The 72,089-nt window shown below is 43.7% G+C and overlaps 1 protein-coding gene across 2 annotated transcripts; it reads right to left on the bottom strand.

The window, feature by feature from the left end:
- Positions 1-22,808: 22,808 nt before the first annotated feature.
- Positions 22,809-68,405, bottom strand: TRAF3IP1 (TRAF3 interacting protein 1). Of its 2 annotated transcripts, none has more exons than XM_074145576.1 (15): positions 68,221-68,405; positions 67,360-67,428; positions 63,487-63,648; positions 60,120-60,257; positions 59,471-59,941; positions 58,467-58,544; positions 51,330-51,405; positions 44,867-44,965; positions 40,207-40,297; positions 39,384-39,467; positions 38,640-38,757; positions 38,464-38,500; positions 37,484-37,560; positions 25,898-26,121; positions 22,809-23,212 (listed from the first exon to the last, which is right to left on the bottom strand). In XM_074145576.1, exons 1-15 carry the CDS (start codon positions 68,341-68,343, stop codon positions 23,047-23,049), a joined length of 2,013 nt encoding a protein of 670 aa, XP_074001677.1. In that variant the 5' UTR covers positions 68,344-68,405; the 3' UTR covers positions 22,809-23,046. The 2 variants fall into 2 exon arrangements, with proteins under 2 accessions (XP_074001677.1, XP_074001678.1); XM_074145577.1 differs by having other exon boundaries at positions 68,262-68,404.
- Positions 68,406-72,089: the final 3,684 nt, after the last annotated feature.

The following is a 72,089-nucleotide window of genomic DNA, read 5'->3' as shown; positions in this document are numbered from 1 at the left end:
TAGGAAGCAACAAAGACAGCTGGAAACTCTAGCTCATGGCTACTTTGTCACCCTTAAACTCCTCATTTCTGGGGATTGCACCTATCATTTCACTTTCTAACTTCATCCTGACCTTGGAGAGTTAGCAATTAGGGACATTTCATTCCTCTACCAAGAAAGAGTCTATGTTCCTCTGGGTGACTGAACACAGACTACGGTGACCAGCATGCTCTGAGTCCTTGGCCCTTCCTGTCTCTTCTCTGCAGATCACAGGTTGCTCCCCGTTTGGCACAAGTCTGTCTCTCTCTGGAGGCTTTGCTTGGGTTCTGCTTATGGTTCTGGTCGTGGCCAGATCTTCAGCAGCTTTGACTTCTAACACAAGGTGATAGAAAAGCTGTTAGTTCCCTTCTGCAAATCAGCTTTTTCTACTCTGATAACTTACTCTATAGCACTTACTTAGCTCATCTTGCTCAGATTTTGTCCTATACCCCATCATCATGGAAAAGCAGACATACTCCAGCACCCTGGTGAAAAGATTCTGTGATGTATCAGCACTGTGATGTCCCACTTGGAAAGCCTTTCTCTGCCTTATATCTGCTGGGCGCTGGTGTGAGGAGCTGCACCGGGTCAACTTCGAGAGAAGAGCACGGGAGAGTGGGAGGAAAAGGGCCCAGCATCTAAGAAAGCCAAAGGACAGCAAAAGCAGCTTTCCCTCTAGGCAGTGACAAGGAATTGGACGCTCCAGAGTGGCCCCTTGCCAGCGAGGGATTTGTAGAACAGAACATGTGTGACCCTCTTCTGACCTTCAAGTGCAGTTTGGCACTTGGTTTTCTTCTAGGAGGCTGAAACAAGGGCTGCTTCTGGCCACCCAGGTCCCAGTGCTGCAGCAAAGGACGTGAATTAGGATGTGGGACAGTGGCAGGTGGCGTGCAAATAGGCTTGGGTTAAACAAGGGAAGAGCTGATTGTCCTTCCCAGGCTCTGAGCTCCAGAAGAGTGGCCAGCTGTACGGCTGGAAACATAGTCCAGGTTTGTGCATGGTCCTTGAAGGAAAGCCCACATGGCTGGAAGTTTCTGATGGTAACAGTTGACCGAAAACAAGATAGTCCTTCAGCTCAAGAGAAGACAGTGTCATTCTGCTGCATCCTTGGGCTGATTGGGCACTGCCTTCAAATCAGCCGTACGTTACCTGCTCTGCTGCCACATCCTTTGTCAGAAATGTCCTCTTCCTTCCTTTTCCTCTCTGCCATTAAACCAGAAGTAAACACAGCATGGGTTTCTGCACGGTAGGTATGATCAACTCTCCGTGAACTTATTCAGCTCCTGCTGCTGTGAGGTTTTACCACCTTGAAAATTACATCCTTCCAGAACACAGAGGAAAGGGTTTGTTATTTTAGACATTGGAAAAATAAAATAAAATACAGAGAAATTAGCTTTTCCATACGCAGAGTATGGTGGATCAGCTTTGCCAGCTATAAAAACCTATTCTGGTTACTTCTTGTGGTGACAGGATATTTTCACTCTTCACTTAAGGCAGTGCATTAGCGGTACCACGAATTAGTCTGTAAGGACCATTCTTTAACCCCGAGAAAGTGAGTCTTTCACTGCCACAAAATGTGGCGTGGCATTTCACGCTGCCAAATACACTTACGAAATACGCAGAAAGTGCTGTAGGCCAATAACACAGGAGGAGAAAGACCTGACCATGGAAGAAAGCAAGTCACCAGATGGAGAAATAGTCATTATTAGCCCATATTAATTCTTCTCTGTCATTACTACTGATCTCTATGGCACTATTGCAAGCCCTAGGTCCACCGATGAAAAAAAATGCACAAAGATGGTGCTGTGAGTTGCTGGCTATTTAAATCAAAGTGACAGAAGGGAGATGCCTGCCCCAGACCAACAGATCTGTTGCAGAACTGGAAAGGAAGCCAACGTAGTGAATGTTATTGTGTTACCAAGCCAGTACTCTTATTGTTTGGATCTGCAAGCCTTTGTCAGGACTTGAGGTCTGATCTAAATTTATCTGGACTTTGGACTGGCCTGGATCAAGCTGTGTGATCCAGCAGCCCAGCTGAGTGGCATCATGGGCGGAGAATGGCTGGAGACCAGCCCTGAGGAGAAGGACTTGGGGGTGTTGGTGGATGAGAAGCTCAACATGAGCCGGCAATGTGCGCTGGCAGCCCAGAAAGCCAACCGCATCCTGGGCTGCATCAAGAGAAGTGTGGCCAGCAGGACGAGGGAGGTGATTCTGCCCCTCTACTCTGCTCTGGTGAGACCCCACCTGGAATACTGCATCCAGCTCTGGAATCCTCAACACAGGAAGGACACGGACCTGTTGGAACAGGTCCAGCAGAGGGCCACGAAGATGATGAGAGGGATGGAGCGCCTCCCCTATGAAGACAGGCTGAGAGAGCTGGGGTTGTTCAGCCTGGAGAAGAGAAGGCTCCGGGGAGACCTCATAGCAGCCTTCCAATATCTGAAGGGAGCCTACAGGAGAGCCGGAGAGGGACTCTTTGTCAGGGAGTGGACCCATAGGAGGGGAGGGGTAGTGGCTTCAAACTGAAAGAGGGGAGATTCAGATTAGATATCAGGAAAAAATTCTTTCCTGTGAGGGTGGTGAGGCACTGGAACAGGTTGCCCAGGGAAGTTGTGGCTGCCCCATCCCTGGAGGTGTTCAAGGCCAGGCTGGATGGGGCTTTGAGCAACCTGCTCTAGTGAAGGTGTCCCTGCCCATGGCAGGGGGGTTGGAACTAGATGATCTTTAAGGTCCCTTCCAACTCTAACCATTCTATGATTCTATGAAAAAAAGTCTCATCCACTCCTACTTATCTCTAAGAAAATCTGGATGGTGGACTTGAAGTCATCTCGAAAGGCTGCACCTTCACCATAGCAAGTGATCAGAAAGTATCAATTCACCTAATTAACCCCTTAAACTCAAAGACAATGGAAGATACTGTGTTGAAGAGATGAATTGCAGAACAGCAAGGCTAGCAGTTCCTAAACACTTTCCAGTTGGATGGGTTTGAAGGGGAAAGCCAAGCTTGGAGCCAAAGCATGAATAAATGGCTTGGAGCTCTCCAGAGGGATGCAATGTCTGAGGCTGAAATGGAGTGTCCCATCCCGCTGCAGCAGGTTTCACACTGACCTCAGAGGGATACTTCAGGCTTGCACTTTTTGGGAATTTTTTTGCCAGGTTTGGGCGCATAAAGAGAAATCCCAAGTGGTTGGACAGTTTCTTGCCCATTGGATGCTGCTAGGTCTGTCTGGGCTCGGAATGAGAGATGCTACTCCAAGTCAAAGGTAGGTGGCAGAACAAAGCCCTCCTTGGAGAGGCTCGTGGAGAAATGTCAAGACCCATCCTGCTTCACAGGGACCAAAGACAAAGCTGTGAGGGGCCAAAGCACAGTGGTGGGGTCCTGCATTTCAGTCAAGGACACGTGAAGAAAGAGTAAGACAATAGGGCAAAAATAGATTATTTTTATCTCCTGAATGCATAGCAAAACAATCTGCTTTTGCAGGAAAATGGCAACCTTACAACTTCTTTCTTGCTAGTAAAGTTCCAGCTTTTGTCCTGATGAGTACCATGCTCGTTTATTAATATTTCCATGGTTTCACTGTGAGGGGTCCCAAAGAACCCCTAAATCTCAAACCCTCTTTCCACTGCTACTCAACCATGCAAAGAGTACTTTCCAGCCCAGATACTGGGTTACCCTACCTATACCCAGGACCTGGAGGAAGCCTTCTCATGGAGCCCACTATCTCTTGGTCACTGGAATTTCCATGAAGATGCCAGCACACAGTTCTTTACCAAGGGAGAGAGCACAGAGCCTGCACCCAGGCTCTCATGAGGTAAGAACTACAGAGAAACACTTTTAACCAGCTTCCTCTGTGGATGATTGAAAGACTTATTGTCTAACATGGAAAGAAAAAAATAGTGGAAATGCTTAGGGCGAAGTGCCGCAGGCTGCAACTCTTCACCTTGGTTGAGGTCTTCTTTAATGGCTTTCCACGCACCAAAGTATTCAGGCAACAGGCAAATTCTCCATGGCTCTCCTGACAAGGCAAGGATACCCACCTGCTCTGCAGCAGGGGGGAGAGGAGAAGTTACGGCTTTTATCTCCCATCACCCAGGTAAGTCTCTCCAGCCTCTGGTTTGCCTCGTTTTGTCCCTGGGCGATAACCATACTGTGACAGCGCTGGGAGTTAGGTCATTTCCTTCCCCCTCTTCTCTCCAAGGGGTTTTAATTAGTATTGCCATTGTACTGGCTTCCAGTTTAAGCCTCCTCCCCTCCCCTCCTTTTTTTTTTTTTCTTGTTATGGGCCCTTTAAGACACAGCTGTAAAACTCTGCAGACCGTATATCATAACACTTCATAATCACACTTGCATTTCAGTAACACGACAGAAATCAGCTCGTTCCTAGTGACACGGGGATCCTAAAAGCAGTATGGCAGCACGCATTAATAAGGAAGCTGGGAGTGAGGCGTTGAGCTGGAGCACCACTGCCCCCCCGCTGCTGTCCTCAGTGGGAGAAGGCTGAAGGTCCTCTGGGAGGACCTCAGTGGGAGAAGGCTGAACCCCAGGGAGCCGGGGGACTGGGAGGAGCATTTCATTCCCTGGCAGGTCCTTGCTGAGCTACACCAGGTCTGCACGAAGGTGGATGCTTCCCGGTGCGCGGTTTTTTTGGTGGGGCTCTGAGGGTAACCATTGGGATGTGCTGGGCTCCCCAAGGCACAGTGGGGAGGTCCTACATTTCTACGAGGACACATGAAGAAGGGGTAAGACAATAGGGCAAAAATAGATTCTTTTTATCTCTCGAGTGCACAGGAGAACAATCTGGACGCGTGGAGACAATGTGCAGTCTCGCAGTATAGAAAATGGAGTCAAGCGTCCTTTAGAGCATATCCACCACGTGCAGGCATGTCTGCCCACAGAAAATGGACTTTCACTCACAGATCATTCCATTAGTGAGCAAACAGATGTATTTTCTTACTTATTTTAACTTAATCCACCCAGAAGACATGTTTCTGAGGCCCCGCACTCCAGCAGGAACACAGTTCACCACAAAGAGGACAATGACAGCCACGAACTGTGCCTGTTGGAAACCACCCAGGCAGCTGAAAAGCACCGCTACAACCAGGATCAGGATGGGGTCCCTCTCCTGTCATGTGCTTATACAGCACCTCGCACAGCAAAGCCTTGATGTAATTAGCCCCTTTAGCTGCAGTGACACCAGTAACGGCTGTAAAGCCTTCCCTCCTGATCGCTGACAGCTGCAGACCTCCAACTCACTGTGGCTTTCTTCTCCCCGGGATTCTATTTCCACCTTCAGCCATAGGTCCGTTGGGTTTCCCAGGGAAGGGCAGTGCGGTGCTGGCTCTTGCGTAGGGCCAGCCCTTCCTCCACCATGCAACGTGCTGCAGCACAGTCCTTACATGCTTTTCCTCCTGGCTGCACATTTAAGGCCCTGGTCCAACACTCGGAGAAGTTTGCAGAGCACTTGCCGTTGCCTTGAGAAGGTTTTGGATCAGGTGCTGCAAGTAAAATTTGTCCCAGACAGATACCAGTCACTAGGGTGTAGTTTTTGAGACTTGAGTTTAAATAGTGAAGCCCAGGGCTGGACTTGGCTCCCTTGCTGACCTTTCAGAAAGCCTCTTCTCATTTTGCTTGGCTTCTTTACCAGTTATGGAGCTGCCTGTGGGTTTGGTAGTGGTTCAGGTTACTTACCGACGGCCTGTTCTTCTACCTCTGCCTTTCAAGAAGAGTTCACTCCAGGATTTATAACAGGTTTTTGGTAGCACCCTCTGTACTTAAATCTGTAAAACCATTTCAGTTTAACCACCTGTTTTCACACGCTCATAATTTCACAAAGCATCCACCTTTTGGGATAAAATTTTCCATGCTTCAGCTCTTGCCCAAGGCACTTTTTTTTTTCTTTAAATAAAATTCCAAAAAGAAAAAAAAAAATTGATCCAAATCCATTCCACATTTCTCTGCTGGACCTGGGGCATTCAAAACAAACTCTAACCACACTTCTTGTTGTGGAGCTCGAAGGGAAAAGCTGATGCTCGGGAGCTGCCGCAAACACTCTAGGAAGACGACGGGAGCTGAAAAACCTGATCCACCCCAAAGACTTGGAAACGAGGTGCCTCTCCTTCCCGTGCTGTCAGGCGGTGGGTGGGTGGTTCGTAGCTGATGCAGCCCCATTAGCTTGCAGTGCAGCCAGCAGTGACGGCGTTATAAAGGTGGCTCCTCCATCGCCAGAGCCCATGGGCAGGCTGTGACCCAGCCTCTTCTGGAGCCAGTGGGAGCTTTTCCACCAAAACAGACTTTCATTCACGCTTGCAAGTGCATCAGTAATTACCGGTGAGTTCAAAGCCCCCTGAAGTCCGTAGGAGCCTTTCCAGTGACCTCAGCTATCTGAGCAGCTGTGGTTCAGAAGGTTGATGGCTCTGTGGAAGAAGCCGGCACAGCTTGTAAAATACATGCCAGGTTTTTATTTTATTTTTCACTCCCTGCTCTCCAGGACGTCTTAGGAAATGAAATGCAAAGAAATAACACCAGGGCAATACTTGAGCTGTAAGATCAAGCAGTCAAAGTAATCAGGAAATTGTTTAAAAACCCCTTACATTGCTCCAGAGACATTGTCTCAGCTTCCCTGGGCCACTTCTGTTTTCCCCAGTGTTAAAGGTAACGTATCACTTGTCTTATTTGAATCTGTCCTTATTCCTGTTACTGCAGCACACTGGTCCCAAGCCACCCCCCGGTCCCCAGACATGGCAGAAAGAACAGTCCTGACCCCAAAGTCCAGCCACCTCCAACAACGTTTTGCTCTTCCTGCCCCAGAGAATTGTCCCACTCATCACACCCAGCAGATTAATTTCTGGTGGCACAAGTCTTTCTTTCACTCTGAGCTCTGGATTGGAAACACGGATGTCCAACTTGCAGCTGCCAGAAGACAGGAGAAAAGGACACGGGAGAAAGAGATCCCTGGTACCATCATTGGATCAGAAGAACTGTGAGGCTGGAACATTCATGAATCACGAACTAAAGCTGGGGCACAGCAAAGAGCTACCTGCAAAGCTCCTGTGTCCCCGGCCATCCTGTCAGACCATCCTTCCTCCAAACCTAAGGCTTGCTGGGGCAGCCAGCTTTCCTCCCATGTGCTTACAAGGTGCACAAGGTCCCTGCCCCACCACGAAAGCTGCTCTCAGCAATCAGGAGGCAGCTTAGGCACTCTCCTAGAAGATGGGTTGACACAGTCCTTTGACTCAACAGCAGCTGTATCACCATCCCCCTTGCAACCCTTCTGTTTTGGATGCCTTTTACACCAAACAAGGCAGCGTCCATTGAACGGCCTCTTCTGCACTTTTCTAAGGATGGCTTAGGCCCACTGCAAGATCCCCTTCTCCTGAGTCCAGTAATAAGCTGCTCTTCCAAAGACTGAGACTTTGACTGCCTGCTTTTGGGTGTCTGCAGAGATGTTGATCTTGGCCTAGCATCATACCTAACACCTTGTTTCCTGTTACAGAAAAAAAAAAAAAAAAAACTTCAAGACCTCTAAATCAACTACCCCCAAAGGAGTCAGAGCCAATCACATATAACCGTACATGTCAATCCCTGCTTTTGATCTTAGGAACACTCTTGGGATGCTCCATTTCCATCTGCCAAACCTTTGGAGAAGATACAGCTCAAAAGAGGACAATTCCTTAAACAACTTCAGCAGTGTCACAGTCCTGTAGTGGTCTTTACCACCCAGGGGCTTCAGAGCAAGCAACAGGACCATCACCAAGTGGATGCATCAGTGGTCAACCTGCTTGACCTTGTAGCTTTCCAGCCAAGTGTCTCTGTCTACAGCCTTGACAACGAGTGCAAGGGTGTAAAAAGAAAGCCAAGCTGCAGGAGACAGTCAAAGCAAGTACTGGGAGTATATGAAGGTGTGGTGGTCCACAGTAGGAGAGACAAAGGGGTGGCAGGAAAGCAAATTGCATCTTCGACATGAGAGAGGGTACTTTGCCCTTGCACAAAATAATTAAGGACAATTTTTTTGGCCAGGCCCTGGGAGTGAGCTGAAAGTGAACTCTAGTGGACATTAGACACCTGACACAACCTTCCCCTCTCTCCCCCCCCCCCCCCCCCGGCCCTTCTTAGCAAATTCCAGCCTTAATTGGGCTTGGAAATCTGCACTTAATAACCCAACACTTTCCACAAATGGTGTTGCCTTTAACAGCGTAATGAAGCCTGACGCTCCCCCAACTCCTCTTCTGCAGAAGCACCAGCAGGTGACCGGGACTCAGCTCTGCATGGCCACCAAGCCATCCTGTCTATCTGGAGGGGCTTTCTGGAGGGGCTTCTTCCCTCTCTAAGCACGCTTTTCTCCCGCTGGGGAGACATCCTCTCCCCTGCATCATACGGTGACATTCCCACAAAGCCCAGCCACCGGCAGAGCCAGCCCGGGCGGCAACAGACACGGATGCTGAGACCAGCAGTGGAAAGTTCACGCTGTGACCCCTCTGCGGCACCGCACTGGAAGCAGCTGGATGCCTTGGGGTGGTCCTGCGCTCCAGTTGCTCTCTGCAGTTGCATACTGAGAGCCCGCAAGCCCCGTGCAAATACAGCACATGATACTTGAGAAAGTGACATTTTAGCGAAATAACACATTTAACGCGCGTTCCCACACAGCTTCTGGTCGCTCCTACCAGCAGATATAAAAAGCAGCACAATAGAACAGTATTTAGCTGCAAGAGACCCTGGTCTCTCACCCTCCATTGTGACTCTGAAAGACAAGTATCCTATTAACATGGGCTCCGAGTTTACAGCCCTCTGTCTAACAGAGTTAAACATAAAACCAGCCCTTTCTTGTCACTTCTCTGGACAGGAATGGAAAGCCGAGAGCCAGGGAGCACTAAAACTGGAGGAGAACACCTTTCCTTCCTCCCAAGCTACACGATCGGCACAGGGCTACCTACAAACCGCAGCCGTTGGGTGGCCCGTGAATTCCTCCCGGCTCCAGAGCTGGTCTCCAGGACAAGGTGCTCCTCAGCCAAGCTGCCCCTGCAGCCACTGGGACCCCATCAGGGATGCTGAGGCCATCGAGGGGGCATTTCTTGCTCTCCTCTGTCTTGTCCCACTCCACCTATGCATGGCAACAGCCACAGCTTCATCGCAATGAAAACGTATCAGTATTGGAAAATCTCCTCTGGCTCTTCTCCGCTCAGCAGCTTCCCTGCATCCAGGCTGATCAGGATCACTTTAAGTCAAGGTCTCTTAGTGCATCCTCCAAAACAGGTATCCCTTTGCTCTCCTGCCAGGATGTTTTTGTTTTGGTCCATGGCTGTTTGCTGAACAAAAAGCTTGATCCAAACTTTTGTGACAGAGAGGTATTTTTATTCAGCTCCTGCCCTGCCAGGAGCAACAAGAAGCGTGAATAAAACTCTTAGTGTAACTAGAACAAATAAACCTTCCTGCTACATCAAGCTGCACGCCCCGGGAAGTACTATGCATCTTTGTCCAACGTAAATAACATCTCTCCCTCCTTGCAGTCCTCCTCCCCTCCCGCCTCCAAGCGTAACTCGCAGTGAAGAGACTGGCCTGCGAGAGGTGGGCACAACGGAGTGACATCTGCAGAGGATGCTGAACGGAGGACAGGAGGACAATCCCTCCTGCAAGAACTGCAGAGAAAAACTCAAGCACAGTTGGGTTTCACAGCTAAATACAACACAGCAAGAGTCACCTTGAAAGACAGACAAACTCCACATCAGCCACAAAGTAATTCCGGATCTTCAGTGATACATAAAAAGGATCCGTTTTTCCCTCTCCCGTCCCTATCTCTCTCTCTTCCAAATCTCTGCAGAGACAATGCACAAAAAGCCAGGTGTGAGTCTGCGGTTCTAACAAACCCAAAGAGATTGGGTAGTGCAGATATACATGTTGCACTAGACAGTCAATCGGTGATGACGGGGTCATGGGTGGCCATGAACCAACATGGCGATAAAACCAGTGTGAAAAGAAATGAGGTCTCAGCTTGCTCCAGTAGAAGCTGGAGTGAGATTCAGTTCTTTAATATCTTTATCAATGATCTGGACGAGGGGATGGAGTGCACCCTTAATAAGTTCACAGATGACACCAAGTTGGGTGGGAGTGTCGACCTGCTGGAGGGTAGAAAGGCTTTGCAGAGGGATCTGGGCAGGCTGGATGGATGGGCTGAGGCCAATGGGATGAGGTTCAACAAGGCCAAGTGCCGGGTCCTGCCCTTGGGTCACACCAACCCCCTGCAGCACTCCAGGCTTGGGGCAGAGTGGCTGGAGCTGCCTAGCAGAAAAGGACCTGGGGGTGTTGGTCGACTGTGGGCTGAACATGAGCCAGCAGTGTGCCCAGGTGGCCAAGGAGGCCACCAGCATCCTGGCCTGTGTCAGGAACAGCGTGGGGAGTAGGACTTGGGAGGTGATGGTCCCCCTGTACCGGGCACTGGTGAGGCCCCACCTCGAGGGCTGTGTCCAGTTTTGGGCCCCTCACCACAAAAAAGACATTGAGGGGCTGGAGCGGGTCCAGAGAAGGGCAACGGAGCTGGTGAGGGGTCTGGAGAACAAGTCTTGTGAGGAGAGGCTGAGGGAGCTGGGGGTGTTCAGCCTGGAGAAAAGGAGGCTGAGGGGAGACCTTCTCGCTCTCTCCAACTCCCTGAAAGAAGGGTGTTCAGAGAGGTGGGGGTCGGTCTCTTCTCCCAAGTAACAGGACAAGAGGAAACAGCCTCAAGTTGCGTCGGGGGAGGTTCAGATTAGATATTAAAAAAAAATTTTACACTGAAAGGGTTGTCAAGCATTAGAACAGGCTGCCCAGGGAAGTGGTTGAGGCACCATCCCTGGAGGTATTTAAAAGACGGGTAGACGTGGTGCTTAGAAATAAGGTTTAGTGATGGTTTTTGTCAGTGTTGGGTTGATGGTTGGACTAGATGATCTGAAAGGTCCCTTCCAACACAGGCGATTCTCTGATTCTGTGATTCTAGATATGCCAGGTGAGAGCCCACCAAGCTCACTCCTGCCTAGCTTTACATCTTTCTAAAGTCAGAGCCACTATTTTCCAATATCTCCTGGGACTTTCCAGATACAAGCACCAGTGGGGTGAGGACATCTTTAGCTGTTTCTGTCAGCGTTGATGCAAAGTCAAAACACTCTATTACAGCGATTACTGTCAGGTTAACAAATGTGTTGAAACACTTACTTTTACAAGCATTTTATTCCAGTTGCCCAAATTTACAGACTTCAGTATCTGTGCAAATGAAGGCCAGCAGAAAGGCGTTCATCACGGCTTTTTTATATTCACTATTTGTTGTCAGGCTGTTTACTTCCATCTTTGTCCCCATGATGCAATTTATGTACACTTTTATACATGCTTTTAACCACGGGTCCTTTGTTCAGACTGTCTATTTCAAACATACTTGATTCTAATGCCATTTTTCTGATGTCCAGTCATCAGACTCACAAGACGCTTCAAGATGTGGTAGGAGCCATTCTTCGTTCTACGCATCGTCAGACTTTATAGCAGCTGAGAACCACGAAAACAGTTCTCATTTCTTTCCCGTCTATCCTTACAGTGAGAAACATAGCACAAAAATCTGTGATGGTCAATGGGTATTGTAGAGAGGAAAATCTTGGGCTCTTCCTCTTCCCACTGCCATCTCCCCACTTTAAAAAAAAGAAAAAAGCATCACGCAAATGGTTGCTTGTCTGCCTTTAGGAGAACGTGATGAGACAAAGCCCAGCATCTCTGTGTTCTGGCTACACATTCACAATCTGTCAGGGTCACTTCTGGTTCTTACCTGTCCGTTCCTACCTTCCATGCACTGATACTGACCCAGGACCTACCTCAGGTTGACTCCAGTTTCCAGCTTTGCAACGTGCACTGGAAGTACCGCCGAGATTATTTGAATTGGACAGAAAGACTTCCTCTCTCCTTCTTGAGGTTAAGGCCAGACCAGCTTGGAACCTCCCGTTCAGAGCAACTGCTTCTTATCCAAACAGCTTCTTCTTCCCAAATGGCTCTGCAATACACCATGTATCCCCAGCTCCTCCTAAGCAGAGGACTCCAGCACTTGGAGTCCTTGGAGAGAACCAAGCACTTGGTCTCCAGCATCAGCAGACACTGTTCCAAAAAGCAGAGAAACCTGAAAGCACAGAAGAAATTAAGCACCCCTTGCCACCAACCTAATCACACGTAAAGCTATCAGCCAGAAAACGGTCCCTGTGGCTGGGCTGCCAGCCCAGGAATTGAGAGATATGGTGCAGCTCCTCCATGCTGCTTGCCTGCACCACTTCCCATCCATTTCCTTCTAGACTGAGTCAGTCTTCTGAAACAAAAAGAGCTCTGTTAAAATACGCCTTTTCCATTAAATCAACAGAAGTCTTTTCATTTTATATCCTAGTCATCTGGAACAGGTTCTTCTGGCTTTTTGGGGAGGGAGGAATTTACATCCATAATTAGCCTTTCAAACAAAAGCAATTACAGCAGATGGAAACCAAGGGCCGTTCCCTTCCACAGCATTGCAGCACAAGACCTCCTTAAATGTGGTTCAGCAGGAGACACAGAGAAGACAGGTCCTGGTATACCCTGGGCATGCAGTCTGTATCTGCTGCTCTTCTCAGAAAAATGAAATTCCTTCCGTTTGTCTCAGGTTTTGGGTTGTATCAGTCATTTTAGGTATTTAAGTAGTTTCTCCTGCGTAGATTTCCTTCTCTGTATTATTTATGCTATTAACCTTTGACAGACCTTGTAGTAAAGATGGGCATATAGGCCCCCTGTGGTAGACTTGTTTCGGTTGTTGTCTCCACAACATCCTCCTGGGAGGAAGGAGAGAAGCAGGGAGCGTCCCCAGCCACACATCCTGCAGGACGGTCAGTGCTCAGGTCCCCAGGCTCATCCTGCTCCAGCAGTGGAGCCCCTAGCCCCAGTTCTGCATACCTCCATGTCCCTCAGAAAAGCAACGTGTCCCAGCGCGTGGCTGCCAGCCCATGGGGTTGTTTTGTAGAAGGGAGTTATCTAAGCGATGCCCCGCAGGCAGGGAAACCACATCCTCTGCCATCTGTGGAAGCCTGTCACCTGCAGGGTGTGGAGCTAGCAGCAGTTAACGCTAGCCCTGTCCTGTCCCTCAGCAGAGCCAGCACACCTGGAAGTACTTCTCTTTAATTCTCTCTAAAGTACTTTTCTTTAAAAGAAATGTCTACTTCTTCAAAAGCTCAAAAAAGACATTCCTTTTCCTTGGAGAAGGAGACTCATTTGCAGAACATGTCCATTTTCTCCCCGGCTTCAAGGAGAAGGCTGTCAGCATCCGTGTTCAAGTGCTGCTTTCCCTGTAAGGCCAAAGATGGCATTTCCACATCACCTTTGCCTCCTCCACCTGATCCACTGCAGGGCAGAATGAGATTAAATAATGCAGCTGGTGGAGTCCCTGTCCTCCAGGGCTGGATGCATTTTCTAAGGTGGCATCTGCACTTCATTGCATGTCCCATGGTCTGTTTCCCAGTGCTGCACTTTGCGTGAAGTACCAGGCCAGGCAATGGCTGGGCGCCCTTTTCCCATGTGTCCTGGCTGCCTCTGGTGCAACATTTAGGGAGAATGCCTTGAGCACGTTTCACACCAAGTGTAGATACTATGGTAGGATCAGAGGCTTTCTAGCGTCATTGAGTCATTTAGTCTGGCCTCACATGCCTCCCGGCTGACCCATTTAGATCCTGCCACGTTACTTCCCAGCCTTCCAAGTAAATGGAAGCTCCATCCTAGTACCAGCTCTGGTGACCAGCTTACTCCTTGGTGCAGAAAGAAGGCACCACCAGGATGACGGGAGAAGGATTTCCTGTGCCACCTCAGAGCAGGGCTCCCATCCCCACCTCTCGCTTCCAAGTAAAATAAATAGCACAACCAAAAATAATCTGCACAACTATGCTGTTACCCAGCGCCAGAAGTCTTCCTGGTTCTGCTGAAGTCCCGAGATGCGCAAAGATTCCCCAGAGGTCATTTTCAACTTCTGACCCCATTTTCTGACCTCAGAGGTCATTTCAACTTCTATAGATATGTCAGGGATAAAGGCAAGACTAGGGACGTTGCGGGCCCTCTCCGGAAGGAAACGGGAGACCTAGCCACCCAGGATGTGGATAAGGCTGAGCTGCTGAACAACTTCTTTGCCTCAGTCTTCACCGGCAAGGGCTCTAACCACACTGCCCAAGTCACAGAAGGCAAAAACAGGAGCTCTGCGAGTGAAGAACTGCCCACAGTAGGAGAAGATCAGGTTCGAGACCACCTAAGGAACCTGAAGGTGCTTAAGTCCATGGGACCTGATGAAATCCATCCATGGGTCCTGACGGAGCTGGCGGACGAAGTTGCTAAGCCGCTTTCCATCATATTTGAGAAATCGTGGCAATCTGGTGAAGTTCCTGCTGACTGGAAAAAGGGGAACATAACCCCAATATTCAAAAAAGGAAAAGAAGAAGACCCAGGGAACTACAGGCAAGTCAGTCCCACCTCTGTGCCTGGCAAGATCATGGAGCAGATCCTCCTGGAATCTCTGCTAAGGCACATGGAAAATAAGGAGGTGATTGGAGACAGGCAACACGGCTTCACCAAAGGCAAATCGTGCCTGACAAATTTGGTGGCCTTTTATGATACTGCCACAGGCTTGGTGGACAAGGGCAGAGCAACAGACGTCATCTACCTGGACTTATGCAAAGTGTTTGACAGTGTCCCACACGATATCCTGGTCTCAAAATTGAAAGTCATGGGTTTGATGGATGGACCACTCGGTGGATAAGGAACTGCCTGGATGGCCACACACAAAGGGTTGTGGTCAACAGCTCAATGTCCAAGTGGAAGCCAGTGATGAGTGGCATTCCTCAGGGGTCGGTACTGGGACCAGTGCTATTTAACATCTTTGTCAGAGACATGGACAGTGGGATAGAGTGCACCCTCAGCAAGTTTGCCAATGACACCAAGCTCGGTGGTGCAGTCGACACGCTGGAGGGAAGGGATGCCATCCAGAGGGACCTGGACAGGCTGGAGAGGTGGGCTCATGCAAACCTCATGAAGTTCAACCAAGCCAAGTGCAAGGTCCTGCACCTGGGATGTGGCAATCCCAGGCACAAATACAGGTTGGGCGGAGAATGGCTGGAGAGCAGCCCTGAGGAGAAGGACTTGGGGGTGTTGGTGGATGAGAAGCTCAACATGAGCCGGCAGTGCGCACTGGCAGCCCAGAAAGCCAACTGCATCCTGGGCTGCATCAAGAGAAGTGTGGCCAGCAGGACAAGGGAGGTGATTCTACCCCTCTACTCTGCTCTGGTGAGACCCCACCTGGAATACTGTCTCCAGCTCTGGAGTCCTCAACACAGGAAGGACATGGACCTGTTGGAACGGGTCCAGCGGAGGGCCACGAAGATGATCAGAGGGATGGAGCACCTCCCCTATGAAGACAGGCTGAGAGAGCTGAGGTTGTTCAGCCTGGAGAAGAGAAGGCTCCAGGGAGACCTCATAGCAGCCTTCCAATATCTGAAGGGAGCCTACAGGAGAGCCGGAGAGGGACTCTTTGTCAGGAAGTGTAGTGACAGGACAAGGGGTAACAGTTTTAAATTGGAAGAGGGGAGATTTAGATTAGATATTAGGAAGAAATTCTTTCCTGTGAGGGTGGTGAGGCACTGGAACAGGTTGCCCAGGGAAGTTGTGGATGCCCCATCCCTGGAAGCGTTTAAGGCCAGGCTGGATGGGGCTTTGAGCAACCTGTTCTGGTGGGAGGTGTCCCTGCCCATGGCAGGGGGGTTGGAAGTCAATGATCTTTAAGGTCCCTTCCGACTCTAACCATTCTATGATTCTATGATTTTGGAGCAAAAACACCAGGGCTGGGAGGGTGTGGAAAGCTCCCTTGCATCAGGCTGCACCACAAGCCTGACAGATCCTGAAGGAAGAAGTCACATCTGGGTTCTTCCTCTGCGCGCTGGATGTCTGCTTCGGAAAGTCTATCATAGAGAAGGGCTGGAGCAGGGACCACCAGGCAAAGCGTTTCTCCTGTGCACCAGAACTTAGGACCCAACTGGCTTGATCGTGGCAGGGCAGAAACCCTACAATGCCAGCACCCCTGGTGCCAGACCCCTCCCATTCATTTCTGTCTGATGCTCTTAATCACTGTCACTTGCCAAAGAAACACCAAAAAAAGGTGAAACCACCAAGGATGGAAAAAACCCACCTTGCAGGGACAAGCACACACTACCCGCGTGTCTGGACATACACTTTGCCGCATACACGCAACCAAGAGCCTCCATGGCTCAAAATAGCACCTGAGCACACAAGTGACCTGCAAAAGCAGTCAAAAAAAAAAAAGAAAAACCAACAGTTTTCAGCCCATTCCTGGGCACACAACAAAGTCAAGTCTGTGGGATCCAGTGCAACATAAAATAAGGCTAACCCATGCAACCTCTGCTTCACAAGTCATAAATCTGGGGTGGAATTTCTCTCCTTTTTCTTCTTGGTAAACGTTTCCCTTCTGTGGATGCAATTGGAGGCCAGGCTGCCATCGTCTCGGGTTGGGATTTGGGTAGGAGGGGGAGGGAGCTAATCCTGTTTTCATCACATTAAATTAAACTATAAACTATACCTTTTAATTCCTTCTAATTAAATTTCTCACTGGAAAATGGAAATGTTATTTCTTAATATTTTTTCACAAAACATGGCAGGAAGCACTTTGGAAGAGGCGTGCCTCGGCATTGCAGGCAGCTCTCCGGGGTGGCGTGGGACATGCCCGGGGCTCTCAGAGAGCTGAAGACCACTCCACGTCTGGCAGCCCCCAGGTCCATCACACGTACTAGACTGAGCTGAAGACCACTCCACGTCTGGCAGCCCCCAGGTCCATCACACGTACTAGACTGAGCTGAAGACCACTCCACGTCTGGCAGCCCCCAGGTCCACCACACGTACTAGACTGAGCTGAAGACCACTCCACGTCTGGCAGCCCCCAGGTCCACCACACGTACTAGACTGAGCTGAAGACCACTCCACGTCTGGCAGCCCCCAGGTCCATCACACGTACTAGACTGAGCTGAAGACCACTCCACGTCTGGCAGCCCCCAGGTCCATCACACGTACTAGACTGAGCTGAAGACCACTCCACGTCTGGCAGCCCCCAGGTCCATCACACGTACTAGACTGACTCACCTCCACGCATGCATTCAGACTCTGGGAAGAGCAGAGAGTACAAATTCAACTGAGACAGGGTCCAGCTGTCTAAAACATGCAAGGTCCCAAAGCTCGCCCACCCCCTTGGACTCTTCTGGCAGAGAAGGACACATTCCCTAAAGCTCTCAAAACATCCAAGCAGGGCTGCATCTGCTGGGCTTTCCGCAGCCACCATCCTGCCCTCTTCTGCAACCACAGCAGCAGCGTCAGGCTGCGGTGGTTGCCTCCTCAGTGGATGGATCCAAGGTCCCTTGGGGAATAAAAAAAGAAAAAAAAAAAAATCATCAGGGCTTTTTAATTTTTAAAGCAAAGCTGTCTGGGAGCCCAGTTTCAATTAGCTTTCAATGAGCTGCATCCCCTAAATCATGTAGGGGCTGGCTGGCTGGCTGGCTTACAAATGCCAAGCTTTTCTCTACTGACACAGGAATACAGCTAGTGCTTTGCGATTCTAAAGCATTTAAAAGTAATTGGCATTTTCCCCTTTTATGTTCCAAGATGTGCTCACGGGAAGTAACCCAATAGGCAAGAGACTGTCTCCAAGGTCTCTGAACTATTCTGGCTTCAAGAAGGAAGAAATCCAATACAGCAAATTGCAGCGAGGAGTCAGCTGAAAGCAAGAGCAGGCTACAAAGGAAGCAACGTGTCCCTCTCAGTCCTCCTGGCTTAGCAAGCAGAAGGAGTTTCCATCTGCTCTTTGGATCCTCAGCAGCACAGCAACCCAGTATGGCTGCGACAGACCAGAGGTAGCTACAGCAACATAAGGCACCAGCTCAATGGGGTGGAGAAACCCAGATCTGACTTGAGGACACGCGTGCCAGGGCTGCATTGGAGGCGTTATGACCTGGGTTGCACTCACATGATCAGGACTTTCATGTTTCAAGGTAAAACTAAGGATGCTGGTGTTCCTTTTTCCCAAGCTGGTGAGTATAATGAGATGTGAACAGCGGTAGAACTGCCCTCCTGGGTCAGCAGGCAGCCTGGAGCCACAGTTTGGGAAGAGACAAACCACACAGCATTAACCTCCGAGGCTGAAACACGAACACTCCAGTGCTGGCTCTGGCAAGAGCTGCTCGTTTGCAAAACTGTTAATTCCATGTCTCCAAGCATAAGCCTGTTCCATGAGGACCAAAACAAGAGTGAGCTCTCCCCCTGAGCGAGCTGGTTGAATTAGATAACCTGTCTCCATCTGGAGGGTACCAGTGGGGAGCAAGAATTTGGGGGAGAAGAAGCGTGCAGAGCCTGCTACCTCAGAGCATCTGTCTTTGTGATGGGTGAGGAACCCTGCAGATAGCCTCCATGAGACGGAGGGTACCTTGTAGCTAAGGTGTGGGGTCTGAGACTGAAGGAATTCATGAACTCACGGGTAGGTGAGACAGATCAAACACCGGCAGAGTAAACAGCCTTACCTGAGCCTTCCTGCTCAAGTCTGCTCTTGCAGACAATGCACAGAAATGGGCTTTTCTAGGGAGGCCTATTTTTGAGCTCTGCCTGACACTGATGCAAACTGTAGGATGCTCAAGAAATGGGCTGGATCTAGAAGCAGCTTCGATGGTCAGCATTATGTGGACTCTGGGCACCTGGCACCGGTGTCTCCGGAATTGAGGGGTGAGGTCCCAGGTGAGCTGGGGGTCCCTCACAACCACAGTTGGACCCTCTGGTACCTAAACTCCATCCAGAATCACAGAATCTTCATGGTTGGAAGGGACCTTTGAGATCATCGAGTCCAAACACACACACAAAAAAAAAAAAACAAAACAAAAAACAACCCACACCACACCCACCCACAAACAGACAGAAACCAACAATCTCGGGCACTAGAGCATGCCCTGAAGTGCCACCTCTACATGTTTCTTAAATACCTCCAGGGATGGCGACTCCACCACCTCCCTGGGCAGGCTGTTCCAGGGCCTGAGCACCCTCTCAGTAAAGTCATTCTTCCTAATATCTAATCTAAACCTCCCCTGCCCCAACTTCAGACCATTTCCTCTGCTCCTGTCGTTATTCCCTTGGGAGAAGAGGCTAACACCCACCTCTCTACACCCTCCTTTCAGGGAGTTGTAGAGGGCAATGAGGTCTCCCCTCAGCCTCCTCTTCTCCAAACGAAACATGCCCAGAACCAAGTCCCATTTCACACATCTCAACCCTTCAGGCTTCCTTTCCCCTGCACTGTTGAACACAGAACTAAGCTTCTTCCATTTCCACCCTAGGGAACAGTCTCCAACACCCAGAGTGCTCACTGATATCCTCTGAGCTCACCCCACCGTTCCCTTCCAGCCTCTTCTGCCCCTGGACCTAAGTCCTCCTGATCTGGTGAAGTCCTGTTACCCCACCGGTGTCCCTCACTGGCTGGCCACTGCATTTTGGAATCCTGCCAGTGGCTTTACCTTTTCAGCTGAGAAATATTCCCCAGCCCTGGCAGCCACCTCCTGACCTGCAGAAGAGAGGAATGTCAGGCACGTCATGAAACAAGTCCTGCTTCCCAGAACTGTCAGGCTCCATTAGCGCCAGAGGGGCCTGACAATGTAAGGGTTTTTAAACCCCAAACCACTGCCCTAGCAAAGGCTTCCCTTGCTAATGAACCACCCGCAAGCTGAAACGCAAGCCCAAGGCACTGGCAAGGCATTGTGTGCAAGAGAGACACAGGGAGACGTGCACACAGAGACATTCTTCTCGATGCATTTTCAGAGAAGCTCCTTTCCTCTTCATGAGGCACAGCTGTTTATTTGCTTTTCTCACTGCTGCATCCTCAACCTCCCTTTAAAAATCTTTAAAGGTCTCCCCACCTCTCCTGGTGGATAACAAGTTGGCCATGAGCCAGCAATGTGCCCTTGTGGCCAAGAAGGCCAATGGCATCCTGGGGGGCATTAAAAAGAGAATGGCCAGCAGATCGACGGAGGTCATCCTCCCCCTCTGCTCTGCCCTGGTGAGGCCCCATCTGGAGCACTGGGTCCAGTTCTGGGCTCCCCAGTTCAAGAAGGACAGGGAACGACTGGAAAGAGTCCAGCGGAGGCTACGAAGATGATGAAGGGAATGGAGCTCCTCTCTGATGAGGAAAGGCTGAGAGACCTGGGGCTGTTTAGCCTGGAGAAGAGAAGACTGAGAGGGGATCTCATCAGTGCTTAGCAATATCTAAAGGGCAGGTGTCAAGAGGATGGGGTCAGGCTTTTCTCAGTGGTGCCCGGTGACAGGACAAGGGGCAACGGGACACAGGAAGTTCTGTCTAAACATGGGGAAAAACTAATTTCCTTTGAGGGTGGCAGAGCCCTGGAACAGGCTGCCCGGGGAGGGTGTAAATCTCCTTCTCTGGAGATACTCAAAACCCACCCGGATGCATTCCTGTCCAACTGCTCTGGGTGACCCTGCTCTGGCCGGGGGTTGGACTAGATGATCTCTGAAGGTCCCTTCCAACTCCTACCATTCTGTGATTCTGTGAAAATTAAACCAAGCCTCAGCTCCAAGGCAGTAGCTTTGTTCCATCATAGTGGAAAACAAAGCAATCCTAGACAGAGGGACTGCGGGAAGCATTAGACATGTTTTTAAACCCTAACACTAACCAATTCTTGTTTAATTAATTAATTTAAATTACCATTTTAAAGTGGTATTTGATTCAGAAAGCATAAGGAAATGGGTGTACAAAGAAGCAGGAAGCCATTCCTAAGGTCTCCCAGGAACCAAATCAGTGTCTCCAAGCCTCAGGTTTACGAGCCCTACACTTTCCACCCCAACTCAGGGGACAGTCACTTCTAATGCAAGGACAGATGAACGCATGGGTCACGTCACCACACAAAGAGCATGCAGCACCCATCAGCTGGTGGAAGACAAGGAGAGGGAGTCTGGTGAAGGGAACTTTGTGAAACCGAGTAGCTGAGGGAAAGGAAAAGTCATAATTTAAATCCTGTTTAAGCCAGGGCTGAGTGAAATCACTTCATGTCCCTGGAGAACACCCAAAACCCCCTGCTACCGGTCTCCTCTTACTGCTTTCCTGCTGGCCCCACGCTCCAGCAGCACTGCGCTGGAGGGAGGTCTTGTCTCTGGATGCAGAAGGGGAGTGGGAGATGCACCAAGGGGGTGGCAAAGGCCGGAGGACTGGCAGCAAATCTCTCTGTGGTTTTAAAGGGTGGCTTCTAGCAGTGGCAACGGTATCACCAAGAGGCTCAGGGGGTCACACATCAGCTAAGCAGGGGTCTGAGCAATCCAACTAAACCTGGATTTTTTGATGCAGCTGGTTAAAGGGAGAAGGGAGGGAGCATTCAAACTGCTCTGAAGTTATATATTGACCAGACAGGCTTTCACCATCAGTTCTGGGCTCTGGGGATTCTGGTGGACAACCTGAAGCCCTTTTCTTTCACGTGATGAGAGCCAGGGTGCAACGGACAGGCTCCAACCCTGGGTGAGAAGCAACGTGTGGTAGGAGAGGGTGGCAATGCAGGGCTGGGTCACTGCAGGAGTCCTGCCTTTCTAGACCCTACCCAGAATACTGCTTCACCATTTAAGTTCAGATATTTAAATTAAAAAAAATTTAAGTGACAATTCAAAAGCTAAGAGCATAGTGTCATGTGCTGTTAAGAGTAAATCAGAATATTTCTCCTATTTCTTCACAAGTCCTCTACCTCCTCTCCACTTCCACCAAAACCTCATGCAGCAAAGCATCCTGCCCTTTAAAATATCTGTATTTAAACACACTTAAATACTCACGCTATTTGGCGATGATCCGTTTGGTAGGTTTTTTTGAGGTCCAGAAACCAGAAAAAGAAACCAAAAAATAAACCCCCTGCAGATTGCCAATCAAAGAAGGGGGAGGGGGGGAAGGAAAAAAAAAAAAAAGGACACTAGCACTTCCCACACAATCCAAACAACACGGGAAGAGAAGATGTGCTCGCACGTTATAAAAATCTTGAGAGAACAGCCTTGCAGGGGACTAAAGCCCTCTGTGCTCAATGCAGTGTCATACAGTTGTGTCTACGCTAATACGCTTTGCAGATTTAGGAATAAGTGAAGCTGGACTCTAGTGCGCAGTACACTCAAGAGGTCATTAGGAAAACAGTACAGACATCTGCACTTAACTAAAAAAAATCAGTGGAATTATTCATGTACAGAAAGTTACAGGAACATGCATTTGGGAGGAAACAGGTACTTAAACTAATCCTTTCCAAATGAACATATGCAATAAAAATGGAATTAACACCTGTGCAGATAAAATACTTCTGCTGCCTTACATGGTGATGCTCGTAGTGCATTTTCACTTGATCCTAATAAGATTCCCGATAGCTCTGAAAACATGACATCATATTGGTAGTGGTGCAAGGAACTGCAAGTTAGACAAGGCTTTACTTCTTGATCTTGTGGCATTGTTTTGTAGATAGATTTCCCCTGTTAATAATGAACACGTAGATAATTTTCCCATGTTAATAATGAATTCTGACCTACAGGAGTTCGGAACACTTTTTTCAGGGGGCAAAAGAAGTATCTCATACCCATTTTTCATGACAACGTGTTCAAAAGTAACCCCAGTGGAAACGAGGAGAAGGAGGAGATGCAGAGAGAACTGGCTCAGAAACTGTGCTCACCAGGCCGGGGAGGGAAAGAGGGCTGCGAGGACCTGGTAAGTGAAGTAACAGGAGTTCACATATAAACAAACAAGTTATTTTAATAGCTCTGCAACTTGAGCATTCAAATGAATATAATCTTGTCCTGGGTAATATCAGCATCTAAAGATCAATGCAATAATGGGATTTTATACAATTTTTAGGCTTCTGGTCCCTAAACATTTTATATCTAAACAAGGCATAATTTAGTTTTTTTCCTCTATTTTGAATGTCAGTCAGTCCCAAGGCTTTTTGTTTTTTTTTAATTCCTCTTCTTCACCTTCTTGAAGACAGGTTTATACTAAGAACCATCCTCCGGATTTTTTCTTCATTCTTTAAAATATTAGCTTTTACAGCACAGATCTTGTCTTGCTGGTCTTTAATCAACTGTTCCAGTTCAGCCAGATCAGCTTTTAATGGTTCTACAGCACTGTCTGTGATGCTGAAAGAGACACAAAGAGCGTAATGTTATTGGAAACATTATGCTGCTTCTGCCTCCAAGAAAGTACATTCAATACCTGAAAGTCTGCAAAGAATTTAAATTGTGCCCACCCTTCCTTAAAGAAAGTTTAGAACAAGAAGCACAAAGGCACAGCTAACAACACGGACAGAGAATAGTGGAGTTCAAGAGAGATCACCCACAACTCAAGAGTAAACAGTCACTTCTTGGCTAATCTAACTTTTCTGATAAAATCTCTTTGCTTTGCAGTTATTTTATCCCACACTATGTCAAGCACTTCTTTCATGTTACCCAGCCTAAAGCTGCAACCACGTGGCCCAGGGATGAAGCAGCACCTAACTCTATGAGACAAAACACAATGAGGACCAGAGAAGCTGTGGATGCCCCAGTTTTGGAAGTGTTCTAAGTCACGTTGGACAGGGCTTCGGGCAACCTGATCTAGTGACAGATGTCCCCACCCATGCAGGGGGGTTGGACTAGGCGATCTTCAAAGGTCCCTTCCAACCCAAACCTTTCCATTATTCTAAGGACACCCACCTTCTACAGGGACGCCTGGGTCCTACCACGATACATACGGTAACAACCATTCCTCTGGGCCTCATCACGAGAGCTTAAATGAGAGAAGCACATGGCAGAGGGGGACAAATACAACATCTGTGGAGGTTGCTGGACTGCTACCACCTATTTCTTGCAATAAACCAGCAAGCCGGCAGCAAGACACCAGCAGCTGCCAGCAGCACCAAGCTGCAGCAGGCAGACATCTGAGAAGAGGCAAGGTACATGAAAACTGACCTATCGCTAGCTGCTGACAAGGGCAGGCAATCCCACGCTAATAGGAAATTTAATAAATCCCATGCTAATAAACCACAAGTACCCTCTGACACATCTTAAGTGAGTGGGTCTGTTTGGCTTTAAAACAAATGTGCCCCTTTCCGTAACGCTTTGCTGATCTTCAGGAAGAGCCGGGGAAGTGACAGACTGAACTAGCCTGCTGTCATTCTGAATTACCCACTCACTTTGAGGGCTCATTAGCTGAAGTCCGCCTCTCAAAATCATTTAGCTTTCCCCTCCTTTCTACTACCATTAGCATAAATCACAAAAAGCGTCGCTAGAAGTTGCACTAACATTTCCCCAATGGGATCCTTCAATTGTCGTTCACAGAAGCAAAGAAAACAAGGAGATGCATCCAAATTCCAGTACATATGGGAAGCATTGTCTTGTTCATGTCTGATATTCCGTAATTCTTTCCTGAAGGATTGGGCATGCCTTAGCACGACAATGATACGATTAGGATCTCATACAAAACCTTGGAAAGTGCTGGGATACTCTGCGGCAGCCTGAGCTCCTGAGAGGGAAGCGAGTGGCTCTGCCCAAGGGATGCTAGCCTGCCCACAGCCTCACGTGGAACTGCTGGCCATTGTAAAGCTTGGTTTGACATAAATCCGCAAGCAAAATCAGCCGGGCAGTTCCTTCTTCCCACTCCCTCTCTCCCTCTGCACCAACATCAAGGAGACAGTCTTGTCCTGGGTACACTTTGCCTGGGAACTCAGGGGGACGTACGAAGCCAGCCAAGCACGTACAGTCACCGTGCTGGGAAACCAGCTGAAGTATAAACGACTTGTTTGGCAAGGCCAAAGAGGATCCACTGAGCAAGCACACGCCTGGAGAAAGGCCTGAGACTTGCTCCCTGTCCCTAGGTGCGGTGCGAAGGCGAGCAAGGCAGTGCCTCAGTTTCTCCAACTGTAAAATAAAGCCCTACACTATTTCCTTTCTCTTTGCAAGGGTGGTGCATTCAGAGGTCAACCCGAGTGTTAAGGCCTGTCAAAGTTTTGGGATAGAAGGTGCTATGTAAGTGCAAGGAATTAACATCATTACACTTTATATGTGAACCAAAGCCCTAATTCCCACTCCAGCCAGTGAACTAAGCCAGCAGCTGTAGATTTCCAACATTTAACACATTGCTACCTACCAAGATAGGACTTAGCTAAGAATATCACGCATACTTCCTTCTGCATGAATGAAGCACGTGGATTCGGGGAGCAGCAAATCTATCCAGGCTGACTGTGAATCCAAGAAGAACCGTATCTAGCTCATGTTTAAGATCAGAGGATACATAACTGGAAGGGACATTCTGTTTTCAAGGAGCATGAAGACACACCAGCGAGACAAGTAAGGTTAAAGAAACTGTTTCTAGGTTTGACCTCCTTGTTTCTATTATGCACGTCACCTTCACTCTCATGGCTTTCCAGTGTTGGTCTTGAACCTTGCACAGGCAACAACCACCGTAGAACACACTGAATTCAACGGCACAAAGAGAGCAGGTTGTGATTCAGGACTCTACTGCTAGTCTGGATTCAAAATCTAGTTAGTGTTAAGCTCTTCCCCCATTGCTCCTTATACATTTGTGAGAAGAAAAGAAAACATCAAGCCCTCTCACCTCCCATAACCATTTGCATCTCTGCTCGCGTATACCCTGTGTGAAATTGAGATGAAAAGACCTTAAGACTTTAACACTTCAAAAACCAATTCAGACTGCAAAAAAATTTCCCCAAACCACAAAAGTGACTGATGACAAATTTGCTTTGAAAGGGAAGCAAAATTCTCCCTTCTCCTAAAAGCAGAAATCTGGCTTGAGAGATAAATCAAACTTTCCCTGACCACACTCACCTTTGCTCTTTCTGTAGAGCTTCTGCATGCTGTCTGTTCTCGTGCCGCCACATCTGCAACTCGTTCTTCATGGCATCCATGTCTTCCTGAATGTAATCCATGATCCTGCCAAGCGTAAGGGCACTCCGGCACAGAGTCTGAATAGAGACCTGAAACTTCTCAATTTCTTTGGCTACCAAGTCTCTCTCTTTCTTCCTAGCTACCTCCGATACAAAGGGCTTCTCCTAATGGAAAGGATGAAGAAGAAAGTATCAAAACAAAGGAAAAACGTTTGTTGCACATGAGGTATTGACCGAAGGATGTTTTAGAGGCTGCTAAGTGTGAAGTATCAGAGGAAATGTTTATGACCTTCTGCAAGGGAAGAGAAGAAACAAAGCAATGGTCTAGCAACAGATGAGCAGGAAGCACACCATACCCAGGTCACCACCGCTACAGAGGACTGCTACAAAACTGTGCAACAGCATCAGCAACAGTAAATTGCTTTTTACAAAACTAAAATTAGCATTTGATCCCATAAATGAACTCGCTGATGTTCTCGTTCTCAACACGGTCTTTCCCAAAGCAGTTGGTGTAGGGGGTGGAAAACCTCCTTCACATCCAGTCATGGCTTATTTCAACCTAATTCTATATATAGAAAGAGAAATTTCTGTGGCTTAACGTGGTATCATTAAACAGAAGCTCTCAATAGACATGTAACACTTCTGTTATCAAGCTGCTGCTGCCGCTGGCTGCCAACACATTTGCCGTGTAAATCCCACTTCCATCCATCCTCCTCCAAGGCTGGACTGTCAGGGCCATCGCTCCAGAGCCCTGCACCAGGACTTGATGGACTGACATTTACTCAATACTGCTGCAAGTCACAGCGCGTAACGGCACTGAAAACAAGGTCACGTTAAATTCTCGAGGAAGATGATTATGAAATCTGAAAGGCAGTAATTTGGAGAAGCAGAAGCATCCCCGCTCATCATCTTATTGGCTACCGCACTGTGAACGTTCACTGGACCTGCTTGCCACAGCAGGTCCAATGCTACTGCTACTTAGGAGCTACAGCAGATGCTGAAGAGTTCTAGTTCTCTAAATCGCTCCCTTCAAGAAGCTTCTCTCCCTCCCCTGTCTGTATCTGGACTTCCAGCTCCTAACGCTGGTCCTAATAATAGCACTTCGTGCCGCACGGCTGAACTAGACGGCGGTTATTCCATGCCTTGTACTGCTGGTAACAGCGGCTGTAAAATCACGCAGGCTGCAGATGTGGCCTCAATAAACCCCACTACTCAGAACTAATTTGGTCTCGCGCAGGCTTCCCCCGTGTGCAGCCAGCAGCCCCTGTGGTCAGTCTCCCGAAGCCCCCTCGCTTACTGCAAGTTGAATACAGGGAAAGTATTTGCTTAAGCGGCAAAGTCACAAAGAGCAAAAGGACGTCACAAAAAGAGCAGCGATGCCGTATTACTGACGCGCTGTAATAATCTTATTCCAGGAAAGCCTTCCCTGAAAACAACAATCACCATTAAAGAAGAGTCTGCTGGGGTTTTTCTCCCCCGTCAAGAAAAACAACCTAACTTTTCGTTCTTTCCAAGAGCCCTACAGGTCGAATTCCCAACCTGGGTTTTTCTTTAAGACACACAAAGCTTTAAGTAAAGTTTATTTAAAGTCACTGTGGTCATTTAATGTATGCCAGAAAACTAGCAATGTCTTTCTCTCCCATCCCAACCGCAGGATCAACCAACTCCTAAGCACAGTTCCTAGCAGCTCTATAAACACAGAGGTGGCAGTGTGCTTCTCCCTCATGCGGGGCCACCAAATCTGCCGTGCTGTCCCCTCCTGCCCTCCTACCCAGTTGGCCCGTCTTCCTGTGCGAGCCGTGGGCTGTTTGTTCAGCTGCATTTGGAGGCAGCAGGGACTACTGCCAAACGCATTTCAGCAGCCTTTGGCTTACTGATGAACTCACATATACATACATATATATATATATATGTATGTATTTCTTAGAAAATACTTATAAAGATTTGAAGGCAGAGATTTACTTACGTCTGATGCTTGTGTTTTAACTACACACGCGGCGCATGAAAACTGTGGGACTTGTGAGTTTACCGCGATTTTATAATGTTAAGAGTTGTTTAATTAGGAACTGGGCATAAGTGACAAATGCTGCTGAACTTGTGACCTTCACTTCCTAAGTCAATTCACAGGTGCTGGCTAAACTGTTAAAAATAACACTCGTCTTAGTTCCTTCTCACTCAACCCATACCTCTCTCACAGAAGCAGGTGTTTCATTATACCACATGACATAAAACACGTTATTTAGATACTTTCTGGAGCCATCCATGTGTTTGCTATCCTTTACAACACAAAGACAAAAGCACTGCTTCTTGACCCTTTTCATCCCCCACGAGCTGGTTAGCACCCTCGTTCCAAGCATGGCTGCCAAGGGTTGAGCAGGTCTTCTCCACCAGGTCTCCTTGGCCAGCCTCTGAGCACAAAGGCCACTGGCGGTCCCATGGACTTCATCAGCTTTCTCTCCCCTGATGATCTTGCAGTTCCTCAGAGAAAAGAGCTTTTGCCTGGGTGCCCCTTCAAGGCACAGATGACAAGTTGATGAGAGTTTCTCTCCTGGAAATATTTTTTTGCCTTACCACCTTGCTGCAGCTAGAAAAGATGCATCAACAGATCCACACACTCAGAGTGTTTCAAAACCCTTTGCTGCCTTTCTGTTTTCCCAGTCATAGAATCATAGAATGGTTAGAGTTGGAAGGGACCTTAAAGATCATCAAGTTCCAACCCCCCTGCCATGGGCAGGGACATCTCCCACCAGACCAGGTTGCTCAAAGCCCCATCCAGCCTGGCCTTGAACACCTCCAGGGATGGGGCATCCACAACTTCCCTGGGCAACCTGTTCCAGTGTCTCACCACCCTCACAGGAAAGAATTTCTTCCTAATATCTAATCTAAATCTCCCCTCTTTCAGTTTAAAACCATTACCCCTCATCCTATCGTTACATTTCCTGATAAAGAGTCCCTCTCCATCTCTCCTCTAGGCCCCCTTCAGGTACTAGAAGGCCACTATAAGGTCTCCCCGGAGCCTGCTCTTCTCCAGGATGAACAACCCCAGCTCTCTCAGTCTGTCTTCACAGGAGAGGTGCTCCATCCCTCTGATCATCTTCCTGGCCCTCCGCTGGACCCACTCCAACAGGCTCATGTTCTTCCTGTGTTGAGGACTCCAGAGCTGGACACAGTGCTCCAGGTGGGGTCTCACGAGCGCAGAGTAGAGGGGTAGAGTCACCTCCTGCGACCTGGTGGCCACGCTTCTTTTGATGCAGCCCAGTGTGCATCACCGGCTCATGTTGAGCTTCTCATCCATGAGCACTCCCAAGTCCTTCTCCTCAGGGCTGCTCTCCACCCATTCTCCGCCCAACCAGTCCTTGCTACATGTTGTGTTCCACCAAAGCCATATGGAAACCTTAATCCATGGCACCATACTTTCCATGTGTAATTGGGAAGTTACCTATAGAGCCAACCACCTTCAATTCAGCAGCAGAGCAGAATTGTATCAGATCCAATAGCTTCCCAGGATGAAATCCCATTGCCTTGTTCTTCCTCTCCTCCTAAGTGCATCAAACACTTACCACTTTCCTCCCTGCCATCCATTATAAGAGGCCACGGCCAAGAGATAAGGAATTTGTTTCAAATACAACTGTCTCAGAAGTGGGAAGAATCAGTCAGTCCATTATCTGAGGATATAGTTGGGTGCGTGAAAACCTGAAGAATGCTTCATTTTTTCTTTTCTATATGCTGAGTTCAATGTTTTATGTTCTTGTAATGCTGGTGTGACCTCCCTGATAGTCCAAGTAGCCACACTTCTCAACACCAGCAAGTATGGTATGGAAATAAAAAAGAAGTGAAAATCCCACAATTCCATAAACAAAGCAAAGCAGAATTGTATACTTTAAAATAGAGATCCAGCTAACAATTTGAAATATTCCATGCTAAAGCACATAGCTGCTTGAAAAGCTCAAGCGGAAATAAAACACCATGGAGTATTTTCTATGAATCAGGAAGATGCCCTTAAAGTGTATTAGTAAATATTCAAAAATAATTTTAGTGTCCCTGTAGCTCCAGCATACCCTTTGTGCTGTCCAATTCTTCAAAACTGACATAAAAAGGACAAAATATTATTCCATCCAAAGTTATTTCAAGTACTGAAACATACTACCACTAAAAATCTATTAAATACTATTCGGATTTAAACAGGTACATCAATAGACTTGTTGAAAAACCCTATGTCTTTGAAACACACGCTATATGATACCAAAGTGGTGTAAGAGCAAACATGCAAGAGTTTTTTAGTGTATCTCTCCAAAGGAGAAGCGCTCAAGTTCCCAAGAAAAATTTCCCAACACCTGAAGGTGCAGTAGCTCAACTGCCGTGTTGTAGTCCCTCCTCACCGGAGTTAAAAAATAACCATCAATTCTTTCTTTCGTTTCACTAACACTCGTCCTAACAAGATGCCATGTTACAGCTCCTGCAAACTACAGAAAGCTGAGCTCAGGACAGAGAATTATCACCATGAAGCACTCAGGCTTTGCCATCTACTGCTGATTATAAGTAATTAAGAGGGGGGAGGAGGGAAGCCATCCTGCCTGTTCTCAGTTTCATGGTTACAGTTATGGGTTAAAATCTACGTGGGACACTCTTTTAAATCACTAACAATTATGGCAGATGGCTTATTACAACAGGCAACGTGGGTGGTAAGAGTCCTGAATGCCACGTTTCCTCATTCTGCGCAAACATGTAACAGGATATATTCAGTTTTAAGAAAAACGCCAGAATCAGAATTGTTCCAGTCTATTTAATTAGGACATACACCTCTCCTTTCACAAAAGCCAAGAATCAATAAATTATCCCCATATAAAAGACTATATCACTTCTGTAGGCCCAACACACTTCCTTTCCTTCGTGTTTTTCATAAGGCACCAAGATAAATGTTTATTTTGGATTCCTGGGAAAAAGTCTGCCTTTCCCATTACCTCAATGTGAACAGAACACAACGTGGAATTGGATGCAGGGACCCGAGAAATTAAAAAGCAGGAATTATTTTTTTTTCATCAATAAAGGGGAAATTATCAACAGGGCTCCAGAAACCACCAGAATTTACTTGTATTTAATTTACCCTCGCTAAAGCAATTGGTATAAATACTGCAGTGTGCACAGCTTCATAAAAAATGGATCATTCACAAGACATCCATTTCCGATAGCTGAGCTGTTGAGGGCATTTGAAGCGCCTGACATCTACTGAGCTAAAGATGGGATATTTCCCCCACACACACACAGTTTGAAAAGTTTGTTTCTAGAAACAGTATTTGCTTACTTTTATATACCTTCTCCTTTGTTACCATTTTTTAATTAACAGTTTTAAATAGGAATCAAATTAGAACAAACATCCATCAAGCGCTTTATAGTTTCTATAGTCCCTTTTGACTATTATATTATGTCCCATTATGAAAACAGACCCAGGTAATCATAGTTTTATTGAGCTATACCATTTCCCCCCCTACCTCTTTCTATAGGACAGGACAGAAACTTCATTTTGGACAAGTAATTTTGATACATTCAATGCAAAAACATCAAGGTGGGTTTTTTATTGTAAAAAATATTTTTTGATCATAAAGAGTGTTTTCTTTTCCTGGTTTTTACAGAGTCTGCATTTTAAGTAGATTGTAACTATCCACTAGGGATCACCATAAGAAACTCTTTCACAGAAACACAGGGAAAACAGTAAATGTTAAATCATTTCAAATGAACAGGATGCTTTTTCTGCTTATGCCAGGTACCAAGTTCAGTAACAGGCCAAGGAATCAGAGACACAATGTTCTTCACCATTAGATTTAGTAGAGTTACTCTGACCTGCTTCTGAGTTGGAAGGCAGCAAAAGAAAAGAAAAGGATAGCTTTTAAAGGGAGCTTTTTTCTTCTTTTTTTGGGCGGGGGGAGAATGGTTTGTTATTCCCCCCTACCCTGCCCTGTTCACATTTGATACTTCTAAAGAGAGTTGGATTTTTCAGACGTACATAAACATTCCACCTCAGCCCCCAGAGCCAGTCTGCCTTACTTCGCATTCAGGCCGTGTTGGGGAGCAGTCAGTTCATAAACCCTCACATATTTGGTGCAGTATTCAGCGCGCTAAACAGAATCCTGTGACTCTGACCACACACATGCCAAGAGACAGCTCTAGCAGTAATTAACTATAGCAGATAGTATTAACTTAGCCATAACGGCATACTGGGTGCCAGTCCTGCCCAGCTTTCCTTTTCTGCTCACACTTCTGAAACTCTGGGTCCGTGATCTCCTTTCTCTTGAAACAGCAGCCTCTTTCCTGTTCAAAAAAAATTTGCAATAAACATGTTCCTTGTGTCGACCAACTGCTTTCACACCAATCTATGCCCCAGAAGAATAACCCAGCCAAATCCATTAATAAGCTTCTTGAAATACGTGAAAGTCACCTGTACTGCATCCTCCAACACACTGCTCCTACACAACTGATGCACCGTATCCTCTCCTAGGGATGGAAATCATAGCTGCCTCACTGCGCTTTTATACGTCCTTTTTTTCTGTTTAACACATCCAACTGCTGTCTCATGTTGTATTTATACTGTACCCACAGGAGAGAATGTTTTGTGTGAAAAGACAAAGGAGCTATGATATCAGGAATATCACAAGAGCGACCAAAAAAAAATATGGTTCCGGTGTTCACAGTTGTAACACAATTACTTGGGGATCATACAGTTTTTTCTCCTGAAAGAACTGGCAGTAGTGTGACAAGGACACTCGCGCATACACTCACTCAATTTAAGCTCTTATGGTGCTTGTCCATAATCAGACTGCTGGGTACCGTTATTCTTTTTGAGGAATTGCATGCTTGCACCAAAAATTTCTCACTGCAGCTTTGTTCAGGTCACTGTGTTAACGTCACATTGTCATAAACAGAGCTGTCTCAAAAAAGATGAAAGCCCTTCTGCAGGTAACTCCTATTAAATTTTACTGTCAGCATTTCTTACAACATATTAAGCTGGCAGGATGCTGAGAAGCTGTGGTCTTGAATGGTGAGCCTCTTCAAAATACTGGAATTGTGGGCCATGTGAATGCATCTGGTTAACGTGACACGTTATTAATTGCATTGACTGGAGGGGACACCCAACGTCATGCAGCCGATGTATTAATGTAAAAATCAATGACCTGAAGAACTTTAAATAAACAGAATCAGCAATGATTGTATTTGTTCTAAGCTTAGAAGTACATACTTAATTTATCACATTTGTAATTAAAGTTAATATTATCCAGGTGCTAAGCTATTTAATATCACTTGCTCCTAACACAAACCTCAAAGTTGTTTCTCTTCTGAAGCTTGTGAACTGTATTTGGTAGTGCAAAGATGGGAATTCTGTGATCCCACTTGCTTAAACTATTTAATAACCTGCCTACATTTTCCATACATCAAATAAATGAAGTGGAATACAAAATGTAACATCTGTTTCTTTCTCTGTTCAACATCAGAGGGTTAGATTCTAAACAAATACATTTAGGAAGTCTTTTTAGGAATTTGTTAGGCTGAACACAGCTAATCAAGGCAGCAAAAATCTTGTGTATTTCCAAAATGACCTCTTTGTTTGACCTGAAAATTGTGTATATTATTTTAAGTTTCTGCACATGCAAAACCTAGATGATGAAAGTCCCAGTCCTCTTTTCTCTCCTCTTCTTTTTCTTATTAAAAGTTCTTAAAAAACAAAAGCATGTTTGGGAAACGCTGCACATAAAAGGTTTCAGAGAAATGCTTTTAACACAAATAAATGCTCCTCAGCAATTAGCAGTTAGAAGTAAAGGTGTGAAACATCCCCAAGAGTTCACCAGTGTTACATTTGCAGTAAGTATTAATTCACCACCTTCACCTAATTTCTAGTTGATTATCCACAATAAATCAGGTAGATCCATTGAGTGGTTTTTTTTTTGCTGAATATTTGACTTAGTAAGCAGTTCCAGAACTCCAGAACTTCCAAAAGTTCCAGAACTCAGACTACAAACTTTTTTTTTTTTTTCTCCTTTCATTTTCCTGACTGGCAGAAAAACAAGGCTTTAAAGACTTAGGAATATAACTGGGAAAATATTTCATTTATTTTGTATGTATTGAACAGTTGAACAAAACAAGGGAAGATGAACATTCTTACTGACAGACACAAGGATAACCTTCATTTCATTTGACGTAACTTCCCAAAGCAAGTATTCTTTCAAATTCTTACTGGACTTGTGTTTACCTTACTCCAAAATGCAGAAGTAAAATTACATTTTACTCTCCGACACATAATACGTTTTGGAATTCAGTTGCATACTGATGTAGAAGATATTTCTTCTGGAGAGTTTGATGGAAAACAAATTAAATAAAAGAGCTGACAGTCTGGGGAGAAATGGTCAAATCCCAGACTGACACTGCTTCCCAGCAGACTGCAGAGCTAGACCTGGCACAAAACCTACAGCCATTTGAACTCCGGACACTGGCCAGAGTTCAGTGACCCGTTCTCCCAGTCCCATCAACATAATAAGACGTGGTTCCACTTGCCTGCCTAGACCACTTGGCAGGAATAAGCCACTTCTTTTTAATTACTTTTGCTGCCTCTCTCCAAAGAGATTCCACAGACCACTAACTATTCCTCCCAAAATTGCTGGTCTGCAGTCTCACAAGAATAAATCTTGCCACTGCCTTCCATGTGATGGTAGGAACATCCCTCAGAGATGAGACATGCTCAGGATGCTGGGGCCACACCAGCGTGCCAGACCCCCACCTGCTACCCTCTGCATATTTGGTCCCTGAAACATTCCCAGAGGCAACATCACATTGGAAATGCATTTTTCACTTAGTTACTGTCTCCTGCGTCACAGTGTCTCTGTCCTCTAAAATAAATTCCCAGGATTCAGTAATGTCTCCAGCTAATGTTTTCTGAACTACATCTGTTAAGTCCCAGCCACTGACTCCAAGCATTTTTAATCATTTTTTCCTCTGCTATCAGGAAAACTACGCTTTTCCTCTCTGGATGGCAACGACTTCTTCAACATAATTTGAAAAGCAGTAGCAGCAAAGAAACTTACTGCAGTAGCAGCCAGCTGCTTGGACGTGAGACCAGATGATATTCCAGGAGCTTAGCGTTGTATGCAGGTTTTCACATGATGGACTAGGAAGTCAGCATGTTTTTTTTCCAGAATTAATTGTCTATTATCAGCGCTGCTAACACAGATCAGTGCTTCAAAAGATGCAACAAAAGACAAACAAGGACTGAATGAATGTTTTAGAGACCCAAAACAGGCAATGGGACTAAACGGTTACTGTAGAAAGACACAATTGCCCACGTGCATTTAAAAAAAAAAAAAAAAAAAATCTAAGGGGTTAAGAGGGAATCGTTTCAGCTACTCTTATTTGGAGAAAAAAAAAAAAAAAAACCAACAAAATTTAGCATAAACACCAGAGGAAGCTTCCCAAGCATGAAACCCATGCAGTTTTGTAAACCCTCCCCCATTGTTCCTTTCTATGTCCAGTGATTAAGTTGACAGGACACAAGACTGAGCAGTACAGCTTACGGCACAATTATGTGCTCGTGGAAGACATTATTCAATGAACTACTAACGCTGTCCCAAAATTTAGTCTCAATACTGATGTTTCAACAGCACCACCTAGTTATAAAACCAGGAACAGGAACAGCTGCATCTCTTGTTCTCGCAAGTGCCAGCTCAACATGCACTCCAGTAACGAGCTTTGGAGCTACTGCATAAACAGTAATATCAATTTTGAACCCTTTTTTCCTACGAACAGTTATATAAAGACAGAGCTTATTCAAACAGGCAAATTTTGACAGACACATTCGTTAGAAATAGCCAACAGCGTTTCAATGATCAGTATACATATGCTACAAGCTGCACTTTTATAATAAATGGAATATAATACAGTAAGTTGGATAAAGCTGTAACTATTCATAACAGATTATGAACAGGAAAACTAAAGATGTTTTCCTATTTTAAGAATTCATTTCCTTCTATAATCTCAGCCCTTGTAAACATGAAAGGAATTTTCTTTCAGCCAAGCAGGCCCGGATCTCAGATAGCCCCAAACTTCAGATAGGAAGATACCCCCAAGAACTGCCATCCCAACTTTCTCAACTTGCTGGGGATGGAATGAAAAGGCTGGTCTGTGTGGCAGCATAACCCATTACCACTGGACACAAAAGCATGTGGGAGTATCTCTATTTAAGAGAATTGTTGATTTTACCCTTCCAAGATTCCAATCCTAAAAGTTAATACTGTGTCACTTTTGCTGCAGATTTTAGAAGCAATTTAAAAAGTCATACAAGTTCCAAATAAGAACAGTTTTTTAAAAGATTCTACTTTCTACCAAAGTCCCTCAGGGACTTTTTTTTTTTTCCTGCTGTAGACTTTGCTTATAACCTATCATAATATCATTACTCATTGCCAAATTACTACAGTTGATAAAGCCGAAAGAGGCAGTCAAGTGGTGAAGGTTTCATAAGTTATTAGTGATTTCAGACAGCTATTTGAAAGCCCTTCATGCTCTGTGAAAAGCTGGACTCTTGAAGTCTGAGTTGCAGCATCTTAAAACAGTATGCCAAAATATAGATCATTCCTGAAAAAGAATATAGGTAGTAAAAACCTACAATGCTGCACTAGCATTTTAAAAAGTGAGATGTAATCAAAACTGAGGGTTTCATGAAAAGCACTAGCCTTTCCAAAACTTCATGTACCTGCCTGTATTTTTATGCCAGCACTCTGTACTGTATTCCTCAGTGCCTCCTCAGCAGCACATCAAACTAGTTCAATGATTTAGAAACTTTCCAAATGGCCAAGGGACCAGAAAAGTCCATCTAAATGCTCTGCCTTTTGCTGCTTCTTGTAACATGAGCTTTGCAAGGCTGAAAAAACAAGAGCTCTCCAGCAGTCACAGGAAGACACTGAAATCAGGAGGGTTCAAACGACGACAAAAAACCCAGCAACAACAAAAACCACTTTCCCTTTCTCAACTACTGATTATGGAAAAACTCAAACCAAAACAAATCACTTCATGGCTTCAGACCTGAATGCTGGGGCATGCTAGGACATTACTAGGGAAACATTGGGCGATATGAAAATACATTATATGGTTAATGGCACCAGGAACCCCAGTTTTTTTAGACAATGATAATGATTGCTGGGCAATAGGATACTGTTCTTCAGTTGCCCAGAGGACAGCTGAGATTTAAGCAATAACAGTTCAAATGCACAGTGTGCCCTGCTACATCTAGACAAGGTTGAAATCAGAAGAGTTTGTTCTGGAAAACAGAATAGGTTAAAGAAGGCCCCTACAAAAATTAAAGGTGACAAAGAGAGAGCACTACACAGAGAAGGTAACAATATCTGACAGACTAATGGAGAGAAAAAACAGCATAACACATCAAGGAGAAAAGCTTGATCATAAATGGAAAAAACCACATTTAAGGCAGAGAAAAAGGTCACGATTGCAATATTAAATATTCACAGTTCTTTGAAGGCCATTACCATCTTACCCTCTCTGTCGTCTTTGATGATTTCTGTGATGCCTCATAATCTTTCTTTGTTTCTAGGATTCTTTTTACAAGCCCACCTGTTGAAAAATCAGTACATTTCTCAGCATTGGTTGGGGTTGGCACTAAAATCTTGTTTTAAATGTTCAAACAAAACCTACTGCTTAGGTTTTTTTAACGTAAACAATTTTTAGTGCAACATGAACAGCATTCTATTATGTATCTTAATTATTGAGATACAAGGTATTTGTTATTTGATCTATTTTATCCAGTGTCCTCTAAATCAAACTGTATCATCAGTAGCATTTACTGAATGACTCTTGGTACAGAATCAGATCCTTGACTTGTATTAAGGCAAAGGCTTTTCCTTGAACCCCTGGAAGAATTCAAGAACTGCACGTTCTTGATAGAAATAAAATATATAGAAATAAAAATAGAAATAAATAAATAGATAGAAATAAAAATATATTTGTTTGCAAGGAATTTTTGGATGCAGATAAATATATCTGCCTAAATCACATGCAGTGTAGCCATAATGGAAGCGCTTGGATCAGAGATCTGAGGTCAGGAGTAAGCATAGATGTTGTTAAGAACTGGTCCAGCAATTTCTCTAAAAGCTTTTCTGTAACTTGCCTTGAAAGGCCAATATCGTCTTATATATCAGAGCTGACAAGCTGTATCTGACACTCTAAGAAACATTAATTTATGACATTTATGCAGAATTTTAAATCCTGCTGACATTAAAGATGTAGAGAAAAATCTGTACTTAACATCAGTTGCAAATCCAGCTGCTCAACTAATCCAGACTGCATTTGATAAATAATCTCTGTTTTTCTTGCAAAGGTTGCAAGCTTCTACCCTCAGAAGGTATTCTGCTGCTTTATTCAGCATTTCACGTGTTCAGCATTTGGTTTAAACTCATGGGTTTATTTTATATATATATATATATATATATATTAAAATATATGTAAAAGCAAACATACCATGCTTTTCATCCTCAACCAGCTCCACTTCTGGCTCCTACATATACAGGAAGAGAGCTTTAGTTGCAGTAAGTTGGTACTGCTATAATATACAATTATTCAAAAACATCCAACTAGAAGCTACTTAAACAAGAAAGTTACAAACAAAGTGCGTAGAATTTGTAAAATTAACAGACCATTTCCATCTCTGGCATATCTGGCAGTGGCGGTGCTGCCTCCACCACAAACTGGTCGTCATCATCAGACACCTGCTGGTCTATGATCACATTTGAGACTGCTTTACCACCACCATTCCTGAAAGAGACACAACAAAATGAAAACTTATTAAGATCTGTCCAAACCTCCTGAGATCCACCTAGAAGAAACAGCAGTTCCCTCCCTCCCATAAAATAAAGCAGCACCAACTAAGAGCACATCAAATTGCCATTTCCATTCACAGCCCAACTCTGAAAACAGATATCCTTCTCTTGCCAAAGGATGTTTATTTTCCTTCTAAACACTCTGCTTTAGTGATTGGCACTTACCAGAGATCATGTTTAAGCCATTTTGGCCATAGTTTCAAATGGCTGTTTCAGATTGCTTTGAGCATGGGATATTTACTGCATGTGTCACAGATATATTCTAGTGGTAGTTTAGATTACCATTATAGGGTTATCTATTTCAGAGTTCCCAAAGGCAAAAAAACTAAATCATATTTTTTAATCCCCAGATGCCACTACCAACCGTAACTTTTAGATAATGCACTGGATTTGCAGAAACAATAAAACAAATAAAGTAGGCTTGAATTTTCCAGTTTGAATCAATGAGCAGTGAGGTGATCCATGCTAAAGCTGTTGAGCAGCAGGTGAGGCACAGAAGATCTGAGAATACTGTGGCACGAGTGTTAGAAACATCTGCTCTGCATCTCCCACATTCCTTACCTTTCTGTAAGTAAGACCTCTGCGCTTTCTTGACGTTTTACTCGGGGTGGTGCCGGTCTGGCACTGCTAGGACGGGGAATACGTCTGCAACACAAAGAGGCTTTTTCATTTATACTATAAAAGGAAGCCTCACGTGTCCTTCAAAGGAACAGATGTGTAAACACACTTGAGCTGAGTAAATTAGCCAATACATAAAGACAGTGAAAACAGCCCCAGTATACAATCCAATATGGCAATACTTGGTATCCTAGTAGGAGTCTAGAAAAAAAATCTAGAAAACGTGTCCTAAAACAAAAATAATTATGACTCTGTGTAAAAGTACCTCCTGATTTGTCTCACTAAAAATAACCTGTGTACAGCACAGTTACTTGCTGCTTTAACATTAACAGTACACACTGCAATGTAAACAGAAAGGAATTATTTTCACAAGTGATACAACTATATAATCCTTTGCTGGGCAAAGAAAAAGTAAATAGGGATTTTAAAAGGCAAGTTCACCTTACCTGTTACACCAGACTTATGAAAGTCATGTATGTAACGCAATGTTCTTCTCATTACACTCCCCCCACATCCCTCATATTTTAATAACATCACACTTTATGGATTAAGAAAATAAGTCCAAAACACTTCACAATGTTAATTATTTTTTTTTATAGAAGGAAATTAAAGTAAATAAAGGGAACCATACATGGGATAACATTTATTATTTGGTACCATTAGCAGAAACATACTGCTCCAAGTTTCCTTGCTGTTTTCAAATGGACTGTATTACCTCCAAACACACCATAGTTTGACTCAAACAGAGTAAAAGATAGGAACAAACCTTTGGATGGGCTGAGGTGGAAGATCATTAGGTACTTCACCATTTTCAAATACTGCAGGCTTTTCAGGAGCCACATTCTCTGCTTCTCCTTCTATTAAATGCAACAAACATACAGTATTGGCTTAGGCAAGGCAAATCAAACTTCTCTTGCGACAGTATTTTGAATCTTATCAGCACTATACTTGAATGTGTACTCATGAAACACATCACACGACAAACATTTTAAATTAGAAATAAAATTCTATAAGCTTACATCAAAGTTAAGTATCTTGTGAACTGCCAGTTTTTAAACATCTCAGAGCACTCACAGTTCAAAAGGGAGGCTGAAAAAAACATTTAATTTTATTTTTTTTAGTATTATGAAATTCCCTCATCTGTGAAAATGACATCATCTCACTCAATTCTTCCACATTTGGATGGATTTGCAACATTTCAAGTTGCGCATTAGACAAAATCTTAAGAGGAAAAAACATATTAAGGAAACCCTATATTCTCTATGCTGCAGTTTCTTTTAAAGCTTTCTTTTGTTTACCTTAACTTCTTATTTTCCTCTACCGGTATTCTATGTTGACCAAGTGTGGTTTTTTTAAACATTTAACCCAAAGCACAAAGTATTTTCCTAGATGGCTCTTTGGTATTCTTTTAAATAGAAACAACTTGAATAAGGTCTACTCAAAGCATTTGAACATAATTAAACCATGCTTTGTTACAGTTTAAAAATTCTTCAATACATACCATAAAAGAAAAAAAAAAAAACACTGAAGTGCTTTATTTATTAAAAAGTTAAAAAGCACTGTTTTTTCTATGAGAGCTTTTATATCTATCACTGATATGTTCAGTGCTGGTCTTTTTTCACTATAATGTTCCTGAGTTGCTGGCAAATTCACCTGGAAATAACAAATAAGTTGATTTTTCAGAGAAGTCATATAAAATCTTTAATAATAATCTGACCAAGTTAAGATACGAAGCAGACAAGAAGAACTACAGCCAGCTTCTTACTTGGGAACTACTACTGGGCTTGGTACAACAGGGAGAAACACATTAGGGAACATTTTCAACAAACTCACGCTTCCATGCTGAAGACATTGATGTTCTGGTCACTAAGATGAACACACTCATCAGAAATGAAACATTTTTTAAAAGTCAAAAGACAATGGAGGATTAAAATGTTTGTCTTGATAGAAAAGGCTATATCGCCATACAGAGAGGCCTGGACAGGCTGGAGAGGCAGAGAGGGGGCAGAGAGGAACCTGATGAAATTCAACAAGGGCAAGTGTAGGGTGCTGCACCTGGGGAGAAATAACCCCCTGCACCAGGACAGGTTGGGGGCTGACCTGCTGGAGAGCAGCTCTGAGGAGAAAGACCTGGGAGTCCTAGTGGACAATCAGATGACCATGAGCCAGCAATGTGCCCTTGTGGCCAAGAAGGCCAATAGCATCCTGGGGGGCATCAGGAAGAGTGTGACCAGCAGGTCGAGGGAGGTCATCCTCCCCCTCTGCTCTGCCCTGGGGAGGCCCCATCTGGAGCACTGGGTCCTGTTCTGGGCTCCCCAGTTCAAGAAGGACAGGCAACTGCTGGAGAGGGGACAGCAGAGGGCTACAAAGATAATGAGGGGCCTGGAGCATCTCTCTTACGAGGAGAGGCTGAGGAACTTGAGTCTTTTTAGTCTGGAGAAGAGAAGGCTGAGGGGGGATCTGATCAATGCTTATAAATACTTCAAGGAAGGGTGTCAAGAGGATGGGGCTGGTCTTTTTTCAGTGGTGCCCAGGGACAGGACAAGAGGAAATGGGCACAAACTTGAACGTAAGAAGTTCCACCTAAACAGGAGGAGGAACTTCTTTCCTTTGAGGGTGGCAGAGCCCTGGAACAGGCTGCCCAGAGAGGTGGTGGAGTCTCCTTCTCTGGAGACGTTCAAAACCTGCCTGGACACGTTCCTGTGCAACCTGCTCTGGGTGGACCTGCTTTGGCAGGGGGCTTGGACTAGATGATCTCCAGAGGTCCCTTCCAATCCCATATCATTCTGCGATTCTGTGAATATCTGAGTAGACATTCCTGAAAGTTAAATGAGATGTGTAAAAGGTATAACAGATTTGAGAGGCAAAGTCATGCCAGTCTACTTTGAACTACTAAAGCACAGGGACTGCTCACCCCTCAAAGTAAGTTTACACAGTCCATAAATATAAAAATAAAAGGTTGAGAGGAAATTCAGAAGCAGTACGCAGAATGTGATTGTTTCTTTTTGAGTAGTCCCACGTACCCCTCAAACTCTGCAATACCTTGTGGAAGAACTATCTTCACCTCCACTCTGACTAACCTACTCCAAAGGTAAGTTTCAAGTTGTTGAATGACAGTAACTGTGATTTTCAAGCAGTTTCAACAGCTAGTTTCCATATAATTCCACTAGATTTAGCTAGGGTATAAATCTTGAAGTACGATTAACTAACCAAATGGTATCATGGACCAGCTACATAAGCAAACAAGACAGTGCCTAAGCATCCTGCAAGGACTGTGATTTCTAGGATGCTTCGAAGGGCACTGGCAAACTAAGTAGTTTCCTAAGCCCTCCCGCTACTGTAAACTGGCACTGCCACCAAATACGCACTCCTGCCTTCACACTCCCATTAGCACATGCATTCAGATACTGCCTAAAGAACTGGATTCAGTGCATCTCAGTTTAAGACACTGCTCTCGCAGCCCCTCTGCCAAGACTGTAGAAAGGACGTTCATAGTTTACATACAATGCCAGTACTCTGCGGATGGGTAGTAGGTGGCTGCAATGGCTCAACTGAATGACTGACAATATCTTACGGTTACTTTGAGATAAACTTTAGAAAGGAGCCTGGCATTACTCCTCCCATAGAAGTGTACCTCAATGTAATTACCAAAACTGTGGGAAGATAAACTTCACCGGTGAAACCAGCAATAAAGCTCATTTTAGAATTTAACAAGGTTCAGAAAAATCTTACATAACCATCAGCTTCTGAAAAAGTCTCATGCCAGCCTACACTTTATAGAGTGAACGTGAAATCCAGCTGTTCCTCCCCTCTTGCCACAGTGGGTGCCTTTATGCGCACGTGTCTAAAGAAAGTGAAACCTACGTAACCTCAGGGGCGTATGAGCCAACAGCTGAGGCAGGCCAAAACACCCTTTTGCCAGAAAGCTTTAAACATATACTTCTTATTTAGGAGGCTGCCATGAACTAGCCAGTGAGGACTCCTAAAGGAGGACACAAAGGGAGAATAACTGATATGCTGATAAATCCTCGTTTACAAAGCAAAGAAACCAAAACACAATGAAAAGGTTAAAAGCCTCAATGGTCAGAAACGGAATATAAGACTGAAACAGAATGCAGAAATGATACTCCAAAAGATCCAAGAAAATAAACTTATTTCAGTCATTTAACGTTGTGGGGTTTTTTTTAACCCAATAAAGGATTCTTCCTTTGGAAACTTTCATAACTTTCATTTGCAGTTAGACACAAGAACGCAGCAGGAAGGGACGTGTGAACACTGACTTACAACTAATGCCAAACAGCATCCAACTTAGCTATCTCAATGACTGTTCTTATTGACTTTCATAATTGATTTCACAATTCAACTGTGAAAGCTATGAAATGTTTTAATGACAATTCATCTCGACAGGAACTTACAGAAAATTAAGGCTCACTAATGCACTACACTATCTCATTGAAGATGTTACACTATCTTATTGAATAAACTTGAAAATAAAGAACAGTCAATATAATATTTGGTCCTTATATAATCTGAGAATCCAATCTCAATCAATAACGAACCTAAGTGTACTCCTCTTTCATACATTCAAATTAGAAATAGAGGAATAGAAAGTTACATTCCACAACAAATACATTCCAATAGACAAGACAGCTCCGAAAGATTTCAAGGAATTAGCGTGGAAGCTCTCCCAGTTGTGTAAGGCCACACAAATGTCTTGGTCAATCATCTACATTTCATTAGACTGACACAGCTATGGGGCTCTGAAGGCCACAGGTGGACTGGGAAACAGCCTTTGACCTCCCACATACGTGCTATCAACTCTCCTAACTAGGTCAGGCATCTGGATCTGAAGAAAACAAAAACACAGCTTTTTGCTTAAATCTCAGTTCTTCCTCTTAAATTTTGCTTCTGTGGCTCCACACATACTGTAGCTGGACAGAAATACCTCATTAACACCACATATCTTGGGAGCTATATACAAACTCAAAAAAAAAAAAAAAACCCGAAGAAATAAGAATGCAGAGGTGGAATTTTCCTCTAAAATCCTGTAAAATGCAAACCCTAAGTAAAATTCCCAAATACTTGTACAAAAAGGCAACATGCAATGATTCAGTTCTTATATAGAACAAGTCACCAAGGGATTCAGGCACAGAGCCTTGCATTTTCCTTGGGACACTGCAAGCACTGGCCCCATTGAAAACTTGCATAAGAGTAAGGAAGGAGAGAATATAAAGTAACTGTTTTATCAGGGAACGTACATTTTTCAAACCAGGACATTAATCACAAGATGTGATTAAAACACAAGGCAGCAGCTGGATTAAGTGTAAATCACCCTCTTTAAATCATTTAGCTCCGTGAATTCAAGTTTGACCCTGAAGCACTCAAGGTAGACTTTCCAAGGCAGTCATTTTTTTTATTCTGCCTACCTTTCTGTTTTACAGCAAGTCCTGGTTCAGCTTTCTCTTGCAGTTTAGCAACATTGTCCTCTGAAATCCTATCTGCCGTGCTCTTCGTTTCCACGGTTCCTGTAACAAAACAGTTTAAAATCAAATGAAACCAAAGATACAATAAAAATTTAAAATAAAAACCCATGTTAAGTACCTGCTACACTTGCCAATTCCTTAAGGGCTATCCTAGTTTAATAAAACATCTTGAGTGTAAATAAATAACATTCAAAGTTCACAAAGACTTTTTACATGGCCGTGGATTAAACTTCTTATGTTACCGTGAGCTAATGGCAGCTTCTTCAGTTCAGAAATGATATACAGATATTATTTATTATCTTGATAACTGGTGAAACAATAAAATATTTACCTAATAAAATCTAAGTAATTGATAAAGTACACAATATCGTTTGTATACTACTTGGAATGCATAACGCACGTCACTTTGTTTCTAAGACTTTAGCTTTAAACACATTTCATACTAAAGCCATTAAGAAATTTCAAGCAAGAGAAGCTGATTTCTGGTAGCTGAACTCCACCACTTGCTGGTAATGCCATAGAAGAACCTACTCCACAAATACTGTTCACTTTTGATCCTACCTAAACACTTTCATTTTTCTAAAAAAATGAAAGACTATTTCAGCTACCAATTATCTTAATTCCCCCAGTTACAATAGGACAATGTTGACAACGAGCAAAGTAACACGCAGTGCAACGAAGCGGAAATATTCAGGTATATATCCAATTTCTAAATTATCAGCCCAGGAAGAAGAAACATTCAAGATGGAGGGATGCAAAGGAAAAACAATTCAGCACCATTTGTAAATAATTCCTGAAAATATACCTGTGCGTTGAACACACATGGTCAAGAAAAGTTAAACTACTCATACAGTTTGTCAAGGTATGTACAGAATGGGTAGAATATTCAGCTTTAATCTTACCATTAAAAATATATACATACATACACACACACACACACACACACACACACCCCCTTCACTTGGAGTAATATCCTCAGTTCTCACACTCCTCAAAATGCAGCAGAAGCAGAACAAATTCAGAAATAGGCAAGATTACAGATACAGAAAAAACACAGGTATTTAAAACAGAGGTACCCAAAGTGCTGCCCAGGAACTGAACACAGCACTTTCAAGTCTCCTTACCTGCAAACAGGTAACTAATGCAAAGGTAAAGAACACATTCATTCACAGGGCCCTTATCTACAGAATCACAGAATCTTCATGGTTGGAAGGGACCTTTGAGATCATTCACAAAAAAAAAAAAACAACCAACAAAACAAAAACAAAACCACAAAACACCACACACCACACCCACCCACACACAGACACAAACCAACAATCTCGGGCACTAGAGCATGCCCTGAAGCGCCACCTCTACACGTTTCTGAAATACCTCCAGGGATGGTGACTCCACCACCTCCCTGGGCAGGCTGTTCCAGTGCCTGACCACCCTCTCAGTAAAGTAATTCTTCCTGATATCTAATCTAAACCTCCCCTGCCCCAACTTCAGACCATTTCCTCTGGTCCTGTCGTTATTCCCTTAGGAGAAGGTAACCTCAGGTAACATTTCCACTACCAGAACAAATCATAAAGCCCTGCCTAATGCTTGGGTTGAAACATCCAACACTTCCAAAACGGGCCATGAAACTAGTGCATGCAGCATAAAGCTGAAGCTTTCAGGACATACAGATCAATAGCGGAGGATCTACTCCTCAACCAGGAGGAGCGTATGCCCCAGGAAGCATACACAAAGATAAACAGTGCATTGCAGCAGAAATACTGAGTTCCACTAGTTTAGGAGGAGATCAACACGCAGCAAAGGTCAACCACTACTTTCATTTACCTGTGCTGATTAAGGCCAGGACGAGTTGTCATTTAATAAAACTGAAATAAACATTTAAACAGTCACCCCCCATCTATACAGCAGTGCTACAAGTTACCCATAAGGTCTAGGGCTTAGCAGAAAAGCCAAACCAACAGTGGAAAGAGAAGCACTTTACTCCATTTTCACTTAGAAATTAATTCAGTGTCTGAAAGGAAACCTATTCAGATCTCAATTAAAAGCAACTGCAAGTTTAAAAATAAAATTGCATTCAATGTACCAATCAACTTTTAAATTAGCAAAAAATTATCTCTATTGCATGATACAAGTTTTGCTGCAAGGCATGTTGCAACTGTAAAAGCAATCATTGCCTGAGTAGTAATAAATGTAACATTAACTATATTTAAAAACCTAAAAAAATCCAAAACATTTTCTCCAAAACCATTAGGAATTTGTTCATAATAGAGATGAGCAAATGTTGGTCTAAATTGTTTTTAATTACTAGGATAGCAAATATACCTGGCTTTTCTTAAGTAGTCCTCTATGCACCACTTCAGTTTTATTTATTACAAGTTTAGTCACGACAATAGTTCTTGCGTGTTCTCCTGTTGTGCATTTATTTATCTCTAGTTAATATTAGAAAATATAGAAAGCTCTAGTTACTGGTGATGATGATCAGGGAGACCAGTGTGCAGCAGGCATCAGCGCAGCTCCAGGAGGTTTTTAGTACCTTCTGGATAAATTACTGGAGTACCTCTGAGCCTTACTCACCTACTGCAGCTCTGCCGTGTTAGAAGAAGAGGAGGGCTAATGCCCCCACGTATTGATCACTTAGGTAAACTGAAATTTGAGTGCGCTGGCCTGTTGCATCACAAAAAGAGGAGTACTTTAAAATACTTGCCTTAAAGACAAAATACAGCATAAGTTTTTAACCGTACTTATCAGAAAAAATGGATCTCGATTTTAAAGAAGGGACAATCCTATACAATGGGGTGTGTCTGGTCACTGTAGTTTAGTGCCAGTTCAGGCTATAAAGCAAATATTCAAATCTTGGGAAATAAAACATTTATAGGATCAGCTAAGGATCACTAAGTAGTAAAATAAGACTACATTTAATTGAATCCAGATGGTATTTTTCAGCTGCAAAATTATTAAAACTTCACAGCACATAAGTACATCAGATGTCACGCAAAATTTTCAGTTTTCAAGCCCCAACTTCAATTAAGCTCCTAAATCAACAGACATTCACATCCAAAGTGCCAGATCTTTTCCAAGGTATTTAAGGCACCTAAACATCTTTTTAATTTTTTCCCCAAGTCCTTTTGAAAACCTGGCTATTGATTGTTCTGAAAACACTACCCAAGCTCTGATATAACTTCAGTACTTTGCCTACAACACATGGAAACATACTAAAAGGGAAACCCAAAGAAAATGTGGATGCTTGGGAAGACACACAGCAACACACAAGCTCTTTACATAAATTAATAATAATGACATTGACAGATTAAATATTTGAAGATCTCCACGCTTCATTAGTCTAAACAGTACCAGTCTTTAGACAGGATTAACTATTTTAACAGGTATCAATTCACAGGTGTCACTGTATCCTCTGAACTGAGATGTTAAACTGATTTATGTACAGTGGCTTCCTTCTTCATTAGAAATAAAATATCAGCGCCCAGGGCACAAAAGCATAGAAAGAAAACTTGAACAACAGCAGATAGTCAGGTCACTGAAATAAGAGCAAGGGGAAAAAGACAAATACAGACAGAAATCGGTTACACTGGTCATTATATGATTCCGGTTAGCAGCCTATTTCATTCCTTACTTACGTGTTTCTCTAGGCTATTCCTTTTAGCTTTCTTATAGAAAGGGCTAGCAGTAACAAGTTTAGATTCCTTTCTTCCTGATGTGAAAGTATTAAATACTTGGGATATTCTGAAGAGAATCTAGTTTCCAATTAGTATGTAAATACAATATTTAATACATTTACATACAAAAGCTGGTGACATAATCAATTGCAATGAAGTACCTTAAAACATAAATTTAAATTATTTACTTATTTGCAAGGCCCGGCACAAACTGTCTATCAATCAGTTAAAACTATCTCATGACTAAATCTTCACTTAAATCTTGGACAAAGAGACAAAGAGAAATGACTCATGCAGGTGTGAGGCAGATCACAGAACCAGAATGACAGGGGTTGGAAGGGACCTGTGGAGATCATCTAGTCCAACCCCCTGCCAGAGCAGATTTATGAGGAGAGATGTTTATTTATGATTGGACCATTTGTTAAATAGTTCCAGTCAACAAAGAGTCAGAAGAGGTTATCATCCAAAACCTGGTAACATGGCCTGTAATCAATACAATTACAGTGTATATCAACCCACTAACGGGCAAGCACAGATATCACAGAATCACATGGGATTGGAAGGGACCTCTGGAGATCATCTAGTCCAACCCCCCTGCCAAAGCAGGTCCACCCAGAGCAGGTTGCACAGGAACGTGTCCAGGCAGGTTTTGAATGTCTCCAGAGAAGGAGACTCCACCACCTCCCTGGGCAGCCTCTACTAGGGCTCTGCCACCCTCAAAGGGAAGAAGTTCCTCCTCCTGTTTAGGTGGAACTTCTTACGTTCAAGTTTGTGCCCATTTCCTCTTGTCCTGTCCCTGGCCACCACTGAAAAAAGACCGGTCCCATCCTCTTGACACCCACCCTTTAAATATTTATAAGCATTGATCAGATCCCCCCTCAGCCTTCTCTTCTCTAGACTAAAAAGACCCAAGTCCCTCAGCCTCTCCTCATAAGAGAGATGCTCCAGGCCCCTCATCATCTTTGTAGCCCTCTGCTGTACCCTCTCCAGCAGTTGCCTGTCCTTCTTGAACTGGGTAGCCCAGAACTGGACACTGTACTCCAGATGGGGCTTCACCAGGGCCGAGTAGAGGGGGAGGATAACTCCTCTCAACCTGCTCGTTACAAGTGACATTCTTGACAGACTTACCACCGAAGCAAGGACGAGATGACTACAGAACTACCTCCTCGTCTGCTGTCAAGACCAGCACAGCCAGGAATCCATCCAGAGTCCTGGCTCTGCACATCCATTCGCGGCAGCGGCCATACCACTATCAGGGGCGACTCCTGGCTGCCACAAAGAGATGGGACTTTCACAGCTTCTCATTTCCTGCTGATAATTCCTCTGTAACAAATAAATACCTGTCCTTCCTTCCCCAGCACTCTCAGCAGAAATGCAGTGTGGCTTGGGTTCCTTACACCTGGTTGAGCTACTGTGGAAGATGACATGGGATAGGACTCAGTACTGATAACACCCAGATCAGCTTCCCTGATCCAACTCAAATCACAAGGTCCTAGCCTGACACTAGTTCAGGTGCAATACAGTTGACCACAGCTGTAATGACAGACATTGGAGAAAGTCAAAGATCTACAAAAATGTGCCATCGTTTCAATACTTATGAGGAATCTTCTCTAATCATCAAATGGGCTCCAAGCCAGAGGTTTTGATTAACACCTTATCTTCACCTGTTCTCCAGCTTACACCTGGAGTATTTTAAGTGTCTCGGGCTATAGAAATCACTCAGAAAGGTTTGGCTGGTCTTGAATTCACTCGCCTACCTTTTGACTGAAGAAGCCCCAAAAAGTATAACAGAGATGCGGATGGTTTAGTGTACTGCTTATCAAACAAATATCCAGGAAAATTCCTTTTTTTTGCACTCACCAGTACTCAGTAAATCTCAGGGAAAACACCTTTTTTGTTTCGTTGGTTGGGTTTTTTTGACATATATGATCTTTTCTTTTATAAACCCAAAATCTCTAAAGACCAAACACTATGACTTCAGATCCTTGAGAAATGACTGAAAAAATTAAAAAAATAAGTGAAGTTTGGATTGCCTAGAAAAATTTAGGAAGAGCACTCTTCCTAAATATTAATAACTGACAAAGTCACAAATTCAGAGTTAATGGCTATATGGTTAATAGGCTATATTTCCCTACAGGAAAGTACATCTTGCCTCACAAGTGTCTTTAATCTTACTAAAACAACCTTAAACAACGTATCTTAAGTCTTACTAAAACAAAAATACTGTGCCAAATATTGCTGTGCTGTAAACATTTAACAAACCCTTACATGTGACTTTATGTAAAGGTACCATGCAATAATTTTATCAACTCAGAAATACTGTCCACTAATCCTCAGCAACAGAAAAAAAAAAAAAGCTTAAGTTTTCCAAGGCATACTTGTCTTAACTTGCTAGATTATTAAGCAAATAAGCAGCTCTTGTGAAACTAATAAAAAAAGAAATAGTTGTAGATGACCTAAAAAAGCCCATTCAGAGAGAACACAATAAATATCAAGAGCAGGCTGAATTTATTTCTGCAATTGTGCATGAGGAATGTGAGCAAACTGAACTGCGTATCACTTTGGATGTATCAAATCCATGCAGAAAAATTGCCTATTTGATTCATAAATGCAGACTGGGAGTATAAAACAAGCACTGAAAATAATAAACACAGACATTTAAGTATTTATGCTATTCCTATTCAGTAACCTTCCAGTATAATTAATAGAAATAACATCCTCCCTCTAGTTACCTTCTCCTTGGGGTCTGGTGCGTTGCCTTGATCCTTTTGTTGAAGGCTGCCTTGATATTCCTGCAGGAGTTTCACTCTTTTAAAAAAAAAAAAAAAAGTCCACAGATTTATATAATTTTATATAAAAAAATTATATAAAATTTACTTACATATGCTGCTTTTTTATCTATATGTATTATACATCAAAAATATTCATTTACAAAACTGACCTGCATGTCAATGGGTCATTAAGATTAAGAATATGTCAAGTCTATTTTCCTCAAAGTCTCCAGGTATTTTTCCTGGATACATGCTAGCTATTTTCTCTTAAATGAACAGATATGATTAGATTTCATTACTGTAAAGACAACTTCCAAATATGGAGTATCCAAGGCAGAGCAATCCTGTGGAACCTGTAGAGTACCTATGATGCCACTACTGGTCTTGGGATACAATGCTTAGCTATAGTGAGATACCGAAAGGAATAAGATGGTTGCAATCACTTACACATTTCCTCTACATCCCATACACAGTTCCTCTTTAACCTCCTGGTAAGTCTTTTAAATTTAATTTCAACATAGAAGGAACGACCGAAAAACTCTGAGACTGGACTTTACTCAAACCACAACTTCCTTGCTAAAGGGGAAACCAGCCACCTCTGAACACAACTGATAAAGTACAGGTGATTTATGGAACACCACTTTATGTTTCTGTGTACTATAGCCCTATAATACATCTCTGCATCTCATTGAAAATCCTAAAATATGTTTAGCACCTCACAGGATTTCCTCCTGAACTGTTTTTTTTAAGTTTGTGTGAATTAACAGTCCATGCAGTTTGCATCCGAAATGTTGCCAGCACTGATGATAATGACCATATTGATAACATAAACGAGAATTACAAATTCTTCCATTTCTGTGCAAATGTTAACGTTATATGTTCCAATAATCTACAAGTGTCAAATTACACAATGTAAATCATTCATTTTCCATAGTATCTTGCATATAGGACAATGGACCATACATGTCATAATGGAAAAATAAGATTACAAAATGTTTAAAAATACAGGATACTGGTAAGTATTTTTACTCAAACTACTTTAGGTGACCATGCAAGAGAAGCATCTCACCTCTACAAGCTTACAATCAGTGGCCGTGGAGACACCGCGAGGTGAAGGAGGGGAATGTCCATCAATCAATGGACATCCATCAATGACCTGGATGAAGGGATGGAATGTACCCTCAGCAAGTTTGCTGACAATACAAAACTGGGAGGGGTGGCTGACACACCAGAAGGCTGTGCCACCATACAGAGACCTGGACAGGCTGGAGAGTTGGGCAGAGAGGAACCTGATGAACTTCAACAAGGGCAAGTGTAGGGTGCTGCACCTGGGGAGAAATAACCCCCTGCACCAGGACAGGTTGGAGGCTGACCTGCTGGAGAGCAGCTCTGAGGAGAAAGACCTAGGAGTCCTAGTGGACAACAGGATGACCATGAGCCAACAACATGCCCTTATGGCCAGGAAGGCCAATGGCATCCTGGGGGGCATCAGGAAGAGTGTGACCAGCAGGTCGAGGGAGGTCATCCTCCCCCTCTGCTCTGCCCTGGGGAGGCCCCATCTGGAGCACTGGGTCCTGTTCTGGGCTTCCCAGTTCCAGAAGGACAGGCAACTGCTGGAGAGGGGACAGCAGGGGGCTACAAAGATAATGGGGGGCCTGGAGCATCTCTCCTATGAGGAGAGGCTGAGGAACTTGAGTCTTTTTAGTCTGGAGAAGAGAAGGCTGAGGGGGGATCTGATCAATGCTTATAAATATTTCAAGGGAGGGTGTCAAGAGGATGGGGCCGGTCTTTTTTCAGTGGTGCCCAGGGACAGGACAAGAGGAAATGGGCACAAACTTGAATGTAAGAAGTTCCACCTAAACATGAGGAAGAACTTCTTTCCTTTGAGGGTGGCAGAGCACTGGAACAGGCTGCCCAGGGAGGTCGTGGAGCCTCCTTCTCTGGAGACGTTCAAAACCCGCCTGGACACGTTCCTGTGCAACCTGCTCTGGGTGGACCTGCTTTGGCAGGGAGGTTGGGCTAGATGATCTCCAGAGGCCCCTTCCAACCCCATATGATTCTGTGATGTAAATGACATGTCAAGAACATGGTGAGAAGTTTGCTTTGAAGGCAAATGTTGCTTTTTTTATATGCTACAATGCACCACAAGCTCAACAGGAGCTCTCAACAAACAAAGGGAAAATGCTTCTTAATAACAGACAATCACATTACGCAACTGTGATAAACTGAGAAGTTGAACTGTTTGGAGGTGCTTTATAGGAAAGTGAGAAGTCTATGCAAAAGTCAGCTTCCACAGGTAGTTTAGGTCCTTTAGAAACTACATCTCCTTCACCTCCATGATTGTAATCTAACATGCATGCTCAGAATTTCAGGTATTCGATAAGCCAAAAGAAAGCCCTACATCCTACGCTTCACAAAAATCTAGCCAAATGGACAGTACACTTTCTGCTTTGACATAAAGCAGTTTTCACCTGCACTCTCTTCACTGGATTATTACAATTATTATTTGACCCACAATCAGAGCAAATAATATTTTTGTTTTGCTCTTTAGAAAATGCTGGCATATTAGAAAGAAAAACAGACATAAGTCCAAAATGCACAGCTAATACTGAAGCGGTTAATCTTAATCTTGTTTCATCTTAATTACTACCATCTTTCATGGTCACAACACTACGCAAGGAGCAACAGTAAAGCTCACATACCATCAGAGCCTGGCTCTATGGGCCCGCAGGCCACATCTGGTACACACAAACTCCAGCAGCTCTTTGGGTGATGTAATTATTAGCACAGGTGGGGAAGAAGTTAAGAATAGGTGCTGAGGCTTCTGGAGGAGTGGATTCAGTCATTTATTTATGTCAGGTAGTGACTACAACCATCAACTAACATTTTGTTGAGCCATATGTGCACACTGGCAACAGGTGCAAAGTAAAAGCTAAAATTTAATCACCATGGTAGCACACAAACACATAAATCCCACAAAATTCATTATTTGAGTCTTTCCAAAGGGAGATAAAATAGGTCATTCTTTTTCTTATAAATTCAGGGGCTAGAAGGCTTTGAAAAGTAGTCACTGGAGCCATTAAAAAAAAAAATCTTAGACTTCCATCTCACACCATCCTGGCAAAAACATATTAAAGTGGAATCCTAGATGGATGCATGCACATCTCCCAGTTTTGAGAAATTATGTTTCTATTTGGAGAGGACAAAGCAGCCTGCTGTAAGCTGCCCGATCTGCTGCTTCGACCTCATTATTAACCTTTAAATAGGTTGAATTTCACTTTAAGACGTAAGAAAACAATCTAGAAGAGGAATATGCTTTGAAAAGACATCCTGCCAAACTGTTAATTCCTCCTCCTTTCTGTGCAACAACCAACCTCTATATTCATGAAAGGATGTCATGAACAGTTTCCATCAGTGACTTTTACACTGTTCCCATATGGAGTTCTGTCCCTGCTTACACACATCTCCTCTGGCCGCAGCCACTCCATGCATCAACAGTCAAAGACACAAAAACCACATCCACCCATGCAAGGGAGAGGGACAACTCATTACATAAATTGGCCACCAGGATTCTCCCCCTCTAATTCATCAGATCCACTGATAGTTCACTAATAATAAACAAGAATTAAGTCTGTGAATAGGAATTTAATTCAATTAACCCTCCACAATGCTTTTCTTCTAATTAGATCCACAGTCCCAGGAGGTATATTTGCATGTATACTGTAAATAATGTGTGTGTGTATGATTATACAAATAAAACAACATATACGTGTATATATATAAATGCAACTATATATATTAATATTTTTTTAATTTTGTGCAACAGACCATTCCTCAACAAATAAACACAGCTCATTTCTAATGCTTTTACTGAAAGCTATGTATCCCTCAAAGACTTACGTTGCTCTTTCCCTTAAACTGTCTGCATGTCCAGTATTTATTCCTAAAACAACAATCGTTACTAACAAACAGAATTTACTAGCGTGCAACAGCACCAAGGAAGGATCTCTACTTGCTAAGGTCAATTTGACCACTGTGGTGATAAAACTTACTAGGAAAATATTGATCGATTACCTTTTCCTAAAATGAAGGTTTGCAAGACGGTGTTCTACTCATGTTAGCTTCTGCTAATCAAAACCTTTCAAACACAAAAAGAACTATTAGGAAAATTCCACTTTTTAAAATGTAAGTTTTGATGATGGATTTCTATTATATAAGCCAGTTATGAATAACTGACACCAAAAAGAGAGGCTCATTCATAGCACCGGAACAAAAATATTTGATATATCCAGCAGACTTCCATGGAACGATCCTCTCTGCTGCTTCTAGAGCAGTTATGTCTTTTTTTTTTCTTTTCTATTCAGTAGTTGTTTCATTATATAGTCGAGATGAGTTCCAACAGAAATCAAAGTTCATTAGACATGACTTAGAGGCTGATTCAAGTGACCAGTTCCAGAGTAATACAGTTTGTAGGGCAAAAATAAAAGTCATTATAGAGAGGCCAAAAGTGACAGGATATTACAAAAAGTTTTAGCCAGGAGTTTCATCAGCCATCTGTAAAATGGAAGAGACTTTTCCAATGTGTTTGGCCTTAGGGGTAAATGACATACCAGTTCTGCAGCCCCTTTCATATAAACAGCACCATACGCTCAGAAGCTCTATGACCCGAATAACCTCTTGTCAAAAGAGAAAGTTATCCTTATTATTTAGAAGGTCAATCAGTCATGCTATGAAGCATCCATTTTAAACAAGACTTTTACCTGAGATGGACTGAGAGTTAACAAATACAACTCAACTCGCTCCGATCACAAACAGCGCAGTATGCAATAGCTAGCCTTGAAACAGCAAGCAGTCTTCTTCCGATGACCATGTGTTAGCCAAACGTCTCTTCTTAATTCCTACTTATACTTGCTTTCCTTTAGTACCAGAAAATTATGGATACCCGTGTGATGACAATTACATACTGGGTAACATATAGAGTTGCTTTAGTACCAGAAAAATAAATTAAAAAAAAAAAAAAGAAACCTCAACCTGTCAGAATTTAAGTAGCATTTTAAAACTGGCTTCCAATAATTGGCAGTAAAAAAAATTAAGACTTGTATGAATACAGGTAGAATCTTGTTTAGACTCCTAATCTCATAGGAGCAAAGCTAGGAACAAAACTGTAAGTCACAGCTTTGCTGTACATCCAGACTATGAAACAAAAAAAAACCCCACCAAAACCAGAAACCTAAATTAGTTTGTTCTCTAAAGTAAATGCAGCTTAGAAGCCAATCAATCAGCCCAAATATTCCACAGACATGTCAAATGAAACAAAAGTTCCTGTTGACTAATGCTTTTTCCATGTCCTTACTGTGCCAAGCAGTGTGTCTGAAGAAAGGTCCTAATTGAAGTAAGGAAGAAGCAAGATGAAAAATAGCTCATTATGACGTGAAGCCACTTAAAATGAGGCTTGGAAAGAAAGAGAAGCTGTGGCTGCTCTTGCGGAGCACAAGGATAAAGAGAGCAGGACTAGGAGCTAGGGCAAGTGAGCACGACAAGAACAAACCAGAAGTAAGAGGAGGATAATCCTCAGGGCAGAAAGGTGACATGGTAGGTACTGGCATATCAGCCACTGCTTGAGAGGGGCTGCTTCAAATTGTTTCACTTGTACTACATTTGCAAAAAGCTAAAGGCAGATGCTGAAGATTTATTAATCAGGCAGCAGAGACTATAAACTTTGATTCAATACTCTTCATGTGCATAAAGACAAAAATTGTTTTCCTTCTTTTTAATACACTTGTTTCATTGCCATGTGACTCAAATGGAGTTATGGTAGTTTAAATCAGGGTAAATCCCTGGAAATAAAGGCATTACTCTGCTGTGAAACTACTGTGAGGACAAGATCAACCCCAGTCCATTAGATGCACTTTCCAATTATTTCATGCTGGAATTTCCTCTAAATCACTTTGCGCAACTATCCAGCTCTAGAAATTCATTGGGAACATTTTCATTTCATTTCTTTCTTCCACAGTCTTAAGGAGATGCCCATTTGTCATGCACTGGTCTAAAGCGTGTGTTTTCATCACCTAAAAACTAAGTACCGTCTACTGTTACGCAAGCAAGTAGATGAAAAGCATGTCATCTAGATTTAAGGTAATAAGCCCACATGCCTTGGAATCCCTCCCAAAAGCACTTAAGACGGGAAATGAAACTTTACTGCCCTAGTGTATTATTGTGGTGCCCAAGAGCACTATGATAGCTTGGGATGAGGCTCAGAATTTCCATTAGAGACCCAATTTGCAGGAAGTTTAACTTGGCCATGAACATTTGCTTCAGGCTAAAAACTATTTTATAAGCTCTCCCTCCAAGTGCCAATAATTTAAAAAGCGTTGGATTTCAGTCAAAGAATAGCTATAAATTTGTCATCTCATGTAGAAGACACGATGATGTCAGTGGCCCATAGACTCTCAACAGAGACTCTTGTTAGACTTGGGATCCTGCCTATTTTTTCCTAGTCTGAGCTGCTTTAGTTAATTTATTGAAGTCTCACTCTTTAAACATTTAGCCATATGGCTCCATAATTCCCCGGATTGCCTCAGGTCATCAGGAAGCAGCAGATGCAGACACAATGGTATCACAAGCAATAGCTACTGTTCAGAGGCAATTGGTGAGTTCCTATTCTGCCCTACTATCATCGAGCTGCAAAACACAGGCCCAGACATAACATTGGACTAATTTTCTTTCCAAAACAGTAACGTCTATTAAAGTACCCCCCCCAAAAAGTAACAGCTTTCCAGGAAAGATTCAGAGGAATAAACAGAAAACTTCAAATAAATATTTTTCCTGACATACCCAACATAGCAATATCCAGAAATAAATCTGGAAAATTAAATAAACTGGGTATACCTTCTTTTGTTCAAGCTCAGAGAAATCTAAAAAAATATAAATACAAAAAAAGCCCCAAAACCTAACAATCAGACAAGCATCTGTTTTACAGCCCTAAAACTTGTCATCTACCTACCTTTCAACCCTACATTCCTTTCATGCAGACTCCAAAATCACTCTAAAATGTGACACTTTCAATACTCACGTTCCCGGATCATCTGTGCTACTAACCTCATTATCTGGCTGGCACTTGCTGTCTTTAGTTGGCCTTTGTGTCTTTCTAAGTGTGGATTCCTCAGAACCTGTGGACTAAAAAGAAATTAATTGCTTTAGATTCAGTGTGCTGAGAAGTGAGCTACTTACCTGAAAAACGTGAAAGGGGAAATTAGCACGGAGTAGAACTGAGCACATTACAATGGTACTCTTACCCATCTACCTGCCCTCTTTACCTTGCCTTCCCCGTGCAGGAGACTAACCAAGCAAAATCTACAGTTAAACATTGTTCTCTCTGAGTAATACCAGGAAGGCAACAATCCCTGAAGCCAGCAGACAGGTACTGGCAGAAGTGCCTTTTCACATCTAACAAAATTAAACTGCTCCTCAACACAAGAACCTTTGATGTCCAGTAATCCCAAATTTCTACCACGAACCAGCATGCAACAAAAAAGAAAACAAGAACAGGAAATACTTAGAGGAGGAAGAGATAAGATTAAAAGAACAGCAAAATGAAAGGCAATGAAGAGATGGCTCTTAAGGCAGTCTGAGAAAGCCTGCAGTATGGGGAAACAGTGGATGTTTTCATTCTCAAAGATCCAAATAGAGCACCACTGCAAGAGGGAAATGATTTATCTAGATAGTTTTCCCAACAGTTCTTTATTAAAAAAAAAAAAAAAAAAAAAGGAAAAAATAAAACCATGGAGAGTTCAGAAAAGAAAAAACTGCTTATTAGATGTTCAGGAAGCACAGTCCGATAAGTCTTATGGCTCAAGTCAACATATATCATGACGGAGACATAAAGTTACACATAGGCCCTCAATCACACTCTTACCAGACCAAATCCACACCAACACTTTCACTTCATGAGAGTAATTGCTGTTAAAAGATAGTACTTAATTGTTAAATGAGCAGAGAATACAAACATGCAAATTCATATATATACAAAGGTTATAACAAATGTTCAGTCCCTACCACAGCATGCCAGAAGTTATTGCTCTCCAAAGTAACATTGCAATTACCTTTTTCTCTGCTTTATCCTTTCCATGTTCTCTTAAATGCTCCCCTTCTTTTTCTCTGTCCCTTTGTCTATCCCTTTCTCGATCTTTTCCTCTATCTCTGTCTTTCTCTCTCTCCCTGTCCCTATCCTTATCTTTGTCTCTTCCTTTCAGTCTGTCCTTTTCTCTTCCTCCTTCATTTTTTTTCTCTCTTTCCTGTCCTTTATCACGCTCAAGATCATCTTCTCGTTCTATGTCTCCTTTTCCCTTGTTTTTTTCTGTTTCTTTTCCTTGTTTGGTTGTTCTGCTTTTGTCTCTTTCCCTTTCTTGCTTTTCTCCTTCCTTAAAGGTGTCTCTTTCAGGGTCTTTGTGCCCGTCTTCATTATTCTTCTGTTTATCACTTTCCTTTTCTCTTTCTTCACTCTCATTCAAATATCCTTTGGGTTTTCTGTCTCTGCTTGAGCTTCTGTCTTTAATTTCAGTCTCTCCACTACCCTAAAAAGAAAGTAAAAACTAAAATTCAATTCCAATATATGGCAACTCTAACACACAGTTACCTTCCACAGAAAAAAATGCAAGCTAAGAAAACCAACCAAATAACAAAAAACAACAAAAAAAACCAAACCATAAAAAGCAGTAGTCCTTGTACCCCACAAAAGCTGCAAATGCCTACCTGTTTATCTCGATGGCTTTTTTGTTCTGTTTTGGATTCTCTGCTTTCTTTATCTCGAGATTTAGAGGATGAAAGCTTCCCTTTAGCATCAGCTCTTTCCCCAGCTAGGATCCTTTTTACAGCAACATCACTGGACAGCTGCACGGAACAGAAAAACGACATTGAAATGAGTAAATTATTTTATTAAATATCTCCTTCCTCCCTAACTCTGTAATCAACATGATCTGATTTTTTTGGGGGGAGCATTGGTTAGGGTTTTTTTAATAAAGCTTATATTTCTGGTCTTCTGGAAACTTTCTTTCAGAGAAGCAGCAATGCGCTTTTAATGTCAAACACCTCCTTGAAATTCTTGCAAAAATTTGATTATATGTTCCAGAGCTACATAAATATACAGTTCTTTTTACGTACTATAGCACAATAGCAGTTCTCATTGCAACAACTCAAATATTTTTCAAAATGGTAAGGTAAATGACTGTCAAATCCTTATACCACGACTGCTAGATTGGTTAAGCTCTCAAAACCACATTATGTTGTACTTGCATCCACTCTTAGGCCACTCCGCTTTCACCTAATACTTGCTCAATCAGCAACAGTCTCTAAAGAAAACTACATTAAGAATGAGTTTCAATAAGCTGTAGTTATGCTTTTCAAAAGGCTTCTGCATCTAGTTCATTTGTTAAGATGACAAGCAATTATTAATTAGATCACTTACACAGCAAGTTAATGAAATGTTTTCATGTCCAAGTGGCAAAGAAAAAAATCATCACATTGCCATTCTTCCTGAAACAGGAATGACTTTTAGATCACTAAAACTGATATTGCCCTGGGAGTTGGCTCCTGATTTTCTCCAAGTTTGTAAACGCAAAACTATGAATTTTTGTGGGTTTTCACATTTGGACACAAACTTCTGTTCGTTAGTAACACTTACCTGAATTACCTGACTCCAAACAGTGTGCTCAGCTCATCACTATAAGTATCAAGCTAGAGATTGAAGGAAATCTTTTCCACAATGCACATCAGACACAACAAAAGCCAAGGGGCTAATTATCTTCTGTCAAACAAGTAGACTATATCTTTTGGATATTAAATCTCATCACAACATTCTATAAAGCTGTTCCATCAAGCACATTGTCTAACTCATCCAGTATCCGTGCGTACGTTTATCAGCTTCCCCCTTCCTGATCTCAAGCAATTCATAAGGAAGAAGCTCACAGCACTCAGCAAATTAAAACAAAACAACAGAAATATTTAAATGAGTAGATCAGACAAAAATAATCCAAACTAAACTTGCAGACAGCCTATAAACACTGTAGTATTTCAGTTAAATATACACACTTTCTTCACACTCATTAATTCAAGGGTTTTAGATAATACTTTTGTATTTCAAAAATCTCTGTAACACTTATAAGCAAAGACTTCCCGTTACTTTTAATGAAACAATTACTTTAAGAATGCAACCATTATTTTAAGAACTGCCCCTGCAGTTATTTTTAACAGGTTATCAAATTTCTCCTTTGCCTCACCCATATTCAAAAAAGTTTGAAAAAATAAATAAAAAAAAAGAAGCACATAGGAAAAATCACTTTCATTACAGAATTAGAGATTTGACTGAAATTTTAGAGGAGAAAAGTCAAAGGTGGCAGCATCTGGTCATTTAATTAATGTGTCTGCATCCAAAATTTTTAAAAGTTCTGAAGATTCATATTCTTCTCCAAACCTAATCTCATGTTATTAAATGACCAGTAAGTACGGTGAAAAATAAAAACCAGCATACATTAAAAGCACTAAAATATCCAGAGTGTATTTGCACGGGGACCTGACTGAAACTCTACTAAGGATCCAATACTATCTCTCTGTTGTTATTAGAAGTGGTGACTCAACATTTATCTTGTGTAACTAAAAATGCAGATGAGTGTCAATAAAATCTGTTGCAAATAAGCTCTGACAATATAACTCCATGTGTATAAAATATATATGTGACATCAGGGATCAGGGCCAGCCAGCATGGGTTTATGAAAGGGAAGTCCTGCTTAACCAACTTGATCTCTTTCTATGACCACGTGACCCGTCTTCTCGATGCGGGGAAGGCTGTGGACGTTGTCTACCTGGACTCTGGTAAGGCCTTTGACACCGTCCCCCACAGCGTTCTCCTGGAGAAGCTGGCGAATCATGGCATAGACAAGTGTACTCTTCACTGGGTAAAAAACTGGCTGGATGGCCGTGCCCAGGGAGTTGTAATTAATGGGGTGAAATCCAGTTGGTGGCCGGTCACCAGTGGTGTCCCTCAGGGCTCAGTTTTGGGGCCAGTCTTGTTTAATATCTTTATTGATGATCTGGACGAGGGGATTGAGTGCACCCTCAGTAAGGTTGCAGATGACACCAAACTAGGTGGGAGTGTTGATCTGCCTGAGGGTCGGCAGGCTCTACAGAGGGACCTGGACAGGTTGGATCAATGGGCCAAGGCCAACAGGATGAGGTTTAATAAGGCCAAGTGCCGGGTCCTGCATTTCGGTCACAACAACCCCAGGCAATGCTACAGGCTCGGGGAAGAGTGGCTGGAAAGCTGCCCAGCAGAAAAGGACCTGGGGGTGTTGGTGAACAGCCGGCTTCACACGAGCCAGCAGTGTGCCCAGGTGGCCAAGAAAGCCAATGGCATCCTGGCCTGTATCAGGAATAGCGTGGCCAGCAGGAGCAGGGAAGTGATGGTGCCTCTGTACTGGGCACTGGTGAGGCCTCACCTCGAGTACTGTGTTCAGTTCTGGGCCCCTCACTACAGGAAGGACATTGAGCTGCTGGAGTGTGTCCAGAGGAGAGCCACCAAGCTGGTGAGGGGTCTAGAGAACAAGTCATAGGAGGAGAGGCTGAGGGAACTGGGCATGTTCAGTTTGGAGAAGAGGAGGCTGAGGGGGGACCTCATTGCCCTCTACAACTCCCTGAAAGGAGGTTGCAGAGAGGTGGGTGTTGGCCTCTTCTCCCAAGGGAATAATGACAGGAGCAGAGGAAATGGTCTGAAGTTGGGGCAGGGGAGGTTTAGATTAGATATTAGGAAGAATTACTTTACTGAGAGGGTGGTCAGGCACTGGAACAGCCTCCCCAGGGAGGTGGTGGAGTCGCCATCCCTGGAGGTATTTGAGAAACGTGTAGAGGTGGCACTTCAGGGCATGCTCTAGTGCCTGAAAATGTTGGTTTCTTTCTGTGTGTGGGTGGGATGGTGTGTGGTTGTGGGCATTTGTTTTGGTTTGCTTTTGGTGTTCTGGGATTTTTTTTCTGTTTTTTTTCTTTTCTTTTTTTTTTTTCTGTTGGTTGGACTCGATGATCTCAAAGGTCCCATCCAACCAAAAATATTCTGTGATTCTGTGATTCATACCTTATTTAGGCAACACTTCCCAATTGCTTGAAGAAATTCATTGGTTTTTTCAGGTTCATGTCCAGCCACAACACGTGCTGGTTTTACTGACAGCGGCTCTCCTGTTACCATTACAACAGCATCAATTGCCTTCTGAAGGAAGCCGATTTTGGCATCTTTATCCTGGTAAAAGAGCAATTAAGCAATAATACTGAGACTCCAAAATAATTCCACACATCACGTAATGACTAGAAAAACTCTGATGGGAGGCATAGCTGCAGAAGGCATCCATACAACAAGAGCAGCACATGGTTTGTAAGGTCAGGAAAGAGGGCTGCCCCTGATTTATTGTTAGTTATTAATTTCTGATTAAGAAATGACAGCTTTCACAATGGATGAACAATGAACTGGAATGACCAAAGTGAAAGTATAACTTTATCTTTTTAATATGTTTATCATTTAGTTCCAGTGCATTTTAAGACTGCTGTAAGACCCTTGGCACTCTATTCTCAAGCATTACATGTTAACGAAGATGAAGTTTTGTTTAAGAAATGATTGCAAGTATTACCAAAAGAATCACTAGAGAGTCGTAACAGGACTGTTACGGTAGATATTCCTCAGAAGGACAGTTCTTGCCCTGAATATTTTTCAGCACAGTGTGTCACAAAGTTATGGGACTTATATGAGTCTAAACTGAGGGACTTACATACTTGCACACGTACCTTACAAACCAGACTTAAGAGTGAGTAAAGAAAACATACAAAAGATGGTGGGCAAGGGATACAGGCACATATTTTTATCTCAACAACTACCAGATGTGTTTTAGTTTTATAATTATACTTTACAAACAACTTTCTTCAAGTGCCCTTCAGTAGAGATGACGGCTTTTGGTGATGATGCAAAATCATAAGGAAAAAAAACAAAAACAAAATAAACCAACCCCCACCACGTAAAATTTTATTAGAGGGTTCCTGGCCCAGAGAATGAAACCACAGTGTGAAGTCTCTGCAGCTGCAGAATACTCATGGGGTGAAAAAAAAAAAAAAAAAAACCAACCAGTTGTATTAATAAAACATAAAATTCAAGGAATATTTATCAGGCCACCACTGAAGTCTACTCGCTCATCCTTTACAGTCAGGAGTGGAGATAAGAAAGTACTTAACTAGCCTGTTAAAAAGTAAGCCCATGTGAGAAGAATTCTCTCTACGTGTTTTAATAGGCATCAGTTCAAAAGAATATAAACTACAGCACTCAAACTGATAACTAAAAAGCAGACCACTGCCATTTCAGTTAATTCAGAAAAGAAGCAGTTGTAATCCAGTAAAACACCCGATTTTGCACTGCGCTTGCTGTCTGGGTATCTCAGGTGCACAGGTCTGGAATGACCTGGATCTAATTTGACAGACACACCAATACAGAGGAAAGCAAGAGAAGCCAGTATTTTCTCAGCTGAGGAAGACCAACACTCTTTACAGGCCATCTGGTAGCACTATCTATTCCTGTGGCACTGGAGCTTAATAGAGCCATGTGTTTTCTCAAGTCCCAGAACCACTCTCCATAAACAAGAACTGGATTCTGCTGCAAGCACGTAAATGATAGTTAAACACCTGGGAAGACAGTCTCCAGAGTCAGAGTACTTCCCATCTTTGACTCTTCCAAAATGACTAAACCAAACAACTTCCACATAGCTGGGATTTTCAGATTGTCTCCACTAACATCAGGAACACTTCACCCTCACCAGCACTACCTGCGTTCACAAATAAAAAGGGAAAGGAAGGAAACACTGCAACTATTAAAACAGTTATCCATCTTTCCAAGGACATATGCAATCTATAAATTTAGGGAAGGAGACAGTACGCTTTTCTAAACTAAACAAGTTTTCAAATAAAGATCAAAAATTTTCTCCTACATCCTCATCATTTTCAGCAGTCACATTATCAGTGTATTCTGTCCACATAAGAAATCCTCATGAACCCAATGAGAAATCTACAGCTCCTACCTGCATCAGTAAATAAAAGTTCTATCAAAATAGAAACAAACATCTGAAACACAGCTGAAAGCTTAAGAAATACTTTTATTGGGTAGCTTCCAAACAAAGGTATCTCCACTATTCCAAGTGGCTAAGACTTTACATATATAAAAATGTAAAGACTTTTCTGTGTGCATAAAGCTGATGGTGAAGATTAAAAGATATCCAATCTTTCCACTTATAAGAGAACTTTTTACTAGACCTAACAGGACAAACCTTTCTGATAAGCGTGCAGACAGCAATACCGTCCAACATACCTGTCCTCGCGCTTTTTATTTCCCTTACATCTCTCTTCCATTGGTTGCTCTGACTGTACATCTCTGAAACAAACTAGAACTCAGCGAGGTTAATGTGCATGTTCTGCAGGCCAGATTTGGCAGATTTGGCTCGTGGGATGCTTCCAGCCAGCCTCCCACGTCTTTCTACCCAGAAGTTTTGGTCTCCACGTAAAGGTTACTGTCCTGATTATCTACAACTCCAACAGAAATCACAATAAGGAATCAACAAAGGAGATCCAGGTCTTTCTCCTGACCAGTGTTTTGGAAAGAACACCACAAGCTAGAGGCGTTTTCCCTCATACTGCAGCATTTTGATCTCCTCTGTGGTTTTCAAGAGTTCAGGCAATCTCATGGACTGTGAAAGAAATTCTCAGAGAGGTACTCAAGATTGGTGCAACTTCACAGCTACCACAGTACATAGATAGAAACACAAACCTACTCAGGACTTGGCAGGAAATACGCTTTTTCGATCTACCAAATAAAATGCGCCATGCTCTCCAAAGATGAAGCAGCATGTGCTAAGCTGTTCTCCATCACAGAACCTATTGACAAACTTCAACAGGGAAAGTACCAACAAAAACAATCAATCCATTGTATAACTAATTCAGTTTCGAGTTACCCTGACAACAATAAGAACAGTCACAGAAATAAACATACATATCAGACAGGTAATTAGCTGGAAGAAGCGCATAAAACATCCACGCAACTGGCTGTATGGATGACAAGCCAGGCTCACTGACCTCATACTTTCAGTTGCTATATTAAACAATCACCAACAGATGTAGCTGTCTAACTAGCAACATACACACCCTGCATTATTTGCCATGAATAAGCAAAAGTCAGTAGTTGGAGAAGTGAGCATCCCTAGCTCAGCAAAGAGGCACACAGTAGAAGAGCAGCAAACAGAGACTAAAGTTACCTTTGGACTTAGGAAAAGCATTTTTCAGTAATAACATTAACCTCCTCCTTCAGTAATTAGCCATTTGTATACTGTAATAAAGCTTTTGTGGAATGCATATACTGACAAATGCGTCGGTAAGCCCTGGGATATTAAGCAAGAATATTTAGTGTATATATATATACACAGTATGCATGCATATCTGTACACGTACATGTGTATACATGCACATATATAAAGCCATAAATATAAAACCATACATTCCATTCAGAGGCCACAAGACTCTTTAAAAAGCCGTGTGTGCATTTCCAGTGTCTGTGATTTATTACCAATGCCTAACTACTACTTCAAGGCAACCCTGCTACATAATGGTTCTTTTCATCTGTAATACAACACTATTTTGGAAACCAAGATCTGGTCATACATTAATGCTCACTGTTTTGAGACCTGTGCAGAAATAGTTCTCTACACACAACAGCTTATTTGTGTCACGTCCGCAAATGCAATCTATAGGTGTTCACCTCATGTACTGCATCATATAACCAACAGGCAATAGCTTCTACAATTTCTTCACAAAACTAAAGACAGGTAGTTGGCATTGAATGCTGAAAAGACCAAAGTACCTTGTGGCAAATTTCAAAGAATACTAATATATGAAAGCTAAACAAATAAGGAAGTTTCATGCCCACCTTAATGTTATCTGATTTCAATTCAAAATCCGTGTAAAGTCCTTTCATAAAGCCTGTCACTCTAATTACCTTCAAAAGAGAAGAAAAGGAGTAAGTTAAGAACACTTGAAGGCTTCTGTTCAATAAAGCTTGTGTGGCAATAGGAAATACATTGGCCTTCTTTGCTTTCAGAGATGACACCCCGACTAGAACTATTTCTAGAGCAGGTTTGAAGGTCTGCTGTCTCTCTGAACATGCTGTGGAACAATGAGACTTAATCCTTGCTTACAGCTCAGCCCTCCCTTCCTGTTTAATTCCATCTTTAACCTTGAATCCAGGAGCTTCACAGCATGAACACCCGCATGTGCATGTTAAATGCAGCTCTGCATTATTCCCATATTGACTTCTTTACATGTGACTATATATAAAAGCAGCAGCTCAGTGAATACAAAAATTAAGACTTTGTTCGTGTTTTTCTTTTTTAAATGGAAGGTGGAAAAAGAACCTACGAACAGGTTTCACAAAAGATCAAACGCGTAGAAGACTGAGGAAAAGAGTGGGACGCCTCATCTTGTCTTAACCACCGCCAGCCACCCTAAAAACCCTGAGATTTGCTCACTACCCTGAACCCTCTGAGATTTACTGGCTATTCGGAGAATAACACCCACAGCAGTGACCTGCGTAAGCCACCCAGCCCTGGGCATGCCCCGGAAAGGTGACGGGGTCCCTCAGTGTCACCGGTGTCCCCCCGGCAGAGCCTCCCATCCCCGTCCCACCCCGCGGCAGCCACCGCCCCGCCCGCCAGGGGGCGGCCGAGCCCGCAGGGAGGCCCTGTTGCCTTAGCAACAGCGGAGCGGGCCCGCAGGCTGGTTCCCGGCCCACCTCGGTGATCACGTCGTGCAGGTAGCGGAAGGGCGGCTTACTCAGCAGCCGGTCCGTCAGCGGCGGCTTGCGGATCACTCGACCCAAGGACTCTTGCGTCCTCCGCACCACCGCCTCGTTCATAGCGGCGGCGGGACTACGCCGCCACCGCCACAGGCGGCTCCGAGCATTCCCGACCTGCCCCGCGGCGCAGCGCGCCTCACTGCGCAAGCGCAGAGGCGGGGTGGGCGGTTGCTAGGCTCAACGCGGCCCTAGCAACCGGCCCAGCGGCCTGGTTAGGCCCTGCCCTCCTCCGGCCCGGGCAGGAGGGAGGAGTCCCAGCAACCAGCCGCAAAACCTCCGGTCCCACGCAACTAGCTACGCCCCAGCCCCTTGTCTGAATAATCAGCAGATAAACAGAAACTTCAATTGTATCTTTGGGGTTTAGGTTTGGTTTTTTTTTTTTTTATTTTTCTTGAAATAAAGTACAAAGTAAGAGCAACGCATGGGAGAGAAGGAGCCAACGTCAGGGTTGCCCAGTCCCATGTCACGGTGATACTTAAGGTGGATTTTATGTAGTTTATAAATGGTTAAACTGTAGAGAATCTTCTTTTAGAGAAGAAATGTAGCTATTTTAGTAACCATCCCAAACGGTTTCAAGGGCTTAGTGAGATAAGAAAGGATGTCTGTGGCCCTGAGAACATGGTGACCTAAGACAGGGATGCAATAAATATGGACATCGTCTGACAAACAGGTGGTAGCAGGGAGATCATTAGTTTTAACGAGCAATTAAGCAGTTAGAGTGCTTTGCCAACAGGAAAAGTGAGCCAAAGGACAGGTGAAGAAGATGAAGATTGAGGAAGAAACAACCCTCACTCAAAATGAGGACCACCAGAAGGCACAACTATGCATGCCCAAAAGCTTATTATATTATGTAAATTAATTCTCAGAAATGTAATGAAAATGCTAATGTTTTCTTGGAATTGCATTGAATATGTATACACTGTATAAATTTGATTTGACAATGGCATTCGGTGTGCACAACAGGAGGAGCTATCCCCTGTGAACCCGGCGCCGCAATAAAGAATGCCTGCTTTCTAGAACTTTAAATTGAATCTTAGAAAGTTTTGTCTGCCAGTTTGCAGTAACAATGGTCCCTAGGAAAACCAGGCCACGGCCATTAAAGAAGAGCACAGGACCCCCAGCACCATCCTTGTCTCCTGCAGGCCTGTTCCCACCAGCCAGCATACTACAACCCTCCCTGCAACACTGTTCGTCTTTGCCCCGTCACGGCCCTCATCGACAAGCAAAAACCCGGCTGTGCCCCAGCCTCCACGTTGCTGCCAATCTCCCTGACCAGGTTTGAGAACCTGCTGCTTTTTTGCTTGGCCAGTCATGACCACTGATGTTTGAGAGGGCTGTGTGGGGACTGTGCTGTCGTGCCTGAACTTACAGTTCCAGCTTACCTGTCTTGCTATCCAACCTTCACAGAATCACAGAATCTTCATGGTTGGAAGGGACCTTTGAGATCATGGAGTCCAACCACAAAACAACAACAACAACAACAACAACAACAACAACAAAACACACCAAAAAAACCCCACAAACAGACACAACCCAACAATCTCGGGCACTAGAGCATGCCCTGAAGCGCCACCTCTACACGTTTCTTAAATACCTTCAGGGATGGCGACTCCACCACCTCCCTGGGCAGGCTGTTCCAGGGCCTGACCACCCTCTCAGTAAAGTAATTCTTCCTAATATCTAATCTAAACCTCCCCTGTCCCAACTTCAGACCATTTCCTCTGGTCCTGTCATTATTCCCTTGGGAGAAGAGGCCAACACCCACCTCTCTACAACCTCCTTTCAGGGAGTTGTAGAGGGCAATGAGGTCTCCCCTCAGCCTCCTCTTCTCCAAACTACACATGTCCAGTTCCCTCAGCCTCTCCTCCTATGACTTGTTCTCCAGACCCCCCACCAGCTTGGTGGCTCTCCTCTGGACACGCTCCAGCAGCTCAATGTCCTTCTTGTAGTGAGGGGCCCAGAACTGAACACAGCACTCGAGGTGAGGCCTCACCAGTGCCGAAAAAGAATGAATAAGATTTGGGAACAAAAAGAGACACATTACTGTGTGAGCTGCAACAGGATGCAGGATGCAGGAACAACCACAAAACCATGGATGAAAGGCAAAGAACAAATTTAATCTCAATACCTCGCAGACTGGGGGATCTCCAAGTCAGCATCTGGGCAGTGGCACGCAAGCAGGGGACACGGGCACCGCGGAGCGAGTGAGTCCTTGTTAGCAAGAGAGTCCTCATTAGTGAGAGAGAAAGAGAGAGAACCTGCTGTTCTCGCCTGATATCACAGATTCAAGCAGGTGTAGTTTTCCACTGTGCTTTGATCTTCTCCAGCAGCAGGGCAGGAAGCTCAGAGATGTTCAATGAGGTGCCCCTGAGTCCATCTCAGGCTCATGTTATCTAAGTGCAGATGTTCTACTTGCAAAACACATAAGACTAAACAACCATTAGTGTGATATATGTTTTCCAGCACAGTGCGGGTCACTTGAGCATATTTACAATCCTCCTTGCCGATCTTCTATTACTTTCCCACAGTTATCAAAGCTCGTTTAACTGGTTAAAGTTAAGGCAAGGAGAGTGGTTAATTTTTCAGCAGAGGAAGGGAAGGGGATGGCTACCATGCTGACAGGGTAATTACACCTGGGCTCCTGAGAGCAGGTGGTTGCAGGGAAGCGATTTCTGTCTTCTCCCAGCCCGGCACACTGGTAGGTTGATGAGGTTCCCAGACAGCCTGTGACTACAGCATCTGGTGAGCCTGGGAAGAAGAGATGGTGTTGACAGCTTCTACATCCAAGGGCATCAGAAGAAGTCTCGGAGGAAGCAAGATAACTGGGAACAAGCTGCTCTAGGGAAAAGGGTTGTTTATATTGGAGTCATGTGGTTTATTTGGACTTCTGCCACCAACTCTCCATGAGGCATCTGAGATGCCTGGGAAGGAATCTTGGGGGTTTTGTTAAATTTGGCCTTTGGCACACTCATTTTGCTGAAGAGGTAGTACCCCAAGGAAGCACAGCTCAGTTTAACTGAAGAACCAAAAGCTAGCAACCCCCAAAATCTCCATGAATCCCTGTGGAGATTCACGTGGGAGGCATTGGAATTGAAACAAGTACCTGAAGACTATAAAACAGATAGTTTTAAGTTTAGTCTGGAGACCTAGTCTTTTTGAGGAGACCTTGGACTAGAATTGTTCACAGACGTTGGGCAAGCTGAGACCAATCCTCCTGAAGATATCAGCAGGAAATTCAGCTGACCACACAGCATCAACAAGAGACAAAGCAGTGTACCAAATGGATCAAGAGAAGATTCACAGATCTCTGACATGTGCCAAAAGCTGTCCTAACACCAAAGGAGTGGTAGAGAAACTTACTGTTCTGAGCCGTTCACCACCACTACAAGCAGGACTAGACATCAACGCATACTGCCTTTTCCTCCAGGGTTTGCCTTCTCCCATGACGAGGGACTGTGACCTTTCCAGCCACTAGTTTGACTTCATACAGCAGAATTTCTTTGCAGAAATAGGCTGGAAAGCAGCAAGACAGCACCATGGTACATATTGCTGGCCAAATATTCAAGGCTTCACTGCCCAGGAGCAGGAATGTAAAGCTCCCTACCTCTGTTTCTTTTTACATACCACAAACAGCAGAATACTATCTCCAGTCTCAAATAATCTTATGAACTCAGTAGCTTCAGTGCACACATCTATATATGCAGTTTCCAGCCCCTCTCAGCTGAGCTACCAGGTGCTGCTGTAAAATATAGATGCAGCTCACCTACTGTCTGTCTCAAAGACACATCTAGTTCAGACCTGAGGAT

This window comes from Numenius arquata, chromosome 3 (assembly GCF_964106895.1).
Source record: "Numenius arquata chromosome 3, bNumArq3.hap1.1, whole genome shotgun sequence".
NCBI classification, from domain to species: Eukaryota; Metazoa; Chordata; class Aves; order Charadriiformes; family Scolopacidae; genus Numenius; species Numenius arquata.
The sequence above is the reverse complement of the archived record's forward strand: the minus strand, read 5'-3'. Positions and strand labels throughout refer to the sequence as shown.

Coding starts and splice junctions, on each gene's coding strand:
- TRAF3IP1 (XM_074145576.1), bottom strand. CDS start 68,343: ATGAACGAGGCGGTGGTGCGGAGGACGCAAGAGTCCTTGGGTCGAGTG. Junction 38,758..39,383: donor GAGGTCTTACTTACAGAAAG/GTAAGGAATGTG, acceptor TGTCTCTTTCAG/GAATGGTGGTGGTAAAGCAG. Junction 37,561..38,463: donor GGTTGAGGATGAAAAGCATG/GTATGTTTGCTT, acceptor ATTTTTCAACAG/GTGGGCTTGTAAAAAGAATC.